The following is a 72089-nucleotide window of genomic DNA, read 5'->3' as shown; positions in this document are numbered from 1 at the left end:
TGGAAGGTGGGAGCCTCATCGAAGAGGGGCCTCGCAAGTGGATGTAGGTCATTTGACCGAACCACTCTAAAATTGGAGTAATCTCTGGTTTGCGTTTACTTATCGCTATTTATCATACTACAAACCTTCTTACGTACTTTATAACCTTGCTGCACTTCTCTATGAACACGCATCTAAGTTAAACTTTTCAAGTTCAGTTTTTCTATCGTGCCAACGATTTCAAAAACCAACGTTCTAATTGTTAGGATCAGAGCGGCACTAAGAGTGGGGGGTGAATTAGTGCAGCGGATTAAAACTTCGGTTTTCGAAAAATCTTTCGTACGATAAGAACGGAACTTGAAAAGCTTAACTTGAAGGTGTATTCTTAGAGTTGCGCAGCAAGGGTAATAAGGTACTAAAGCATGTAAGAAGGTTTGCAGTAATGTAAATAGCGACAATGAAAAGCAAACCAGAGATTACGCCGATTTTAGAGTGGTTCGGTCAAATGACCTACATCCACTTGCGAGGCCCCTCTTCGATGAGGCTCCCACCTTCCACTAGCAAATCTCTTGAAATGGAAGGGTAAATACCCCTTTTACAACCTTTTACAAGCAGCTCAACCTCTTACAAATTTTCAATAAGAAAGGAGGAGGAGAACTCTCTAGCAAATTGAAAACAAGACTTGCTAAGACTTTCTAAGACTTTTCTCTCAATCAAAATGCTTCTCAAAAGTTGTAATCTCAGCTGAGATTGGAAGGGTATTTATAGGCCTCAAGAGGATTCAAATTTAAGCTCCAAATTTGAATTCTCGTGGAGTTCCCGATGATGGCGGTGCCACCGCCTGTCACTGTCAGGCGCTGACAGTGCTGGGCGGTCGCACCGCCCAGCCCAGGCGGTGCTACCGCCCGGCGCTCGGGTGCTGGACGGTGCAACCGCCCAGCCCAGGAGGTGTCACCGCCCAGCACTCGGGTGTTGGGCGATGCCACCGCCTGGCTCTTCGGTTTCGCTGGTTTGGCTTAATTCTAGCCCAAACCAAACCTGACTTTGGGCCCAGTTGGCCCCTTCTTGAGTTATAGGATTAACACAAAATCCTAACCCTAATTAACGTACTAACTACGAATTTAAAGATATTTTATAAGCTATTACAAAGTCCGTAAGTCAAGACTTCTTCCAGGGGGCTTCCGGCGAACTTCCGACGGTCTTCCGATAAACTCTCGGAAACCATTATGCGGACTCCCGACAAGCTCCTAGACTTCACGATTTGATCTTGGTGAGTTCAAACGAGCTTCGTCGGCAAGCTCCGATCTTTCTTGGCGAACTCCGCGAACTTCCCATGAACCTTCCGGCGAGCTTCCGAAAAACCCTTCGGCAAGCTCCCTACTCATTCTCGGCTAGTTCCGGCAGCGTTCCCGACGAACCTTCGAACTTCCGTCGAACTCTTGAACTCCTAACGAATCCTTCGTGCTTAACTCCGCACTTTGTTTCGCTTTATGTCTTCATCGTTATCGTAGTTAATCCTGCACATGCAAGCCAAAACTCTACTCCGATCTAGACAGTTATTACAACGCGAATTGACATTCTGTTGCCCGGCACATCATTGGTTGGCGCTTCGTCCGATTCTTCAGCGCATCATCCTCTCTTGCGGCTTGTTGCCCGACGTCCGAAGCCTTCTGCCATCCAATATCCTGACGTGATCTCCTCCGGCGCAACGTCAATTCCTCCTGCGTTAACTGTCTAATCCTGATCGAGTAGACCTGCATCACTCAAAATGCAGTTTAAATTATTAACATATACCAAGTGGTTTCATCATCAAAATACGAGATTCAACAATCTCCCCCTTTTTGATGATGACAACCACTTGATGACGGAGTTAATCTTAACTCCCGGAGTTTAAACAAACTCCCCCTATCAATATGCCATATTGATAGAACCTTGAATTCAAGCAGAATTCAAGTCATTGCAATATTCATCATGAATACTTGCAACACATCATCATGAACATATGCATAAAACTTATGCATCACATGTCATGTCATCAACATACTCCTCCCCCTTTGTCATCAACAAAAAGGAGAAGTACAACTATTCAAGTATTTGTTATATGGGTTCAACTCATTGCATGAAAAACATAATATCAAGTTTTTATCATCATGCAATCTAGCAATTTTACAACATTTTAGAACTTGCAAGCTAGCAATTTAGAGATGTTCAAGAAAGCAACTCTTGCTTCTTGAAATATGCAAGTTTTTCTTGAGATAGGCACGATAGCACATTTTTACATTTTCTTGATGTTTCAAGCTAGCAATTCTTGGTGATGTTCAAGATAACAATTTCTTCTCTTTTGAAAAGTGTAATTTTTGCTTTCTTCTTGAATTATGCAAGCTAGCTATCTCCCCCTTAGTCATTGTCAAAAAGAAGGGAAGACCCTTTTTAAAGAAGGGAAGACCCTTTATGTCAATTTCTAAATTATGACAAAGGTGAGTAATCATCTTATTTAAAAATTCCATAATTGAGATAAACCTTGAATTCAAATTAAGGCAATATTAATCATGATTCACATCATACGTAATACATTACATAAAAAGCATAAGTGTTGCATGCATCATTTTAGCAACAATTCGTAGCATTTCATCATATGACAAGATATCAGCAAGTAAAATTACAATGCTAATTCTTGATATCTTAATATGATGCAAACATGGCATATGGCAATCATAGCATTTTGATTATTAATTTACCATATATTTCGATGCAAGCTTCTTTTGATATCTTAGCATAATTCAAATTTAAATATGGCACTTATTAATTCATATATTTATCATTCAAATATGGCACTCATAGTATCAATTCATATATTTCTCCCCCTTTGTCATTACCGAAAAGAAGGGAGAAATCGATGGCAAGATTTTAATCATTATACAAGCCAACTTACAAAATCATGTCATGATATCAAGAAAATTCAAGAAGGACATGATTCATTCAATAAATCCATTTAATAGAGGAAAAGAATTATACAACCAAGGATCATGATTAAAATATATCAATATCATAGATCAAGTCATGATTCGTGATTCATCATAAAGCAAATTAATTTTCAATCATCTCATAAGGCTTTTAAAGAATTTTTGAAACATAAGAGAATGATTAATTTAAGCATGCAATGTTTCAATTAAATTCAAGTCATGAATTCCAATACTTTCATATTGTGAGTATCAATTCATGAATACCAAAAGATATTATTTGTGATTCCAATTTTGCAAGATCAAGATTATGATTTAAATAAAACTTATTCAAATCAAATCGGTAACTTGAAACTCATAATCAAATCATGAAAATCAATTTCGAGATTCACAAAATATCATAAAATCATTAATCTCGATCTGATGGGAAAAGTATTTTTTGAAGTGATTCTTTTTCATCTAAGCATGCCTTAGTCATTATATGCCAAATCAAGATAAGCATAAAAGTTCAAGACATAAGGGCAAAATCTTATAAAACAACTAATCAAGCAAGATTTTAAACATCTATTTTCAAGCTAGAGTAAGTCAAGGATTCAATTATCTTATGTCATGAATTCCAATAGGCATCTCAAATTATCAACATCACATTAAAAAGATATTTCAAAAAGACATATCGATAAGTGATTCATTTGTATCATTATATTTTTGGAAGATTCTCCTCTTTCGTAAATAAATCTAGGAGAACAAAATGAATTAAGGGAGATATAATGTGATTGAAGCATTGAACATGATTCATATTTAAAATGTGTCTCATTACATAAGTATGAATCAAGCATTTGTGAAATCCGAAATCATCCTCAAAATCACATTCAATAAATTCATACATGACAAGCATAGATTTATTGAAAAGTCGATAAGATAGAGGATCATATTTCATTTTTATAAATTTCTATTCATGTGATTTGCTTCTTATAAGCATTCCTTTACCTTTAATAAAATAAGTGTCAACATTTAAGACAAAAAGGTAAATTTCATAGAACAAATCATCAAGTATGATTCCATGATAACATCCCTTTTAATATCTTGATATTCATCATCAAGTATGATTTCAAAAAAAATATGTTTAAGAGAAATCATTAAGACCAAATACATGATACACTCATTTATTTTTAAAATATTCATCATGTTTAATTTCATGAGATTCACAAGATTGGTAAACTAAATTCATTAATCTCAATAGGATATAAAATTCATTTCCATTTCATATAATTGATTTCATGTGAGGGTGTTCAAGTCTTTTTGTGAAAACATTGTATCATCATTTAAAGTCAAAACATAAGTTTCGTCATAAAGCCGACAAGACCAAACACGTCAAAAAAAAAAACATCATGATATCACATCTATCATCAAAATACACATTCTTGCTTCTCAAGCACATATATATGATTATTTAAATCTAACATTTTATTCATAAAACATACAATTTTCAAGAAAAATAATTATTCAAAAGAAAAGAGAAAATACATCATGGAAAACATCAAGTAATTTCAAAATAATTCAAGAGAGTTGAGTTTCTTACCTTGTAGTCGAAACCCGTCAAAGCCCAATTCGCTGTTTCACCTTTGGAAGTTCTTGATTCATCCTTGGGTGCCTTCCTTTTCTTTGGCCTCTTCCTTCGTTCAAGTTCATTGCTCATTTTAGATTTTTGTTTAATGAACTTATTAAGAGTTAGTGTTCGAAGTTCAAGTTCATCATTGTCCTCATCACTTGAGTCATCGCTCAAGTGGTATTCATTTGTCCGAAGTTCCAAATCCTTCCTATTCTTTGGAAGGTGGTTCAAGTGTTCATTGTATTCATCATGTGCATTATGCACCATTTCATATGTCATCAATGAGCCGATAAGTTCTTCAAGTGGAAAAATATTTAAATCTTTTGTTTCTTATATTGCCGTAACTTTTGATTCCTAAACATTAGAAAGTGATCGTAAAACTTTACTAACAAGTTCAAAATTCGAGAAATATTTGCCAAGAGTTTGTAAACCATTAACGACATCCGTAAAACGGGTGTACATGTCAACAATGGTTTCGCTCGGCTTCATTTGAAAAAGCTCGAAATCATGCATTAAAATGTTAACTTTCGAGTCTTTGACTCTACTAGTTCCCTCGTGTGTGATTTCAAGTGTTCGCCAAATATCAAAAGCCGTTTCGCACGTAGAAATCCGATTAAACTCATTTTTGTCTAAAGCGCAAAATAAGGCATTCATAGCCTTTGCGTTTAAAGAAAACATCTTCTTCTCCAAATCATTCCAATGGTTCATTGGGAGAGAAGACATTTCATATCCATTTTCGACTATGTGCCATAAATTCAAATCCAAAGAAAGTAAGAAAACTCTCATTCGAGTTTTCCAACAAGTGTAGTCCGATCCGTTAAACAACGATGGACAAACAACCGATAAGCCCTCTTGAAAGCCATAAAGAGCCATTTCTATTAGGGTGTTAAACCAAAGTAGAAAACCGTGGCTCTGATACCAATTGTTAGGATCGAAGCGGCACTAAGAGGGGGGGGTGAATTAGTGCAGCGAATTAAAACTTCGGTTTTCGAAAAATCTTTCGTACGATAAGAACGGAACTTGAAAAGCTTAACTTGAAGGCGTATTCTTAGAGTTGCGCAGCAAGGGTAATAAGGAACTAAAGCATGTAAGAAGGTTTGCAGTAATGTAAATAGCGACAATGAAAAGCAAACCAGAGATTACGCCGATTTTAGAGTGGTTCGGTCAAATGACCTACATCCACTTGCGAGGCCCCTCTTCGATGAGGCTCCCACCTTCCACTAGCAAATCTCTTGAAATGGAAGGGTAAATACCCCTCTTACAACCTTTTACAAGTAGCTCAACCTCTTACAAATTTTCGATAAGAAAGAAGGAGGAGAACTCTCTAGCAAATTGAAAACAAGACTTGCTAAGACTTTCTAAGACTTTTCTCTCAATCAAAATGCTTCTCAAAAGTTGAAATCTCAACTGAGATTTGAGGGGTATTTATAGGCCTCAAGAGGATTCAAATTTGGGCTCCAAATTTGAATTCTCGTGGAGTTCCCGATGCTGGCGATGCCACCGCCTGTCACTATCGGGCGCTGACATTGCTGAGCGGTGCCATCGCCCAGCCTAGGCGGTGCTACCGCCCGGCGCTCGGGTGCTGGATGGTGCAACCGCCCAGCCCAGGAGGTGTCACCACCCAGCACTCGGGTGTTGGGCGGTGCCACCGCCTGGCTCTCCAATTTCGTTGGTTTGGCTTAATTCTAGCCCAAACCAAACCTGACTTTGGGCCCAGTTGGCCCCTTCTTGAGTTATAGGATTAACACCTAATCCTAACCCTAATTAATGTACTAACTATGAATTTAAAGATATTTTATAAGCTATTACAAAGTCCGTAAGTCAAGACTTCTTCCAGCGAGCTTCCGGCGGTCTTCCGATAAACTCTCGGAAACCATTCTGCGGACTCCCGGCAAGCTCCTAGACTTCACGATTTGATCTTGGTGAGTTCCAACGAGCTTCGTCGGCAAGCTCCGATCTTTCTTGGCGAACTCCGCGAACTTCCCATGAACCTTCCGGCGAGCTTCCGAAAACCCTTCGGCAAGCTCCCTACTCATTCTCGGCTAGTTCCGGCAGCGTTCCCGACGAACCTTCGGACTTCCGTCGAACTCTTGAACTCCCAACGAATCCTTCGTGCTTGACTCCGCACTTTGTTTCGCTTTATGTCTTCATCGTTATCGTAGTTAATCCTGCACATGCAAGCCAAAACTCTACTCTGATCTAGACAGTTATTACAACGCGAATTGACATTCTGTTGCCCGGCACGTCATTGGTTGGCGCTTCGTCCGATTCTTCAGCGCATCATCCTCTCTTGTGGCTTGTTGCCCGATGTCCGAAGCCTTCTGCCATCCAATATCCTGACGTGATCTCCTCCGGCGCAACGTCAATTCCTCCTGCGTTAACTGTCTAATCCTGATCGAGTAGACCTGCATCACTCAAAATGCAGTTTAAATTATTAACACATACCAAGTGGTTTCATCATCAAAATACGAGATTCAACATTAATCCGCTGCACTAATTCATCCCCCCCCCCATCCCCTCTCTTAGTGCTCTTGATCCTAACAAATCCAATCCATTGGACCTGTCTGTCCTCAATTACCGTGTACCTACAGTCCCTCATCCATCTAATATACCAGAGAACGTATATCGAGCAAGGTGTTGTCAGACCCACACGGTTTCTTCTCGAGTCTCGCTCTAATCGGATTCTCCCGGAGAACTCTTTCTCTCTCAACCCGAATGACCCTGGCCAGGGATTTGTTTGAGCAAGAACACATGGGATATTCCTCTCATGACGCCGAGAGTGGATGATCCTCTATCGACAGTCAATAGCCCTCGTAGTGTCGACTACCACTCCCAATGACCAGTTGTACTAGATCTGGGACAGCCAAACCTATAAGTCTGGTATCAAAGAGTGGAGCACTCATACAGGACATCCTTGGTGTCTCAAGTCTAAGGACCAGATACACCACTAGGACTACGGAATCGCTGTCTGACAATAAGGCATCATCAACCATCCAGCATTCCGTAAGCGGATCAATCAGTGAACTCATTCTCCAATGAGCACCTGTACTGTATCCCTAGTGTCCCTACACAAGCAGCTATGAGACCAGCTACATCCATCATATGGACGGGTATACAGCACACCAGTCTATTCGGTTATCACGATATCCCTCTCGAGTAACCTATGACCGGGATTATTTAGGATATGTGTTTAAAGGTGAATCGATCTCACTATCGTGATCTCATCACGATCCGATTCCCATTACACAAATCCAAGGACGTCACAATATATGTATATATTTATGCAATAGTTATAAAGTGATATATGCCAAAATATAATAAGCAAAAAGATTCTATATTAAGTCACACGTGCCATCACTCACGTGATTGACTTGCTGGGCACCTATGACTAGCAACGATTCCCTTTGGGTTGGACACCCAAGCATTCACAAAACGTTGGCTCTCGTGGAGAGGGCATTTTACTGGCCGAAGATGGGGACTGATGTAGAGGAATATATTCGAACATGCCTCACTTGCCAATAAGACAAGGCGGAGCAGCCGAAGCCAGTGGGACTTTTGGAGCCGTTGCCCATACCAAAAAGGTCGTGAAAGAGCATTTCCTTGGACTTCATATTAAGCTTGCCACTTGTAGGGAGACTCGGATCGATACTCATGGTGGTCGATCGGTTTTCAAAGTATGCAACTTTCATTGCTGCTCCCCTACACTGTTCAACAGAGGAGGCGGCCAATCTGATGATGAAGGATGTGGTGAAGTATTGTCCTGCACAATATCATTAGTGATCGAGACACTCGGTTCCTGGGATGATTCTGGATCGAGCTATTCAAATTGTTGGGGTCAAAGTTATACTTCTCCATAAGCCTCCACCCCCAGACGGATGGCCAGACTGAAATTATAAACTCGCTCTTGGAGCAATATCTTCGGCACTACGTGACTGCCAACCAACGAGATTAGGTGAAGTTGTTGGACATTGCCCAATTCTCCTACAACTTGCAACGGAGCTCTGCTTCCAACAAGAGCCCCTTCGAGATCATTACAAGACAACAACCATCAACTTCTCACACCATGACAATCGGGTATACTAGAAGTAGTCCGTCAGCCTACCACTTCGCAAAAGAGTGGTAACGAAATGCAGATATTGCGCGGGCTTAGTTGGAGAAGGTGGCAAAAAGGATGAAGAAGTGGGCAAACTTGGGAAGGCGACCGCAAGAGTTCAAGGTTGGTGATTTGGTGTTGGTAAAACTCCAACCAGCATCACTCCAATTCTTTAGAAACAAAGTCCATAAAAGATTGGTGCACAAGTATGAAAGGCCCTTCCCAATTATCAGTAGGGTAGGCAATGTCTCCTACAAGTTGCAACTGCCGGCGTGGTTCAAAATTCACAACGTTCTTCATGCCAGCAACCTAAAAGCCTACCACTCGGATCCGCAAGATGCTTCTCGAAGTGTTCTAACTCGGCTACCCCCCATCACAGCCTCATATGAGAAGCGAGTTGAAACCATTCTGGCAGACCGCAAGATAAAGCTACCCAATGGAGCTGAGCAGATATAGTACTTAGTGAAGTGGCCAAAGCTTCCCCAAACTAAAGCCAGTTGGGAGCTTGAAGACACCCTACGACATGAAGAAGCAATCATCAACAACTACCAACAAGCGTCGATGAGGGCGTCGATAGTTTAAGTGGGGGAGAATGTCATGAACGGTCATCGCGCACCTGCAATAACTTCGTTCAATGAACCGTTCATCGCTCGCATCTACATGTACAGCTGCTTGGCAGCATGTTTTATTTTGGTTTTGAGTCTTTTTTTTTTGTAAAAATATAAGTTTGAACAAGTTGCAGCGCTACAAAGCGACCGTTCACCGAACCGAGCAAAACAGCCCTAAAATAGCCCAAAACAACTCCGTTTTCATGTGCCACAGGTTATTTTTTGCAGTCCGCTTTCGCTCACCAAAACATCAGCCATCTCAACCCCTTGGAACCCCCCAGGTGGCACCGAGTTAGATGGGGCTTCGGTATAGTGTCGAGCGTTGAACAACCTTTCGCAAGTTCGCATGTTACCTTGACGGGAACTTGTTATCGCACTCGGCACCCGGTGAGTAGCTGCTTGTGGACTTGCAGCTGTTCGTTCAACCCTCTAAAGTCCTTATTTTCCCCCTCTCCCTCTTTTCTCTTGTGCACGCAAGGTGCTCGCTGAATTGCTTATAAAGCTTCCCCCTTTTGCGAGACATTAGGACTTATCTATCGCTCGTTTTTTCAAACTAATCAACCTTCTCTTTTACAGGTCCTTCGGGACCTGCGAGAGGTTGCAAGTGGGCTGATCTTTATGGAGCAATATTGTAAGCGCGAAGCGCGACTTAGGCAAGGCAAGCTAAGTTCACGTCTTTGCCGTAAGGGTGCCTCGTGACTTAAGCAACGCAAGCTAAGTTCGCGTCTTGACCATAAGGGTGCCTCACGCCTTAGGCAATTCCAACTAAGGCCGTGACAAAATGATACAAGGGAATCAAATCCATTGGATCTGTTTGTCCTCAGTTATCATATACCTATAGTCCCTCATCTATCTAATATCACAGAGACCGTATACTATGTATGGTACTGTCAGACCCATACGGTTTCTACTCGAGTCTCGCTCTAATCAGATTCTCCCAGAAAACTCTTTCTCTCTCAATCCGAATGACCCTAGCCAGAGATTTGTTTGAGTAAGAACATATGAGATATTCCTCTCATAACATCGAGAGTGAATGATTCTCTATCGACACCCAAATAGTTCTCGTAAGGTTAGCTACTACTCAAGATGACCGGCTGTGCTAAATCTAAAACCTCATACAAGGCATTCTTGGTATCTCAAGTCTAAGGACCAGATACACCATTGGGACTACGGAATCGCTATCCGACAAAAAGGCATCATTAACCATCCAATATTCTATAAGCGAATCAATTAGTGAACTTATTCTCCAATGAGTACTTGTACTGTATCCTTAGTGTCCCCACACAAGCAGCTATGAGACCAGCTACATCCATCATATGGACGGGTATATAGCATACCAGTTTATTCGGTTATCTCGATGTATTTCTCGAGTAACCTATGATTGATATTATTTAGGTTTTATTTTTTTTGGCAAATCGGTCTTATTATCGTGATCTTATCATAATCCGATTCTCATTGCATAAATTTATGGACATCACAATATATTTAATTAAGTGATAATATAAAATAATAAAATATCAAATAATAATAATAAATAAAAAGATTATATGTTAAGTCATCATTCACATGATTAGCTTGCATGACACGAATATATAGATTTTAGAAGAAGAATTATTGGACCGGAGTATAAAAACTAATTATTGACGAAAAATAATAATGACGCAATAGTCAAAAAGTGCTCCAGTAGTATGCATAGCCGAACCTTGTAACCTAAGTAGTAACAAAAATATTTTAAGGCTATTAGAAAATACTTAGCCAATTGATATACCAAATTAGGAATAACAACATCTAAATAGGGAGGGACTATTACATTATTCTTTGCTACTATAATTAAAACATTATAAGTCTTTTTTAGAACACTATAAATGATCTAAATAAACTCGTAACATCATATAAACCAATTAAATTATCACATTAGCCTTCAAATTAGGTATCATAATTGTGTATAAGAAAGGACTCCTTGTAAAGAGGAATGAAAAGAATGGTTAGAAGAGCAGAGGAGCACAAGAAGAGTGGAAAGAGAGGGGCACGTCTACTTGCTGCTTCGAACTCAAGAAGAGTGGAAGGTCAAATCCAATTCGAACTGTGTACGAGAAAGGATCTTAACTAAATTAACAACTTTCTAATCTCACAAGCACACTTAAATCAATCTCTTAGCAAAGTTTAACCCAATTTCATAACTCGACATATACAACTTTTTAGGAACTGAATCAAGTTGGTTTGACTCTGTGACGTGGATCGAGTTAATTTTGACACTAACATCAACAAATTATGTTTTCAGGTATAAGTTTGTCCACAAAATTTAGTAGTCCAAAGTCGTGAAATAAATATCTTGCAATTTGCTTGTGGTGCTTATTCTCCAGAAAATGCTTAGAATCCGAGTTGGAAGCCGCGTTAGCAAAATGCTCTCTGCGATCCGCCCTTTTCTGCATTCAGTTCCCCGGTAAGATTAGAACTGCACTCCACGGTGATGCGATCGTAATCGGATATGTTCCAAAAGTGCTGCATGCAATGCTTTTCGGATAAGAGAGAAGGTAGAAGAGGATGAGACAGATGCGGAGCATCTATTCTCTCTTCTTCGTATGATGTTATAGCAGGAGAGGGATCGGTAGGTTGTCGAACTGGTAAATGCGCTTCCGGTGAGCTCTCCAGCTTTGTGGTTCCTTCGGCAGGGTTTTCCTGTTCTGTCTCCTCTCTCTCTCTCTCTCTCTCTCTCTCTCTCTCTCTCTCTCTCTCTCTCTCTCTCTCTCTCTGAATGTTGATCGTTTCTGTTCTTAGATCCATCCATGGTAGACGTTACCGGACAGGGTGGTGAGCAGGAGGATCCCATGAAACGACAGCAGCATATGCTGCTTCCTAATGGATCGATATTTCTATCAGCATTCACTCTGTTCTTGAATGTATTCTCAAAGCCTGATTCTTTAAATTATTAAAAACATGTTGTAGATTGTCAAATTTTTTTTGTTTTTTGTTTTTTTCAATAGATCTTTTTGGGACTCCAAAGAAGCTACGATTTAATATTCTTGAATCATGTTTTACTTTCTGTTTAGCTTTTCCTCTTCATGCTTGAGAAAGAATAAACAAAGGCATAAACTAAGTTTCTCCAAGCAACCATTGCATTCGAAAGTCAATGCTATTAAGTAAAATCAATAAGGAGAAATTTAATTGCATCATCATATGTACAGCCGTAAATATGTGAAGGTTGGAGGGAAAGGGTATTTCCGATGGCGGATAATTAGGTGTAGACATGACATAAATGACTTCATATACTAATTCAAATATTTTCCACCTCGATTAATTTGTTGTGGGTATGGATTAATTCCTCCTGAGGAGAGGAAAGTTGATTATGAAGGGTATAAAGGCGTAAAGTGCCGGATACCAAATAGCTTTATTCTTGTTCGATGTTTTTTTTTTTCTTCTGAATTTTAATGTATACGTGGAATGAAGCATAATATTTCCAGCAGTTGCATCAACTGTTTACAGCTTCAGATAATAAAAACTATACACCTTAGCAACAATATGTTCCAAAGCACGAGATCGTCGTAGTGGTGGTGGTGGTGTCTGGTGTTCCTGCGGAAGCGACAACTGCGGCTGTGGACTCCTCCCGGTGGAATCTCCTCAGCTGCTCCGAGATGAACGCCTCGATCGTCCGCCGGAACTCCTCCGCGTCGGCCTCCCTCTCCTCCTTCTCCGTCGCCGCAATCGCCACCTCTTGGCAGGAGACCTCCGACTTAGAACGGCGGAGCTCCGGCACACGGTGACCCCGCCGCCGCTCCATCCTCTCCGACCGGCTCCTCCGCCACGCGCGCGGCGCCTTCTCCTTCCCGACCGCATGCGACCGGATCCCCCGGCTTTCGTAGGCGAGGAACTGGTCGTGGATCTCCCCGCCGCTGGCGGAGGGAGCTGCGGAGCCGGGGTGACGGCCCGACATGGCGAAGAGGGCGAGGACGATGGCGTTGCCAAGGAGGAACACGAAGCGGGGGCCGAGTAGGACGGGGGCGACGCGTCGGAGGAGGCCGGCGGAGAGTCTGGCAGCAGCCGGGAGCCGGGCGGTGGACCAGGAGAGTAGGCAAAAAGCGGAGAGAGCCTCGAGGCAGCGGAGGAGAGTCTGGACGTGGCGGATCCGTCGGTATCGACGCCTGGCCGCAATCTTCTCCGCCGTGACGGGGTCCATTTCGGGAGCTTTTGCTGCTGCTGCTGCTGTTGCCTGCAAAGCCTATATAGCAGTAGAAGGGGGAGGGGTAGAGAAGCTTTTTTTTTGTTGTCGTGTGACGCTTGCGCTCGATCTGTCCTCTTTTAATGCGTTAGAAGGGCTTGAAGAGAAGAAACTACACACGTACCTTTATATATGCTTTTTTTTTTGTTTGTGTTAGCAAAGTGATGATCATGATTAGATGCATACAATAAGATAATTAGGTAGCGGGTTGGATAAGGTCTCCAACTAACGAAAAGCATCAGATGCCGTGGAACAGCTTCGGGTCCGTGTCCGATCCGACTACGCAAAGCGTGCATCCGATCTAGCGATGGATCATCATATTCTTCTTACGAAATATTCTATTCCGAGAACTTTATATAAATAAATATATATATATATATAATTTCCATCAAAACCCCTAATTCTGTTGCCAAAGAAATAATTGAATAGTTTAAAATCCTGGAAAAGAGAACTCAGAAGATGATGGAGACCGACTGTTGTGGTCAATGCATAGTAGGTGATCATAATATGCTCTCACGACGAGAACCAACTTGATGTTACTTGAGAATTCACATAACCTTTGTGCTCGTTTGTGGGAAGAAACGTTAAGAGTAGAATTTACCCTTCGACGGAGGCAATTGTTGTGATGAGAGGTCTCAGACTCGGTATTCCGGTTCTTGCCCATCGCTTCGTCGCTAAGCTCATGATAACTGCAATCTGATGCTCGAGAAACAAGAAGAATTCACATCTAAATACCCGTTGGTTTGTCCAACAGTATTTTTCCCTTAGTTTATATAATATATTATATAAAAATAATATATTATAATTTTTATGTTTACAGTCCTATCATCCGTGTTGCATCATCTAAATATCAAATCTTAATAGCTAATAATTCATCGATCAATTAGATCTAATACAATAAATCTTCCATGACCGTAGATAATCAGGGTCCATCACACTATAAATCCAAATACAGGCCTCTCCTAGTAACAATATTTTTGTATGAAAAGGTAATTATTTATCCCACATTAGATCAGTGGAATGTCATTAGACACGTCGATAACTAGTTTTGTAATAACACCACGATGGGAAAACTATTGTTGGAATCTGTATGTTAGGAATGAATCTCCTTTAAGAAAAGACAACGTATTTGCACAGAAATGGATCAAATAGAATAGGATGAGATCAGGATTATAGGTTTCAATTCATTACTCACTACAAACAGCCAAGCTGTTACTACTGTCGTCTATAAATTAGAATTTTGATGGATTTTACTATCCAAAAATTCAGGATAAGTAATCAAAACACCAGTAATGCAAGGAAATCAAAGTAGCGGTCGTGTGTGCATACAACTCTTCTTTGTGCAAATATAACAAAGAGAAAACGTGTCCCCTACTCTTCTGCATGCCTATCTCCTTTTCCTAAACAACCACATATTGTGAAGTTTGGTAAATATTTTAATTTTTTAATTATATATTTAAATTATTCAAAAGAATCATAATTAGATTTGAACTCATCATACAATTAGAATTATGATTATGATCAAGGATTCAAGTATAATAAAAGAGAGAGAGAGAGAGAGAGAGTTGAGATAAAAGATTTTTATGATTTATATGAGAGGTTTTAATATGGATTCAGGATTTAGGTGTGAGTTAACACTAGAGAGATATTTCTTGCATTCATTTTTCAGATGTAGTGAAAAAATTTATAAACATTTAGGGGTACCGGCGTTGTCACATCCTGAATTTTTTTTTTATCATATATTTCCACATATTCAGAGAAGTAGATAAAAATCATTTTGTTCATTATTTATAAACATTTATTACAATTCATTTATTCATCAAATCACAAGTAGAAAAGTAAACATAGTGATATTAACTTCAAGAATCATCCATGTGACTCTACCTAACGGTAGAGGAAGGTTTGCTCTTCACTGTAATCTGATTTAGTACTAAAAGGATGCTATTATGAAAATAAAAAACAAAGATAATTCAGTAACACGGAGTAAGAAGCCCAAAAGTCAACTCAAAATGAATACATGATCAAAATTTAATCATCCTATTGGCGTATATCAGATACTCAAACGAGCACTTCCCCAATAGTGAATGAAGAGGCTTTATCTTACAAGATGAGTTTGTGTTCTCCCAACAGCCGATGGAGGCAAACTCATATCGCACTCCTAATAGCGGATGGAGTGGTGTCCCTCACCCATCAAAGTAGGGACATGTTCCTCCTAACGACGGATTGAGGAATCATCCAACCGCCACGTTTGACGGCTCGTTAATCCCCGAAGGGAATCACCCTACCTACTCTCAGTAAGAAAATAACATAATCTCACATCGGTCATGTCTATATCAAGATGAAAAAAAATATTTAAAACATCTCTTTCAAATAACATCAATATCAAATAATACAAATTAGCCTTTAAATTGACTTGAACCATAGTACAATCGATCCAATTAAACACGATTTACTAGAACCTAACTAAACTGATCTCTAATCCTAATTTAACTAGTCTGAAACCATCCTAGACTAGTATAATTTGGACTAGATTAGGTTCAATTTAGGTTAAACTGATTTGAATAATTCAATCAATTCATAATCACCCAAAATCGATCTAGACTAATCAATATTTGAGTTTAAATTCAATAATAATATTGGACTAGACTAAGCCAGCCTATATACTGGTCATGTGCATTTCACATGACTGGACATGCATCACACCAGGCTGGCCCAGCCCTGGCCCATAGACTGATAATGTGCATCGTATATGATCGCTCATGATGGTTGGGATGGGTTAGCCTATAGGTCATGGCCTAACCCATGGGTTGGGCTTAGCATACGGGCTGAGCCTAGTCTACTAATTGGGTCTGCCTATGAGTAATTTCAATCCAATTCATATTCAATTTCATACCATAATATATATTCACTAATAATTATATAAATAAAAATATAATTACACATTAAAGATAAGCTTTAATACAAAGAAATAACCTTCTAAAGTCAAATAGAAATCATACTTTCAACACATATAATTTTAACATATTCTAGTCAAATAAATTTTAAATTATCTAGAATAACACATTTTAAATTTCAAATCAAAGAATATCAACAATTTTAGATAATATATTTTAATCTAATAAAAATTTTAATCCAGACAAGATTAAAGATAAATTGTAATGCTAGAAAAATATCATATATTTAATATATAAAACATATAAATTTTTAACATGTTTAGGGGTCAAAGAACATTATAAAAAAAAAAACTTCAACTAATAGATTTTAATATAATAATAAAAAATTTTGATATTTAAATAATTGATAACTATTTTCAAACTATAAAACTTTCAATATTTAAAAAATTAAAATTAAAACTAAAACTTTTATTTTCAAGAAATGTAGGAAAACATATCTCTCATCAGTAGGGTGTAACGTCTCGTTCCTCTCGTTACTGGGCTCCGCTAGGTGAGGAATAAAGGAGAGAAATCCTTTTCCTTTAATAGAAGGAGGTGAGCCTCCATTAAAGAAAAATTATTTTAAATTTTTATATTTATTTAATATACTAACAAATATGATATCACGGAATGCTTAATAGTTATTTCCTAATTCTTTATAGCAAATAAGGAAATATATTAAGATTTCCTAAATTACAATAATAAGTAAGGAAAAAAAATTAATTCCTAACTTAACTATTTGATTTGATTACACGCGGTACCACTACCTATGTTGGGCAATACCACTACCAAGTTTAGGCAGTACAACCGTTAGATCTTACTATAGGACCCTGAATAAGTCAAACAATAGGCTCAATTCAGTCCTGATTCAGGCACAATTAGCCCCTAATTGAGTTGGCATTGTTTCATCCCAATATTGACTTAATTAGACCTAAACTAACTCAATATAGACAAATTATTATAAGCATGAATCCTATGTTATCCGATATGTCATTAGTTCATTTGGCGCTTCGTCCGATCATTTGGTGCATCATCTCCTTCGACATATTGCCCATTCGACATGTTTGTTGGGAAATCTTGGGGGCGACATCACATGCGCAGTGGAAGAACAAGAAAATAAAATTCCTGATTCTCAAAGAAATGTTCGTCGTCATGCGAAGATTGGTGCGCAAAATCTGCGAGACTGAAAAATTACGTATGGAGTAGATTGTGTTACCTGGGGAGATTATATATCCCTATTTCCTTGTAGATCTTTAAGAGAGGGTGAAGGAGGTCAAGCGTCCTCCTCTCTAGCGGTGATCCACACAACAGGGCTGTGACGACGCTACTCAAAACTCAAGCCTGCTCTAAGGTAGAGAGGGAAAGGAGAATAGGAGAGGCAAGCAAAGGCTCTAGCCTATGAGGCTCTGAATCTCTCCTATTTATAGAGGTCCCCTGTCAAACCCTAATGGATCCTCCCCTAGTGGGTATTGGATCTGCATCCAATAACCCAAGCCTTTTAGATTAGTAGATCTCTATCCAATAATCTCTCATGGGCTCTTATTGGATCTCGTCCATGGGATCCAATAATTCAGGGGCTTATTGGATATCCAATAAGACAATGACTCTATCGGATATCTTATATCTAAACCTCTACTCATCGCAATGCCTACCATATGTGTGTGACACTCTAGGCCCAATATCGAGCTGGCCGTGAGTCATACCTATCAGAACTCCTTCTAACTCAGTGAATTATTATCTCTGTAATAATTCACTCGACTCATCGACTCCGGGCGTACTAGGCCACTACGCCGTAGTCCCCAGACGATACAGGGGAATCCAATCCATTGGACCTATCTGTCCTCAGTTACCGTGTACCTATAGTCCCTCATCCATCTTATATCCCAGAGACCGTATATCGAGTATGGTGTTGTTAAACCCATACGGTTTCTACTCGAGTCTCGCTCTAATCGGATTCTCCCGGAGAACTCTTTTTCTCTCAACCTGAATGACCCTGGCTAGGGATTTGTCTGAGCAAGAACACATGGGATATTCCTCTCATGACGTCGAGAGTGGATGATCCTCTATTGACACTCAATAACCCTCGTAAGGTCGACTACCACTCCCAATGACCAGCTTTACTAGATCTCGGACAGCCAAACCTATAAGTATGGTATCAAAGAGTGGAGCACTCATACAAGACATCCTTGGTGTCTCAAGTCTAAGGACCAGATATACCACAAGGACTACGGAATTGCTGTCTGACAATAAGGCATCATCAACTATCCAGCATTCCGTAAGCGGATCAATCAGTGAACTCATTCTCCAATGAGCACTTGTATTGTATCCCTAGTGTCCCTACACGAGCAGCTATGAGACCAGCTGCATCCATCATATGGACGGGTATACAGCACACCAGTCTGTCTGGTTATCACGATGTCCCTCTCGAATAACCTATGACCGGGATTATTTAGGATATGTGTTTAAAGGTGAATCGATCTCATTATCGTGATCTCATCACGATTTAATTCTCATTGCACAAATCCAAAGACATCACAATATACATGCATATATGCAATAGTGATAAAGTGATATATGCCAAAATATAATAAGCAAAAAGATTATGTATCAAGTCACACGTGTCATCACTCATATTATTGGCTTGCTAGGCATCTATGACTAGCAATGTTGTCTTTCCGCAACATCCGATCTCCTTGACGCAATGTCCGATCTTTTTGGCCCAATGTCCGAACTTATGGCACGAAGCATTCTGCCAATAAGTCAACCGATCCTCTGGCCCAACGTCCAATCTTCTGACAAGTTCACTCCAGCCCAACGTCTGATTCCTCCTACTTTAATCAATTTGTCTCTCCTTGATCAAAGCTAGTCCTGCATTACTTAAACGCATATTAGATGACTAACACATCAATTGATTTCATCATTAAAATCCGAGATTCAACACTTTAGTCATTGATTTTTTTATACGTCCATGTAGGATTTTTTTTTTTAAATTTTAGAAATATTCTTTTTCTCCTCGGTGATGAAAGATACAACAAGAATATAATGAATTGTTTCAGTAGGTTTTACTATAGAGAAAATCTTGATGGAAGAACTAATTTCATCGTAGAAGATGGTAATAAAGAATGTCGAAGGGATAAGTAAATAAAACAAAAAAATGAAAAACAAAGATTGAAAAGTTGAACGATGAAGATTAGGAACAACTTGAGGTAAAATATGTAAGTACTATTCATTTTTACATTACTAATAACATTATTAATAATGTTATTGATAATGATTTCATCGTGTTATAAGGGATAAATATATTAAAGCTATACTTGGAATTTGACTAGCAAGTTATATCTAAAGTATATAAGTCGAGGAGGGAAGAATATAGGAATTTGGTAGACCATCTAAACATATATAAAAGAATATTAAATCAATTAAAGAAAGTTAATTTAAATATTAATGAAGAAGATAAGGTACTGTTATTTCTTGCATCATTTGTCGACTCTTATGCTAACTTTATTTAGATGATAATGTGCAAAAATGATATGGTAACTCTAAAACAAGTTGAAGAAATTTTAATATTCATATTAATATGAAAAAAAATAAATATGAGAAAATGAATGATGAGAAGTTAGCTCGACAAAATATGATTTTTTTTTTACATAGGTAGATGTCAGCATGATCAAAAGTCAAATATTCGAAGACTACGGATAATATATTAAATAAAATTATCTACAGAAAAAGAAAAAAAAAAAAAAAGAACAAAAGGGTCGCTTATTATGGATTGACGAAGATGTCGTTGTAGTCTCCAAATGTATTCTTATAAAAGATTTAGTCAATTTGGCAAGTGGCATCATGATGATTCACAAATAGAGGTAAACCATGGTCGGCAAGGCCATCAGTTATCTTGCAGAAACCTGAGGTCAATTTGGCCAAAACAAAGCACCAGTGACTGAGGCGCCTCGTATTTTCCATAAACCACACACTGTGCGAATCGAGGAGGAGTTACCTCTGTGTCATTCCCATCGTATATCGTATATTTTGGTGACCCAGTGAGTGACTCTACAATCTCAGCAAATAGTTTTACTGAGAAAATGTTCATAAATTCTATGTGCTAACGTTAGGTCACAGTTTCGAGATCTAAACGCAAGAAACTCCACAAGGACAATGCTGAATTCGTCTGACCGCCGAGGAGTCGATCGGAAATCTCTATGAGCATACACCTATATGACTCACCCAAGTGGCTGTAAGCTCTCGACACTTACCATCCAGATCTTGAAGACGAGAACCGTCTCCCCTGCTCCTAGTCCCGCATGACACCGAGGAAGCAGCAAACACCAACTCAATATAAGTTTATCAAACAAAAGCATACTAAGTTCAAGATGTTCTACAACCACAATGTTCTTCTTCATTAAAAACATCATCAAAATCCGGAAGGAGACAGGAAATATGGCTACTCGCTTGCCTTGCCACAGTCCACACACCCAAAATTCCATCTTTTCTACCTTCCATTTCTTTCACAGTTTTATCCTAACTAAAACAGGGAAACCTCCGTCACAGCACTTTGAAGACATCGTCGGATCTAACAATAGCAGCGCCACCGCCGTTTTGGTAGTTCCTGAAGAGCGCCTTCACCACTCCGTCCGCTGCAACCAAGAGGTAACCCTCGGATCGCATCCCAAACCCCTCGGTACCTCCCCGGAGGTCAAGAGCCAAACCGAGCGCCCTTGCGAGCTCAGCGTCGGGGTCCGACAGCATCGTCACGCCGGCCTCCGCCGCCCCGAGCTGCTCCCCCCACGCCCTCATCACGTACACATCGTTCGCCGCCACGCAGGCGACCACCACCCCGCCGCCGCCTCTTTGTTTCATCTCCGCCGCCCTCTTCACAAGCCCCTCGGCAGAGAGCCCGAAGCTGGGGCCACTGCCGCTCCACCATCGGGGACGCCGCGGGGGCGCGAAGGCGCCTGGAACGGCCATTATGACGGTCCTCCTGCCGCGAGTAAGGCCGGAGATGGATACGGTGCGGACGGCGCCGCTGCGGTCGAGGTAGGATAGGGTCGCGTCGGGGAGGCGATCGCCAGCAGAAATGGTGCGCGGAGGAGGGGCGGCAGAAGGACGGGGCAGGCGGAGGGGACGAGGCCGAGGGCCTGGGAGGCCGTAGATGCCGAGAAGCGAGGAGCGGCGGGAGCGAGGGAGAACGGAGTGGGGGTTCCACGAGGCGGAGATGGGCCGGGAGCTGGCGGCGGACAACGCTACCGTGGGCGTCGTCGGGACGTGGGGGGAGGAACGGGATGCGGAGGAGAAGGTGGCGGCGATGTTGTTAACGGCGGCCGCCATCACGACGCAGAGCTCGTTGTTCACTTGCAGTGCCGATTGCATGTTTTATGAAGAGAGCAAGCGAGACAAACCGGACCATACTGGTGTCTCTTGGTGACGTGGCGTTCTATGACAGGTAGGAAGTGCAAAACTTGGGGACCGATGAAATCGTCGGTTTCCATGTCACAGTGTGATGTGAATTAAGTGCCGTGCGCAACAAGTCATGTTTAGGCTTCGTTAGCTATCGCATAACACCATCGGGCCTTATCCGTTTTTGGAAACATCAAACCTCACGCGAGACTCGTTTGAACACGTGGGGCCGGCGAGGGAGTGGGACCGGCGAGGCACAATGTGGTGCGTGTGGGAAGAGATACACCGTATCATGCAACAGCCATCAAATACAGTGCTTGCCGACATCACTCGCGTCGTTGACCGCCCTTTGGTGAACGCCTCTGCAGCGGACGCATGTGGCACGACCTGATACCTCGACCTTGCACCAGCAAATGGCCCAGAAGATGGCCTCGGCTCCATGAAATCCAACGACCATACCTGCTCGGGGCATACACCGGTGGCGCTCGCTCGAGCCCGTGCTAACCGTGTCGGAGGGCGACCCGATGGCGTGTCGATGAGAGCCGACAAAGTCATTGGCGGCTACCATGAATATATCGATGTGATCGTCACGGACGATGCCCACTACATCGTGGATATCAATCTTGTCATAGAATTCGAGATCGTAAAGCTGATGTGCATCGTGATGCTCCTTCGCATCCTTCGAACGATATTCGTCTTAGTCGAGATTTGCTTGAGCGCGTCGTAAAACTAATATTCATCGTCATAGTCGTAAGAAGCACGGGCATGCACACATCGTCGTAGACGTGGAGGAAGTATGTACAAACAAAATGATTCAACTCCTACGGGAGGACCACTGATAACATGCGTATAGAGGAGGGTGTCGTTTGGGTTACGAGAGAGGTGACAAGAGCGCAACAATATCGTGTTGATGGTGGGAAGCTGTGGAAAGTAGATGTTGGGTGTAGGAAGATGCGAATGAGCAGAAAAAAGTTAGTAATAGCACAAGGGTTATAAAATTACTTTTTTAACCTTGTTTTAGGGTTATTTTCTACACATAACAGAATTAACAGTGTGAGAAAAAATGAGATTAAATATTTTACTTTCATAAATATACGGATCCTAATATAATTTTTGAAAGTGTAAGAAACAAAATGTTATAGTTAGATAATTTATAATTAATCTAAAAAAATAAAAATAAAAGAAGAAGAAAAGGAGAAAAGAAAAGTGGCCACCGCCAACAAAGAAAAGGAGAAAAAAATAGAAGAAAAAAAAAGACTCCCTGTTAATTAGATTTACGTTTTGGATTATAATAAATTGATGAATCGTGATGTCATATTGTGAATAAAATAAAAATATAAAAAATAATAATGTTGGAAAAATAAGAGAATAAAAGGAGGCATTAGAAATATATACTTATGGTGAGGTTATGAAATTAACGTAAATATCTAATGACTTCATTTGCGTCTGTTGTCCAAAGTATTAATGCATATGTTTGAAATTTATAAATATATATAATTTTAATGAAATACAAGTCAGTTTATTATTTAAAAATATTCAAAATAATTTATATGTTGATAAGTTGGAAAAGCATATGATTCGAACAAAATGTGTTATGTTATAAATATTTATTGATTAATATTATATTATTCAAATGAAAATATCTATCCAATATTATATTTAAAATGATTAAAAAAAGATAAATATTGTTAGTTTTAAATGATATATGATTGCATCAATTTTATAATTATATATAAAAGATTTATTAAAGCTTCTAGTTTTGCAATAAAGTTATTGATATATTATTTTTAGTAACATTAACTATATTTATACGAACGATAATCTTTGCACTATAATATTTTATGCTCCAATATGTGACATTATCTATACTTATATTTTCATTACGAAAATACATTTAAATATATCTTCCATCGAAAAGTATTATTAGGAAGTCATTATTTGAAATGTATATGATTAGAATTTACTAAACTATAGTTTGTTCATATAATTATATCTTAATTTTTTAGATGTGCAATAGAACAATTATTCTATTGAATTATATAATTAATTTATTGAAAAACTATGAATGGCCTATGGATGGATTGATTATGGTTTGCATCATATAATATATGTCTTGTGGATGGATTAATTATGAACAGAATTATGTAATAATTATTCTGTAAAAAATAGTTATGTAGGTTTTAGTCTTACTATTCTTATAGGAAACATATAGAATGGCTGCTAGGCTGTGGGGATGTTAGCCTTCTTCTTATTTGCAAATGTCTCATTTAGTTTACAACCTAAAAAACTATACCATCAAAGAAATTTTAAGCCTCTCTCGGATCAAACGCACCATCTATATTGAATTTGATCCATCCTCATAAAGGTTTATTCCATATCCTCTTAACATAAGATTGCTCATCATGTAGATTAAATTCTGAATATACTTACAGGGGAGGGGGCATGTCAATCTCATTAAATACAAGGATATTTTTAATATTCTAAATCAATCAAAGATTATTAGTAATAATTTTCTTAAGGATATAGTAGCTAGGCTTAGTTAAATCATGACCTTCCATGCGCCTAAAAAAAAAGAATATACAAAGTTAATATTTATGATCGAAAAGAAGATCACCTATGTGAGAAGCTCACACAAATAGTAAAAGCGTACATTATAAATTCTCATTTTAGGTACAGAATAAAATTACTTTTGGAATGACAAGAATTAGCCATAGATCCAAATTGATAAATGAACTATTATCCTTAATAAAGAGGAATCCAAGTTGTCATATGGATTGTTATGCCCGATAGAGAGGAATGTATGTGCTAGTCTAATTGATGGCTATTTATTAGAATAGGATGTTCAAATTGAATCAAAAAAATCAAATCAAATTAAAATCGAATATAAATTAAATAAAAAAATCAAATCAATTTGAAATCGAACATAAATTAAATCAAGAATAAGTTCTGAATGAAATGACTCCAACACCAACTAGATTTATCATGGTAGAAATTCATCCATAAAGATTATATAACTTTATTAAGATATATATATATATATATATATATATATATATATATAATTTGAAGATCAAATTAAAATAATTTAATATTAAGAATATTAAGGCCATCTTCATCTTTGGAACAGCTAACCACATCTCATGAAATAAGAGAGAGACATACTTTTAGTACTATGATCAGTATGTCAAAGACAGGATCTCATCGTTTGTTTTTTCTTTCTTTCTTTTAGCATCCAAAAGACGAAGAACTGATTTAATAAGAGTAAGTCTGTGATCGTGAGACAATTTGGAACCTGCCCTCATTACCAAGTATGCTTTTCATGTGTTGAATAGTAGAATCAAAAGTAGAAAGAGAAATCCTGCAAGAGGCAATTAATTGTAGTGCCTAAATATTTAAAAGATAAGGATGCTTCTTAATATTGAAAAAGGAATTAATCTTATTCGAATTCATCTATAAGTTTTCCGGGGAAAAATATTTATAGATTTTCTAAGATTTAATTAATTATTTGATAAGCGACGGTTGTACATGATTTTTTATTAGATCTAAACACAAGTTAAAAGGATTAAGGGTACCTCTATAACAAGCATTATTAAGTATGTGAGAGAAAATTTGACCCACAAGAAAATATAAAGATAAAAGAGAACGTTATTAATATAGCACAAGAATAAAGGAGAAGATATACTCTCTCTTATATGATTAATAAATATATCAAAAAAGTTAAATAAATGAAGAACTATAATAATAGCATTCCAAGATAATTTATCATTTGTTTTTTTTTTTTCATATATAATTTAGTGATTAAATGATAATTTTTATCCCTAGAATCGAACTTAAAATATGGAATCTCTTGAGCCATCAAAATGTTATTGTGTATGCTACGATGCTTAATAAAATCAAATTACTCAATTGAAATCAAGTTATTGAGGAAAAAAAAATTAAACACGATTCTACATTTAATATTACAAAGGAATATCGGTCAATAATTGGTAACTATAGCAAGGTTTGTGTTTTTGGGAATCAAAATAAAATATATATATATATATATTTTACTCCAGTCTTCTTCAAAAATTGCAGTCTCATTAAATTGTTTGAAAGCTGCAATAATATGATCACTAATTATATTCCTAAGTGTTTACCAAAATGGACGGGCTTCAAAAGATTTCATTCTTATAGAAAGGTAAAATTAGTTTATCTCTATCAGAATCCGAAACTAAATTTATGTTTAAGAAAAGAGAGGAATTCCAATATTGAATCCTATCATTTGTCCATAATTTTTTTATAAAACTAAACAAAAGTTTCTCGAATCTTGTCTTGATTTGAAAAATAAAATTGAAATTCTGTTTTAATTCATCAAATAAAGTTTTTTCCTCTTGAGGATAGTAATTTGGTTGGGGTAGCATTTGAATTTTTTTTATTTGTCACTCTTAAATCACCTATTTTGTTTTTTTGACTTAGTCTACTATTTCATATTAATTTATATCATAAATGCTTGAAAATAGTTATAATTAAATGTTGTTCTTCATTCAAAGAGTGACCCGACTGCATGCCCTTAAAAGTGATGGAGAAAAATCTCTCTTTAGTCTACTATTTCACCTATTTTGTTTCCGACTGCTGTTCTTCATTTAGTATTTTTTTTTATAAGTGATTGATTGGTATTAAGGTCGAGTCAATTAACTTTTATGCCTATTGATATAATCTTTTTTTTTAATTAAAAACATATGTCGATATTCAATTCCTTACTTTGACGATAATACGAGCGCGTTTGTGTTGTTGATAATCAACTATATATAGAAAGTTGAATGTAAAGTTTACGTATTTTTTTTCTACGTATTAACTTATAATCTCATACTAAAACATTCAATCAAATTCATAAGAATTTTTTTTATTTTTTTCACTTAATTCTTTTTAGATATAATAAAGAGACATACGAGTAATATTTAATTTTTTTTTTATCATTTCTCTGTCAGAACATAAGATACATAAGTATATATATTAATATAATAGATTCTAAATCCAATTTTTTTTTACTTAAATAAATTTTTTTTTGGATTCCCTGTCCTCCAAAATACTCACTAAAAAAAGAAAAAGAAAAGAAAAACATAGGTCCCCTCTCTTTCTTCCACGCTGCTTCAGGTCAAATACAATGTCCAATACCGTAGAGGATTGCAGTTAATGACTGCGCCATCGTATATCGTTGCTGCTCCTCCAGATTACTGGCTTCAACTTCATCAGATTACCGCACGGATTGGCGGTGACGTCTAGGAGAAGTGTGCTGAGAAGGCACCAGAAACGGCTCAAGAATAATTGGAGGAGGATCGAAGAGAGGGAGTCCGACGGCGAGACAGCTGCAGTTTGGAGCTCAAGGAGGCGGAAACCTTCGTTGGGGGGAGGTGATAGCTCAACGAGGGCTGTTCTGGTTCGGCAGCTTTCCTGGCCATGAACAACTGATGATTGACATCCTTCTTTTCTCGTAGAGGTTAGGGTTGTTGAATCGACATAATTGATGCACGTATAGCCGATCCAACAAAGAAGAAGAAGACAATAACAGTGCACTTTTGCTCTGCTGGGAAGAATTCTGTTCGAATCATTGCCGTGTTTTTTGCTTTGGCACCCAAACACAGACATTTGCGTGCAACCCCACAAGCTGTTATTTTACGTTGGTACGTTGGAAAACTTGGTGTTAATGCCGTATTATTATTATTATTTACTGATATCGAGCGATATAACTCAACATATTATTTTTGATACATTAATTCGTAATAAAATTCAATTGATTATTGAAATTAGTATTGAGTTGAGATCCAACATCAACACTTCCTTACTGTAGTCAACTTAGATGGACTTGAACCATGACTTGCGTGGTACACGAGGAATTTGTTCCTTACCCTCGGAATCATCTTTTCGAGGACAATGAAGCCATACAAAATACCCTGCGGACGTATTCATACACACTTCCTCGTTTGATCGATGATAACACCTAACACGCAACCTCGATCACAAAGTCCAATCCGTTTGATTCGTGCTCGCTTGCTCGCTTGTTGATCTGTCTAGACTCGGATCACTAGCGAAAAACCGGAGGCGTCCGGTGACCTCACCGCACCGGGATTTCTCTTACGGGAACCAGTTTCGGTAACTCCGCATCCACCCCTGCCACCGCAGTTAAGCCCATCGATCGGACGGACGAGGCGGTGTTCACCAGCTACCGTTGGATGGGCGGGAGAGAGGACGCTTGATCAGGAGGCGTCGCCTGCCGATCCGACGGCTGGAAAGGGTTGGGCTCCGAGAAGAGATGGTCTCAGTAACTGGCACTGGATATATAAGCGAGCTTTCACCCCTCCGGTCCCTTGGTTTCAAGACTCATCTTCCCCTCTTTTTCTCTCTCTCTCCCCCTGGCTCGCGCTCCCTCCGCTCCATAGATAGAGGCAAAGAGCGGCTAATCGCCCCCTCTCTCTCCTCTCTCGTTTGCGCAGCCTTCGCTTGGACTTGTTCCTCGAGCTTGTTTTACTTCGATCCGCCCTAATTCACGCTCTTATATCGGGTCGACCGGAATTCGAGTCGAGGAAGGGGGCGCGCGGAGGACAAAGATCGAGGATTCAGGGTTTGATCCGTGGATTATTGGTGGAAATAGGGGAAAGGAGGCGATTTTGGTGTCTCTGCAGGGTTTTTTCTTCCTTGGTTGTTAGATGACTCTATGATAGTGGGAGGAGGCATTGATGGGTTCTCAGCTCAAGCGGCCCAACGTTCCCCGAGCCGATCTGTGAGTTGCTCCTCCTCCATATAATTTTGCTCGCGTATCGATTTCTTTCCTTAACGGAGTCGACTTTTCTCACGGTTTGTTTGGGCCATGTTATCATTCTTCTAGGGCTGATATTTCGGATAAATGCGATGTTTTCCTCAGATTATTTCGGTTTTTAGGGAGTTTTGGAATTTTACGTCCCTTGTTGTCCGCGAGAGAAGTGGATATTGGAAAGCTTCGGGTTTCATCTTGCTCTTGTATTTCAATCAAATTCGGGAAGCTACCATTGCCCGATCATTCTACTTAATGTTTTTTTTTTCTTCAAGTCAGATATATAGAATTGTTGGGATCATCATTTATTGTAAGAAAAACTCGCTCAACGAGAAAAGTGAATTATCTCCCTTTATTTCTTTCCTTTTTGTGGTCGTTTTGGTCGAAGATGATATGTGGTCTTGGATCTGTTGTAATTCAGTGGGTTTTGGTCCAGGTCCGGGCAAACCCATATGCCGCCGGCTCCAGCAGTTGGTACCACTCCCAAGCTCACCACCAACGATGCCCTAGCCTACCTGAAGGCTGTCAAGGATGTCTTTCAAGACAAAAGGGAAAAATATGATGAATTCCTTGAAGTCATGAAAGACTTCAAGAGCCAGAGGTTCAGTTTGATCTCTTCTCTATTTATCACTAGTGCTCTCAAGTTCTTTTTTTTGCCCTTGATCTCCAGTCGAGTTGTATTTAATGCTTCTTTACTCATTACCTGTATTTCCTCTTGTGAACTTGCAGGATTGACACTAATGGGGTTATTATGAGGGTGAAGGAATTATTTAAGGGGCATCTGGATTTGATATTGGGTTTTAATACCTTCTTGCCCAAGGGATATGAGATTAAGCAACCAGAAGACAAGAAACCAGTTGAATTTGAGGAAGCAATCACCTTTGTTAACAAAATTAAGGTATATATGCGGTCAAAAATTATTTTAATCCTAAAACTTCTTTGCTACTTCTTCATACGTACTCATTTGATGCATTTCTTCTGCTGCAGAATCGTTTCCAGAATGATGATCGTGTTTACAAGTCATTCTTGGATATTTTAAATATGTACCGAAGGGAGGATAAGTCAATCCATGAGGTCTACCAAGAGGTATTTTGCTTTTAGATAAAGCCGTGGCTTATGCGAACATGTCTGGATTGAACAATTGTGTGTGCTTATATATTTCTAGGTTGCAGCTCTCTTTCAGAATCATCAAGATTTGCTCGAAGAATTTATACATTTTTTACCTGATGCCTCGGCGACATTTGCCCCACAACATGCATATTCTGGTCGAGGCTTTGTGCGCCGAGATGACAGGAGCTTTCTGATGCCAGCAGTAAGGAATGTTTATGCGGATAAGGTGTGTTGCTTGTTGTCACGATTGAAAAGCTGCAATTTAACGATTCACCTAAAAGGAATTGACTATGTATTTTTTTATTGTAGCAAAAAAGAATTCACTTTTGACCTAGTAAAAGGAAGTTGTCATGTCATACTTTTCTATAACCTTTCTTGATTCATGTTTCAGTTTGGATAAATTTGCTGCTATCTTTGTGTGCATATGTTTTTAAGACAAGTCAACTTTAAGAATGTTTATGGGGATAAGGTGTGTTGCTTGTTGTCACGATTGAAGAGTTGCAATTTAAGGATTCACCTAAATGGAGTTGACCATGTATTTTTCAGTGTAACAGAAAAGAATTCACTTTTGGTCTAGTAAAAGAAGTTGTCAGATCCTGCTTTTCTATAACCTTTCATGACTCATGTTTCAGTTTGGATAAATTTGCTGCTATCTTTGTGTGCACATTTTTCTGAGACAAGTCAACTTTAAATATATCTTCATTTCTTGAACTAAAATGAACCTTTTCTTGAGTTTACAGAGGGAGGCAGCATATATGTCACGTACCGATCGTGACTCTAGTGTTGATTGTCTTGATACAGAGCATGGTAGGCAGAAAAGACGTGCAGAGAAGGAAACGGATAAGAAGGAAGACAGGGACAAGAGAGACCACGAACGAGATGAGGACTCAGAGCATGATTGTGGAGATTTAGAAAATTCAGAGTGTAGGCATAAAATTTCATCTAGAAGGGTGGATGACTCTATTGATGAGCCGATGCAACAAGGAGGTGATCGTGCCAAGAATATTGGCATCTATAGTTTTTCAGTTTCATCATTTGATGATAAGAATGCTTTGAAGAGTAAGTCTTCTAAAATTTGCTGTTTGATTTAAGTCCAACCTGAATTTGTCCCTGGATGTGGCATCATTATCATGCTTTGTCTTCCTAGTTGGTTTGATCACCTTAAACAGACAGAAAGGGAGATCCACTTGATTGGTAATTGCCATTAGAGGTCTAATTTTCTTGGAAGTTTTAGGTTTGCTTGAGCGTGAAGTGCTGAACTCCTGTGTAACTGGTTCGAGTAATAGATTTTTATATCTGGAGAGATGTGCTTCAGTTATGTCCATCCAGTGAATTTGTAGACTGATTTATGCAGTTAGGTTCGATGAATGTGTAGAGATACTTCTTTTGTTTGTTAGAATAACTTGGTTAAATCGACTATGGTGCTGGCTATGGTGCATTTGTCTAGTTACAAGTTTATACTAGTGATTAATGGTTCTGTAGTGCAAATGTATAATCTGTTAAAGTTTTATCCTTCGTTCAATTTCAATGTGGCAGGTGTATATACCCGAGAATTTAACTTTTGCGAGAAAGTCAAGGAGAAGTTGTATCCTGATACATACCAGGAATTTTTGAAATGCCTTCACATATATAGCAAAGAAATAATAAACAGAACAGAATTAAAGAATCTGGTAAGCTTTTGAATATTGAAGCATCAATACATTGAAGGCTTCTGTGCTGGTTTTACAACTTACTAGAATTCCAACAATTGTTATTCACAATAGTTGACCTGTTGTTTTGTTCTACTTTGCACTTCATACTTCCTCAGTTTTTAAATAACTTGGTGCCTAATTGTCTCCAACTAATAATTTAGAAGGGCATAAGTTTTTAAATAACATCTACCACATAAGTTTGACAATGTCATAGCTAATAAAGAAAATTAATGGCCGAAAGGACCACACTGTAGATATTTATGAAGTTGATAATTTACTTTTATTTGATCGGACAAAATAGGAAGTATGTACATTCAAGGTTTCAGATACAGGCAGGTCCAGTACAGACTAATAGGTATTTCTCACTTCCACCAAGGTTCAATGCACAGTAATGACCTAATACCATGATATTAATTTTTGATTTTTTTCAGTGATATTAGGTAAAAGATGTAGGTATATTATCCCAAATATCAATACTATATCAATCTGATAATGCGTTGAATACAATATTGGATCGGGATTTCAAACCCTGCATAGATTATTAATTGTCTAAGTGTTTCAACTAATTGATACCTAGATGTAGGTCAATGGGAAGACTATCCATCTTATGAAACATGATCCACATGTTATATATCAATTTGACATTTTTCTTTCCTGATTGGCCTAGTATTGCCAATGCTTAATTAATACAGTACTCGTCACATCTAAAAATAATTTTTTCATTCACTTCTAACTGTTTAGGGAGCCTATTCTTTTGGGGCACATAGCTGCTTATTACAGTTGCCTAAGTAAATGTTTGTGACCATCTTTGTTGCTATATTTCCTTTGCCGTCATCCAGGCTGGTGTTGTAACCATCGATGATTATGTTCTGCCATCTCATCTTGTTTTCGATAAGGTTTGCATCTTGTTTGTGGCAGCATTGGTATCACTCTGCAGACATTGCCTTAGTTGATGTACATATTATCCCATTTGGTTGCACCTTCATAATTGTTAGTGCCTTTCTGTGCATCATTTGTTCCCCTGCTCCTAACCTTCCAATTTCACTTTCAATACTCTTATGCCTTGTGTTAGTTCTCTAGTAAAGCAGGTAGCTGCTTGAAGTATGCTTAACAACCACAAAAATTAGGATTAGGTTGTCTACTGCTAGCCTCCTAAGTTTACCTTGTATACTCTTGTGACTTATGGTAGCTGTTTAGACACTTGAAATATGCGTAATTGACATAGTGATTATGATTAAGATGAAAAGGTGCAAAACCTGGAGAGAATATTGAAGTCTTATAAGCAACAATTCTAGTTAATGTTTTTCTGATAAGGCAACTGTTTGCACTTCCTTAGTGCTGTTTATGCATTTTCAAGGTGCAATAACCAAATATTGATGAGACCGCTCTTGGATTTTGTGCAGATACAGACTGCATATTGAGTATATGATTATAAGAAATATGCAAATCAGCTAACGATGATTGATACCGGGATGGACAGAATGGAGAGAAAAATAAGTAGAATAGATTGAAGGGTAGATAAACAAGCTCACCACCCTGGTAAAACATTCAAGGGATAAAATATCACTACCCAAGGAGTCTAACTAAGGATATAAGACTTAAGAACTTACCAATCTAAGGAACAAGGAATCCACCAAAAAGACGTGACACAGGACATCACTTAAGAAATAAGGCTTGTATGCAAAACACTCTATGCCCCTAAATCTTTCAAGCATGAGGTATATACTAACAAGCTTGGAACAACTCTCCAAGCATGGATGATTAATTTCTTTACTATATTTATAATTTAAAGTAAATGAAAACTAATTAAAGAGTCATTGAATAACTAATAGTCATTTAGGACTTCAAAAGGTGTGAAATGAGTATTCCTGATTATTGAAAAACTAAGAAATTAGTGTAATTATCTTGACTTCCTTTGACACAAAGATTGAAGACACTCCTGTACCAATGGTCTATAGTAGTCCATATATAAATATATCGAGTAAAGCAGGCTGCTGAACTATCGTTTAACACCTTAAACTCGAGGCTGACTGTGGAGTGTTATTGAACTCAGTGATTTAAAAAGCGCTAGGCGCCAAGGTCAAAAAACGCCCGAGGCGCTAGGCGCTCGCCCGAGCGAAGCGAGGCGCTAAAATATAAAAATATATAATATAATTAATATAATTATTTAAATAAAAAATATGCTATTAAATTAAGAAAATTGAGTATAAAATCATAATATCATATTAATAAAAAGTCTCAAAAATCAAAACAATAAAATTTTACATCAAATCTATTGAGTTGCTATGTACACTTGCCATTTATTCTGAAACCTAACAATAATTTTAAATAAATAAAAATTAATAGTATTAAAATCAAAATAATATATTATTAATCTAATAAATAAAAATACTATTATTAGTATATAGTTAGCAGTATACTGTTAATATATTGTTAACAGTATAGTGAGAAGAGTGTGAGAAGAGTGCGAGCGACGACAACAGCGATGAGCGACGAGTAGCGACAATGGCAGCGATAGCGACAGCAGAGAGCAACGACACGGAGAAGAAATCTCGACGGTAAAATCGCGAGTGTTAGGGTTAGGGAAGTCGGGGAAATCGTGAGAGGGAGCCTATCGGTGATTTAGTTGGTTCGATTGAACCAACTAAAGCACCGGAGACCGAACGAAACATAAAACACTGGTTCGGTCGCTTGGTTTAATCCGGGCGCTCGCCCGAAGCGCCCGGCGCCTGGGCTCGGGTGAGCGCCTAGGCGGCGCCTCGTTGAAGCGAGGCGCTTGGACATGAAGCGAGGCGCTCGTGCCTCGCCTCGCCTCGCCCGAGCGCCTAGGCGAGCGCCCGAGCGCCTATTGAAATCACTGATTGAACTATGAAAATGTCGAGAGACAATGTTGATCCTACTGGTGTGCCAAGCAGGAATATACATTGATGATTGATGCAGCATGATTTGAAGTAGTTAATGATTTGTTAGCATGCTGGATCCTTGGCTCATTAAGCAGAAGACACTCTAAAGTTGTCTTATGTCAAAAAGGTTGATACTGAATATGATTCGGTTCTAGTATGATCCAGTGTTTTAAAAAGGCGCTCGGGCGAGGCGAGGCAAGGCCCGAGAGCCTCGCACAGTTGTCGGGTGAAGTGCTTTAATGAAGCGTTGCTTGGGTGCTCACTTGAGCCCATGCGTTGGATGCCTCGGGCGAGTGTCTGGTTGAAGGCGAGCAATCGAACTAGATGGCCAACACTGGTTCGGTTGAATAGTAACTTAATTGGTTCAATCGAACCTAGCACAGTAAATAGTATCAGTAAACCCTTCCTACCCATTAACACTAGGTACTTCACCGCTCTGGTCCCATCGCTGCCTTCGTGCGTAGCCGTTGTTGACCCACAGGTCCGATTCTTCCTCTGCCATCGACGGATGGGTTCGAAGCTCCCGCTGCTGTAGCTTTCGTGTGCAGTTCCCTCCACCGAAGTTGCTTCTGTGTGCAGCTCCTTTCATCGTCGAGGGATAGGGCCGCAACTTTCTCTGCCATCGATGGACACATCTGAAGCTTCTTCCCCCCCTGACGTGGTCATCCGTAGCTTCCTCTACCGTCACTGCCATCGTCTGTAGCTTTCTTTGTTGTTGCTGTCGCTATCCATAGCTTCCTCCACTATTGCTGTTGTCGTCTGAAGGTTACTCTATTACCATCGCCCTCTTCTTTTCCACGTTCAACCGTCGGTGACTCCTTTTCTCCCCCTCTACCGTTATGATTATTGTTAATAGTGGATTAAATACTATTAACAGTGGAATATTAATCCTTATTTGATATTAAAACTGCTGCTATCATATAATAAACTAAAATTGATATTAATCCTTAGAACTGTTGACTTATTTAGAACTAATCCCTATTTAGAATTGTTATTAGTCTCTATCTAGCATTGTTCATCTCTATTTATTTAGAAATGTTATTAGAGTTTCAGGATTAATAGCAAGTGTACATAGCAACAAAGAAGATTCATAAAAAAATTTAATTTAATATTGCATTCTATTTATATAATCACGTTTATTAATTATATTATATATTTTAATATTTTAATATTTTAAAGCATCTTGCTTCGCTCGGGCAGGTGCCTAGGCGAGCATCTAGCGTTTTTTAAAACACTGGTATGATCTAGTGCATGAGCTGAATGAAAACTTAGATTCATCTTCTAAAGATGATACGTGAAAGAAAGATGATGGCAGTGTTCAGAGTAAGGAACTTAGATCATCTATAGGTGAAATTCAATACATATGTGGTCAAATGGCTAAAGTTATGTTGACAGATGTATACATTGGCTTTCCCCAAATCTCTTATTGATGGAAATTGAGTGTTCTACTCTGCCCCTTTTACTATGGCAGATGGTTTGTTTAACAGTCCATAAATTTTTTGCAATATTGAGTTAGTATATGTGACATTTTATTTACCTTATCTTATTTAGGCACTGTTTTTCATGGAAGGATATGCTTTTGACCTACTTTTGTACATAGAATAAGCTGGGCACCTCTGTAGAGATCATCGAGTTCATATGGGTTTTTTTTTGTGTTTTTGTTTTTTGTTCCTATCCTTAGTGTACATGTCTCTGGCTCAATAGTCGTGTCCATTAAGCTATTAATGCCTTGTGCATATCTGCATTGTGGTTTTGTATGCATCTAAAGCTCATTGAGTACTTTATGAAAAATTTTGATCATTGTGTCACGTCATGTCATAATGGGTCATCATTTGTTGAATATTAATCTCATGGTTATTCAGTTTGTGAAAGAAATTTATGTTAGTTATTCTGTCATTTAAAGACCCGTAGTGCTTGGGTAAATATAGATTTCTTGATTGCTTCTGTAAGCTAATGCTTCTTGTTACAGGTAAGTGATATCCTGGGGAAGTTTCCTGATCTCATGGAAGGTTTCAATGAATTTTTGGCCCATTGTGAGAATATAGGTGGGTATGTTTTTCAGGTTTCTAGGGTTCCATCTGTGTTACATGTTTTATCAAGATGCTTCAATCATATACATTACTTTCATAGTTTTCTAATTGAAACCTTCTGTGCAGATGGATTTCTTGAAGGCGTATTCAGAAAAAGTATGTCCACAGATCTTATTCCTTTCAAATGTTTGCAGTTGAATTTCGTTTCTTTTTCTGGATAAGAAAAATACCTTTTTCTGACAGTACTAACAGAATATGTTTTCTGTTTAGTTCATAAAATAGGCTGTTATTTCTTGGACTAACAAAATCCTTGTGCAATGAAGGACATATGGCTCGACCAGTTAAGATAGAGGATAGAGACAGAGAAAGGGAGTGTGAAATGGATGAGCAGGAGAAAGTTCATGAAAGGAGGGAGAGAAATAAGGAAGGAGACAGGGTTGATAAAGGTGCTCTTTTCAATTCTAGGGATGGGACCTCTCACAAGTCTTCTTTGCTATCGAGCAAAGAAAAATATAATATATGTAAACCAATTTCAGAGCTTGACCTCTCAAATTGTCAACGTTGTACCCCAAGTTATCGTCTTCTGCCAAAAAATGTAAATATTATCCAAGTTTAATATTTTCTTTTTGCAACTTGTCACTTTTCACTTTCCATGTTTCTTATTCACACTTTTGCCTGTACTCTGTAGTATTCAATCCCTCCTGCTAGCCACAGGACTGAACTTGGAGCATCAGTCTTAAATGATGTATGGGTGTCAGTGACTTCTGGAAGTGAGGATTATTCCTTCAAGCACATGCGCAAAAACCAATATGAAGAAAGCTTATTTAGATGCGAAGACGATAGGTACTTAATCAGATTTTTTCCAAATTTATCTGCCCAATTGCCCCCACCCCCCCAAACAAGACAAAAAAAAGGAAAAAAACCCTTACCAAGTGTTGACTCACTATTTTCTGTATTTTGTTTTTTAGGTCCTTTTTTTAATCTCCATATCAGTATTTTATGGCAATCATTCTTTCTTTGACTGTATGGTCTATCATTGACTTCCATTTTATCCATGAGATGTTTCCAGATTTGAGCTGGATATGTTATTGGAATCGGTTAATGCGACCACTAAGCTAGTGGAGGACTTGCTAGAAATGATGCAAGACCCTGTCAAATCAGAGAATCCATTTCGTGTTGAAGATCACCTTACTTGTTAGTATGCATAAAATTAATGGATCTTTTTTAGTGCATTTTCTCCTTTTCAGCTTTTCATTATAGTCTTTTTTTCTGTTTCTTATTACATTGTTTTGATTTTCTTATTTTTGTTTGTTTTCTCTTCTCAAATAGCTTTGCATTTGAGATGCATTGAGCGATTATATGGAGATCATGGACTTGATGTCATGGATGTGCTTCGGAAGAATGCTAGCCTTGCATTGCCAGTCATATTAACCCGCCTAAAGCAAAAGCAAGAGGAATGGTTTAGGTGCCGTTCAGATTTTAATAAAGTTTGGGCAGAAATATATGCTAAAAACTATCATAAATCGCTGGACCATCGTAGTTTCTATTTCAAGCAACAGGATTCAAAGAGCTTGAGCACAAAAGGTATGTCTTGGTCATTTACAACTTTTTGAGTATGATGACTAAATGGAAGTCTTTTGCATTTAAAATGGGGATTCTTGATTCTTGTAGACGGTGTTAAGTTACAAATTTAGATGTTGTCGTTTATGTTGCTGTAAATATGTTTATATGTTGCTTACTTTTTCTGACAGCTTTGCTGGCTGAGATCAAAGATATAAATGACAAGATGAAGAAGGAGGATGACGTTCTTCTTGCCATTGCTGGTAGAAACAGGCGTCCCATAGTTCCCACTATGGAATTTGAGTATATAGACATGGATATTCATGAGGATTTATATCGGATCATTAAATATTCATGTGGCGAAGTTTGCACATTTTCTGATCAGTTGGACAAAGTCATGAAGATATGGACTACCATTTTGGAGCCCCTATTTGGTGTTCAACCTCGAAACCAAGGAGTAAAAAGTTTGCAAGATGTGAAGCCTAAGAGTCATGCTGTCAAAACCATTATGCCAGGTTTGGGTGAAAGCAATGGGAATCCTGGTGCTTATAATACCAAACAATGTAATGGTGATCAGAACATTCCATCTGAACAAGCACCTTCATTCACGACTAAGTCAGCTGATGGGGACACAACAGTTACTGAAAATGGATTTTATGACACAATTCAAGCCACTAACTGTGGTGAAAATATTTGTAGTAGTCCACTTCAAGGAAGAGTGCAATGTTGTGCTTCTGTGGCTGATGAAATGCCTGAGATAACTGTGCCAGATTCTGTTGCTGGTAGAGCTGAACAAAGTCACAATAAAATAAGCCAGGAGATTGCATCAGGTTCAAGAGTTACATCTTTTTCATTTTTGATATTTCATTTTTTTATTGCAAAGTGACTTTATCTTACCTTCTCTGATTTTCTTTTCAAGGGGTTAGCTGTGGATCTATAAGAACTGGCCATTGTGGAACAGAGACACTAGTTGAAGCTCGGGCTACTAATGAGAATTTGCCATATTCAGAGGTATAACTTTGTTTTTATTTTTTACTCAGGTACATGACTTATGATTGATGTTTTGGTGATTAACCCTTAGAGGACTTTTTGTTAGGATAGTTGCTATTTGATGTTATCTTTTTCAAGGATTTAAGTTATGATTTCTGCTGGTTAATTCCAGCTATATTGGATTATACCAACAGGGTCGGGACACATGGTCCACGGCATACCAAAGGCATATGGTCATTGTGATGATTTGACTAGTTTCCTTTTGACATAGGATAACCTAAAGTGTGATAGGCTTAGTGGTTTGGGAGCAGAAATGGTGAAATATAGAAATAAGAACAAAAGAAAGAGGAGAGGGTTCGATAGAACATGCTATGTTCACAAAATTCTCAAGTCAAATAATAAAAGAGTAAGTAGTGCAAATTCAGACACGCTACTTTTGAGGGAGAAAAATACAAAATCTCTCTTCTTGAGTAGCTTGGCTTGGTTGTGAGGTTCTAAGTACCTTCAACAATGTTAGGTTTTTAGCAATTTGGGGTTTGATGGATCATGTATTGTCAAAGAAAAGTCTAGGATAGTAGAGAATACGGGATAATAGAGATTTTGCAATGGTAAAATTCAGGTGGTATGATATTTGGGGAAGAAAGGAGCGGAAGATAATAAATTGCTAACTTCTTAAGCGCGCTCCAGCTCTTTTGAACTCCACTTTGAGGGAAGGTTGTGGCCTTACACTGGCAATATATATTGTGAGGAAGAAACTCATTCATCCAAACATTAAGTGATGTTCCGATTGTAGTACCTTTCACCTTCTTATAGGCCCTCAAGTACAAGAAATAAAAAAATTATAAAATTAATAAAAATAAAAATAATCAAGTCAAATCAATCATTTAGTCTTTCCATTTTTTGAGGAAGATGAATTTTCATATTGGCCTTGGCGAATATTCTTTCATTTTTATTATACATCTGATATGAAGGCTTCCATCTTTGTATCGTAATGAAACTTATAGAAGTATAATCTTTAATCAAGATTCCTATTTTTTCTTCAATTTGGGTAGTCTAGGAAATAAAAATAGAAATGTGGGAGATGTTGTGTTATACAAAAATCCCCTCTAAAGTATTAGAATTATTCCCATAATAGGAAAACAACTAGGCAAAACTGAAAATATGTTAGGTAATGACCAATCCAAAGAGATTTGGGTTGATCTTTCTTCTCTCCACGCTTGGTGTAATGCCTCAATTTGCACCACCTTCGGAAAACTTTTTATTTTAATTTTGAGTTGTCTGCTCACATGAAATTCTTGCAGCAGTTACGATTAGTTTTGGTTTACATAAAAAGTCTATAGAAGCTTGTTATGTCTGACTAGTACTAATATGAGGGATGCACTGTCTATAAATTCCTTATGGCAACATTAAAAAAAAGCAAATAAATGGTCATAACTTTGGCCTTCCATGTGTATATGAAGTTATGAACCCAAGTGCTGTTTGCATAATAACAGTATTTCTTGGTCTGTCTTAGAATTGATGATTTCATCTAATACTTGATATGACTATAAAAAATCTGCTAGGGTGGGCAAACTGGATTGCAAATCATATCAATTAATGGTGGTAGCATCACTGAAAGCAACAAATACTACAGACCTAATGATGTTTTTGTATCCCTTAATAATCTCAAAGTTGAAAGAGAAGAAGGAGAATTATCACCTAATGGAGATCTTGATGAGGATAATTGTGTGGCTCTTGAGGATGCTGCTACAAATGTAGCTCATACAGGGAAAGATACTTCTGCTAGCGGACAGTACCAAGTCAGGCCTGGAGATGTAGAGGCTTCTTGTGGAGAGGATGCTGGGGATAATGGTTCTGGTGCTGCTGCTGATGATGAATGTGAGGAAAGTGCTCAACGCTCTACGGAGGTCAGTGGAAATGCATCTGAGGCTGGTGAGGATGTCTCAAGCAGTGAATCTGGTGATGGTGAGGAATGTTCCCATGAAGATCAAGAGGAAGAGGATGATGCTGAGCATGATGATCAGGATGCAAAAGCTATAAGCGAAGGTAAGGCTGATGCACATGATGCTGAAGGAGAACTATTTCTGCATACAGTTAAACCTCTTGCCAGGCATGTGCCTGCAGCACTGCATGATGAGCAAGATAAATCATCGCGGATCTTTTATGGAAATGATTCATATTATGTGCTGTTTCGGCTTCATCAGGTCAGACTTTTTTGCATTTACTTAGCTTATAGCATATATTTCTAGTCATAATTTATATTTATATTATTTCATAGCAGACTTTGTATGAAAGGATACTTTCAGCCAAGACAAACTCATCAGCTTCTGAAAAAAAATGGAAAAGTTCTAAAGATACAAGCCCTCCTGATTTGTATGCCAAGTACTATACATCAATAACCACGTCTTTCACCTTTTATTTGTGCTTGGGCGTGGATTATCATGCATAAAAGTCTCTTATATGGCTTTGCAGATTTATGAGTGCTCTATTCAACCTTCTTGATGGTTCTGCTGACAATACCAAGTTTGAAGATGATTGCCGTGGTATCATTGGAACTCAGTCATATGTGCTTTTTACAATGGACAAGCTAATATATAAAATAGTTAAACAGGTACTGATGTACATATATAACATATTATATGGTTCTTGAATAACTGTATCCTTTTTTCTAAGGGTGCACTTATGTTTTTTTTTGTTTTCAGCTTCAAGCAATAGCTTCAGATGAGACAGATAATAAGCTTCTTCAACTATACTTGTATGAAAAATCAAGGCAAACAGGAAGATCTTTTGATCTCGTCTATCATGAGAATGCTTGTGTCCTTCATGATGAGAGCATATACAGATTTGAATTTGTAAGCTTCTTTTATCTCCTTTGTCCCTGCATGTTTAGGGTGATGAATATCCATTTGTTTTTTCATTTATGTCCTTTTATGTGTACCTGTTGTAGTGATTTGTTGTTAAAGAATTGTTGCATGTAGTATGTCACTTAACTAGTTTTGCCTAAGTCGTGCAACACCCTTGCATGTTCGTCTGCAAAGGTCAGCTTCCTCGAAACCTCCTATGGTCCCTTATGACCTACAAAAGAGAAAACAGATTAGAGAAAGCGTCTCACTCGGGATCCACAAGCAATCATTTCAGTAAATACTTCATAAGCTCTGAACGGTCGCACAATAAAGGGTCCAAAATGGTCCACTACGGACTGAAATTCTCACATAACATAACATTTGTTTACAAGCCTAAGACAACCACCAAAACCAAAGAAAATGGGATTGCTAAGCCTACTATCAGCCCTTTACATGCTATGCAAAACATGAACAAAACCGAAAGATATGGACATACATGAGCATTACATCAAACACACCGTTTATAGATTTGTCCGTGACATTCTCCCTCACTAATTCCTTCGACGTCCTCGTCGAAGCCTTTGCTGACACTGTATCTCCTCATCTTTGTTGAGTCTTCAATCTTTTGCTCCAGTTGCAATGCACCTCTTGGCTCTCGGCTGCACTCTGCCACTGTTGAGTAGTCGAACTTTGATCCGTCATGCTGGTTCAACTCGCCAATGACTTTGACTCAGGTGTGGGGTCGGCTGAGCTAGGTTGATCCTTCTTGTTTCTTGCAGATCCCTCAGATGAAAGAAAAGATCATTCTTAGTATGCGCCAGTCTCTCAAATGTCTCATGTCGCTTGAACTAGGTTGATGCTTGTTGGATCTTTAACGAGCATCGTCTTGTAGACTTTAAAGTTTTTGGGTTATTCCTCCGTAGAATTTGCTCATCGATTCTTCTTCCACTTAGTCGTCACTTCTAAGTAGGTTCGTATTACTTCCACTTTCGATTGGTATTCTATTGGGAAATGAAGCGGATAATCTACTCTCAGTGGCACTGATCACTTTTGGTGAGGATTTGACAACTATTTTCTTTCACTAAGTTTCTTCGAAGGGTCTTTGAACCTGTTAGAGCTCCTCTGCTAGATAGATAAGAGAATTGGGTTACTCGATTTCGCCAATTCTCTTAAGAGTTGAGAAGGCAAAGGTTACTTGACTTCGCTCCGTCTCCTCGAGGTTTGTACTCCATGCATCGAGCTGGTTACTAGCCTTCGCCTGCTCTTTACTCACACTTCTGAAGCACTCGAAGTGTTTGCACTCCTTACGTTGAGTTAGCTACTGCGATTCACCTTCTCAATGCCATCAAACTTTTGGAATGCAGGAAGTTTTCACCCTAACTTAGAGCAAGTCTTTAATAGTTTTGGTCGCCTCTAGGATTGTACCGTATTCTCCATCATCTTTGCCATCTACTCCTCTGAGTCCAATGGTACAACACCGCATACTGCCTACTTTGTTTCTTAGTCGAGCACTTTTGCATCGACCTGAAGTCCTCCACTTTCGGCTATCTTGATGAGAAGCTCGTTGACACCGATCTTACGAAGTTCCCTGGCCTCTGCCCTTCAGTCCTGTCTCGGTACTTGGAGTTTGCCTCTACATGCTCCATCTCCTCGGCCCCTTTCACGACTAAGCGCTTTCCCTCCATGAGAACAAGGGATCGATGACTTCACGAAAGTCTCGCCTTTGTGGGACCATGGTGCTGCCATGCCCATGGCCCTACTATTCGTCGCCTCGCATCTGCGTCCCTTTCTTCGCAATCGGTGGATTTGCCTCTGTAGCACTCCTATGAGTCCACCGTCATTCTAACCGATACTTGGTTTTTGGGTAGCTATGTCCCTTTGGACTCGTTGCTTCCTCGCCCCTTTCGACCCTCTGCTTCAACACCTTTGTGTTCTCCGAGCAATTCCCCTTGGTCGGTGGAAAGACAGATTACAACTCCCATGCATGGCCTCCGCCATCATGTTATTGGGTTTGCACCGATTATGTTCTCTTTAGCTTCCTTGGTAGCAACGTTTGCTTACTCGGTCTTGTCCTCTGACTTGTCGGGCTCTCTCTTAAGCGAATATGAGCTCTGAAGCAATCTAACTCTTTAGCCGCTTCGATCATACCTCTGCATGATCAAGTCCCCCCTATGGGACTCACTGGTTTTTGGGTAGCTAAGTCCCTCTAGACTCGTTGTCGCTTCCTCACCCCTTTCGACCTCCTATTTCAACACATCTATGTTTTCCGAGCAGTTTCCCTTGGTCGATGGAAAGACAGACTGTAACTCCCATGCATGACCTCCGCCATCATGTCGCAGGGTTTGCATCGATTTTGTTCTCCTTAGCTTCCTTGGTAGCAACATTCGTTTACTCGGTCTTGCCCTCTGACTTATCGGGCTACCTTAAGCGAATATGTGCTCTGGAGCAGTCTAACTCTCCAGTCTCTTCGATCATACCTCTGCATGATCAAGTCCCCCCCATGGGACTCACTGGTACTCTGCATTCGATATTCTCCCTTGGTGGTACACAACCCCCTATGTTGATGACCAAGGTTTTTATCCAATGCAAAATTCGATGCATGCTCAGAAGATTCGCCTCTGCGATACCATGACATTCACTCCTTGAATCCATAGCTTTTCTTGCTATCGTGTTGTTCACCGAAGTGGAGCTCCTAGTAGCTCCCGATCATACCTCCGTATGATCTAGTCTCTCGTTGGATTAGATCGTGTGTGTATCGCATTGCCACGAACTGTTCCACCACGATCCACTGCACCATATCACCGAAGTGGAGCTCCTAGTAGCTCCCGATCATACCTCCGTATGATCTAGTCCCTCGTTGGATTAGATCGTGTGTGTATCGCATTGCCACGAACTGTTCCACCACGATCCACTGCACCATATCACCTCTGATAACATCTCCATTGCATTCTGATCATTATAGGATGAACTTGGATTGTGATCCCTCCATATGTGGCCTTTGCCAACACATCGCAAGGCTTCTTCTACCTTCGATTGTGTTCGCTCATTTGACAATCGACTTTCGTTCACCCCGCTCTCGGGTCATACCCAGATAAATCACATCTTTAGAACAGTCCGTCGCCTAGTAGCTCTCGAAGTTCACTGACTTCGCTGAAATTGGTGCACCATTGTCTGGATCCTAGGCCTCTGCCCCCATCAGCACAATCTCCGCTGCGCTCTACTTCCTTCATGGCAACTTGAATGGCAGCACTGTGGTGTATTCTTTAAGAGTACCCTCCTCTGTATCCTCTTGTCCCGTTCCAAGGCCTTCTGAACCCAACTTTGCCTCCGCAAGTTGAGTCGCCTTGGTTCCTCCGGTAAATGCTTCTTCGAGATAGGGTGTATGTGCCTCGAAGCTCCCTTTGTCTTTGACACCATGCAAGAAGAGTCTGCTCCATCAGAATGAAGGACCCATGGAACTGCATAATCCCGCTCTTGCCTCTGCAAGAGTTCATGTCCTTGACCTCTGTCCAAGGAAAGTTTCGTGCCTCCGCTCCATGTTCCATCTTCTATGCCGACTCCCTTCTTACGGTTTGGGTGTTTCACTAAGTTACACCCAAGTTACTCCACTCCTCGATTTGCATTGAGTTGATGGTGGCCCTCGCGCCCACCATTCCATGGGTCGACCCTCCATTGAGTTCGATCTCCATATCAGCTCCAAGTGTGCCTTCATTTTGTGTTGCCTTGGGTCACTCCCCTACTTAATCTCACAATGCATCCTCCAATGCATTACCTTATGCGAGATCATGCGATGACTCCTCGTCACTCGCTCGGTCCGTTGCACATGATTCTTCCTATGGAGAATCGGGACTTATCCCCTCTAAGGTATTTGTCTCGTTGGAGCAATTTCTCTTTTCGCATCCTTCCCTCTGGAAGTTTCGGAGACCACCATCTCCTTGGACTACTCTACCTTGCTGAACAAACTATGCATTGTTCTACCCCCACAAATGCACTTACTAGATTGAGACTCCTCGCCAATACAGCCCCTGCTGTAACCCTCGAGGCTTAGCAACATGTTGAACTCGTTGCATACTTTAGCCTCCTACGTACGTATCCTTCTCATGCCGAAGAGAGTTTTAATGCTTCATGGCGCCGAGTTTCGGTCGCCTTGGGATGGCCACGAACATTCCATCGTCTGTATACAAGCCCTTGCATGGGTATCGAAGTCTTCGAATTAGCAATTCCTCTCACCTTCGTGAGCTTTGCACAACTTTTTCGGTCGTTGAGCAACCCATTCCACTTTGCATGGTCTTATCCTTTACCAAGCACCTCGCTTGCCTTGAGCACCATCAAGTATGGTTGCCAACGTCGAGCCGTAGCTCAAACTCAGCAATCCTAACTTTTGTGCACTACGCATTCTTCCCAGCTTGCTTGTCCTTATGGTGCCTCTTGCGCGAAGAGTTGGCTATTCCTTTGAATGTCAATCTCAGATGCCCGCTCCTCTGAGCGACTTCTTTTCCCTACATCTCCTTATTCGTTTCCCCTAAACGATCGCACATATTGGTTGCCCTCAACATAGTCTCGCTAGGTCCCCCACATTTTCATGCCAAGTATTTCTATGTGTGCTTGTCCCGCTCTGATACCATATGTCACGCACTTAGCTAGTTTTGTCTAAGTCGTGCGGCACCATTACGTGTTCGTCCGCAAAGGTCAGTCTCCCCGAAACCTCCTATGATCTCTTAGGACCCACAAAAGAGAAAACGGATAGAGAAAGTGTTTCACTCGGTATCCACAAGCAATCATCTCGGTAAACACTTCATAGCCAATGCAAATTACAAACAGACTTCACAAACTCTGAACGGTCGCACAACAAAGGATCCAAAATGGTCTACTACAGACCGAAATCCCCACAAGTGCCCATATGACACAATCTTTGTTTACAATTCTAAGACAGCCACCAAAACCAAAGAAAATGGGGCTGCTAAGCCTACTATCAACCTTTTACATGCTGTGCAAAGCATGAATAAAACCGAAAAATACGGACATATATGAGCATTGCATCAAATACACTGTTTATAGATTTGTCCGTGACAGTTTGTAGTATTCAACATTTTGTTCTTGCTTTAGTGGGCTATAAGGAAGAAGATGTGACTATAAATGTGGACTGTTTCAAATATTTGATTATGGAGAGTTAAACAATTACAGTATCTAATTATTTGAAATAGTCACTTCTTTTTTTCTTTTCAGTTTTTGCAGACTTCAGATGTGACCCAACTATCTATTCAGCTCTTGGAACATGGACATGTAAATCCTGAAGCTGCTGCTGTCTCAGTAGATCCCAGCTTTTCATCTTATCTGTACAGTGATTTTCTGTCCAGTGTTTTGGTTAGGAAAGGAGCACAGGGTGTCTTCCTGGGAAGGTAAGGGTGATTGGGGCACGTCACGTGTTCTTATGGAATCCCATGCTTGACTGGTTAAATTTCTGCAGGAATAAACGAAAATATGGGGATGATAATGAGCATTCTGTGGTTGACAAGGCCATGGATGGAATCCAAGTTATCAATGGTTTGGAATGCAAGATTTCTTCTTGTTCTTCTAAGGTACTTGATTGGAAGCCCTGCCTTAATCTCCAAACTTGTTAGTTGTGTGAATATATTAGGTAATTTTTCTTGCTTTGTTTCCCAGGTGTCTTATGTGTTAGACACAGAAGATATTTTATTCCGAGCTAGAAATAAAAGGAGATGTTCTGGAGGAACCATATGTCATGACCATTCACAACCTTCACAAGTACATGATGCAAAAGTACAGCGATTCAATAACTTGCTGTCCACTTTCCTGTCCAGAACCTAATGCATCACGCCCCCAGGAAATTGGTAAGTTCTTTCTTGGAGAAAAGAACAAAATTTTTTTAATGTTCCTTTTCATGTTTATTCAGTTGCAGTAATTCACATCATTTCTAGTTTCAACGAAGATCACCCATTATCAAAAATTTTGAATTTGCAAGGCTTTAGCAGACAATGCCACTGGTTATATCAATTTGAAACTTGGAGGAATTATGAGTTTGAGCAAATATCGAGCAGTTGACTTAGTTGTTTCGGTATCAGCAAGTGTTCGCTGCTTCTGATTCGGCGTCTCCTTTCTCTTGCAGTGGCTATTCATCACAAAGTCACCTTGAACTCCTGTTGGGGCTTGCTAGATTTCACTATCTGATGGCGCCGCTTGCTCTTCTCAAAACAACAGTCTCAAAACAACAGCTAGGTGGATTTCTGGTAAATATGTCAAATATTGTCACTTAATTCTGGTGGCTTTTTGCGTCAAAAATCTGTATATATATGTATGGCACCAACTTTGCTCCTCTTTCATGGATACCACTCCTCAAGAGTTCCGGCCTTTTTGCTCACGTATTGTTAGTCCATTAAAACACAATGCTCACGTAACATGCTGATGTAAACTGCTTACTCCTGCAATAAAGTGCAGGTATCTGCAGCCTAGCCTGTGTCATCATTGAGAATTTCTGGTGTTTGCATCATGTTGGGTGTCGGGAAGACGAACATTCAGAGTTAAATCATCTTCTACATGCAAACATCGTGTTGTTAATTGCTATTTGGCCGAACAAAGGGAAATTAAGGTGAAGAATTGTTGGAATGAGCGGCAAGCTCAGGTCGCTTGACGGTGCGCTTACCTCCCAGTAATATGGCCTTAGAATAAGCTAAAAATAATAATTTTTAAGGGCATATGATTTAATTATATATTATATTATTTTTTTAATATTTCAATTTTAAAAAAATTATATTAAAATTTTTATAGTTATAAAAATAAAATATTTATTTTTATTTATTTTAACGTTCTCGGTTTTACTAATGAAAGTACGAAAGACGAGAAGAAGAAGGGGGAGAGCTATTGGTGTGTCGGTTGACAATACATATAGAACTGATTTCTGCCATTTGAATTATCATTGGTGAAGACGAAGGAGCAATAGCCCAATGGTTCAAAACGAGCATTAGACATGATCGTTGCACCTAACATCTTTCTTTTGTCGTCAATAATGCCTTTGGCAAGAGGTTCGGCTCCTCTTATGTGATCATTATCTGTCTTAATATATCAATCTCATCCTTTATGCCTCTTATCTTTATTATAACAAATAAATCGTTTATTGAATTTTTTTTTAAAAATTATGAGATAAAGAATTATATCAAATAAATCATATCAAATAGACGGCAAATAAATCATATTTATTTATTTATTTGTCCTTTCCCATAAATGATAAATAAATTGTTTATGGGAACTTTTTGAATTTACCTCAATACATTTTGGGTGATTTCAATTATATTTTAGACCCTCTAGATAAAAGAATACTTGCTAATTTCATGCCAATCTTTCTACTCATTATTTTAGATATATTTTTTTATTAAATATTATGATTTAATAAACTTGAGGTTTTTATATTTTAAATATATATGATGGTAACGATCATCATGATTCTGCTCGTATTTTGGTTTAATTTGATCATGTTTTTGGTAATGCTATTTAGACGCAAATCTTTTATTAGTTAGTCTTCAATTTTTCATTTACCTAAATAATTTTATGATCTCACTCCTTTAATAATTAAATTACTTACTTCGACAACACCCCTACCGAGAGAGCTCTTCCCATTGTCCCTAAACTTTTCTGGTCACCACAATTTGGAACTCTTCCTCTCCTCCTCACCGATTCCCTCCTCCCATATAAACTATGTAAAAACAAGACCCGTCTATATTTCTCCTTGGAACGAGCATATTCCCTCGGGAAAATTGGAAGACCGGCGGCGGCTTGATTCTGTCACCGAGTCCGTCCATCATAGCCTTAAAAACCATATTTCCAATTTACACTTTTTGAAATTAAGTGATGAAAAGTAATCTAAAGAAAAAATCGAACCATCCAAACGATGACCGCCTCATCAAACAAAACAAAACAAAAAAGACACAAATACGGGAAATATAATAAATACTATCACTAATAAATCCAAATCTTTACGAGAACGCAGGCCCCACCGACTTCGTTCCCCCCTCGATTCCCATAAATGTCCTTCGTTATTGGACCTTAGCGACTCGAACGTCCGAGTCGAGGCCACCGCATTGGGTGCGTCAACGGCGAATCTGGTCAACATTCCGTCAATCCCCACCATCCCCCCCCACCCCCCCAACGCACCTTATTTACTGGGTCACCGCGACTCAACCGGTTCGAGTCCAACAGCACAGCGCCGTCCGGATCGACGGAAGATTGCGCGCATCAAAGGGGATGGCGTTGATAAAAGGGTATTTTGGTCGACATGGTCACAAACTTCACCGTTCCACGTCGTCTCGTATAGTGGAATGACGAAACAACCGTTGCTGTAGTGAGCGCAGGGGCAGATTCGTCATGATAAAGCACCGACAACGGTGGTGCCGGTCCAGTTAAAAGCGGTAGCGGTAGCGATCGCGAGAAGAAACAGGGCAAAAGGGTGCGGTCGCGAGGCCCAGCGACGAAAAGTTACCCTCTCATCCTCCCGTTCTGCGTTCTCTGTTTCTCCTCCAATTCTAGGGTTTTTTTGCCCTCTCTCCCCCTCCCTCTGTTTCTTTCTTTTCGATCTCCTCCCTCCTCCCACTTTCCCCCGCGATTTCTGTTCCCCTAATATATCTGAGGTTTCTATTCGGACTAGGGTTCTAAAGCCCCCTTGATCCAAGTTCCCCTGTTGGCCAAATCCTTGAACAAATTCGCGGATTCTTGCTCGCCTTCTTTCTAGTCTTCCATCTTCTTTTCTTGATTTGGAGGTGCGGATATTAGCTTCTGTATTGTTAGTATTGGATTGTGGGTAATCGGGCCTTGTGGGGTCTCCAATTTGGGACCGGGAGGCCCTTCCGTTCGTGCTGGTCTTCGTCTTAAAGTTTCTTGATGAGGAGCTGGGGTTCTTGATGTTTACGCCGCAGAGAAAAGGGTGGTCGCCGTCGCCAAGGTATGGCGATGGGGTCGACAATAGGATGACGACCCCTGCGGTGAACACTAGGACTGGCAGTGGAGTAGCCTTCTTGAAGGGCAAGGGGAAGAGCGCGGTGGAGGCGCTGCCTCCGCCACCTCCACTGCAGGCTTTACTTGGAGAGAATGGCAGCATTGGGGTTGTGGATCAAGGCGATGCGGAGGTATGGCGGAGTTTCAGAGAGGCTGGACTGCTGGATGAGTCTAGCCTGCAGAGCAAGGACAGGGATGCTCTCGTTCAGAGGATTTCAGAACTGGAGAAGGAGGTAAGTGGTCACATCGTCGCTTTGTTTGCTTGCTGTCTTAATGTTTTGTTTATGCAGATATCCCGAACCATGCTAATTGAGAACGTTCAAATTCTTGTGTTAATTATGGATTGTATTATATAGTTGATGGCTTCTTACTGGAATTTTGTGTCAGAAGTCAACTTGCATGTTATTTGGGGGATGGACAACTTCTCGTTTACAAGGCAAGACTGAATTGTATCCTACAAGGAAAAGTTATTTGCATGTCTTGAATCTTGGACCTAAAAAGTCCTGGTTCTTATGACCTCTGTCAACCCATTGGATATTTTGACTTGTTTATATGCCATTTTCTTTGGTTCGGATATTTCTATGCCTTTTGATGTAGCACCCGGCCCATTTCTGTCCTTGGATACAATTGATCTATATTTCCAATTAGTGTTGTCTCATTTTTGGCAAAGGATGTGTAAGCTATCTAACATGACTTTGGTTGAAAGGGAAGTGTAATACAGGTAGCAAATTCCATAATCATTGAAAGAGAGACTGTGTATGTTGAGTCTGATATATCCGAAAAAAGTATGCTTTAATTATTGGTTGATTCTATTTATGTTTGAACTAGCTATCAACTCATGCCATGCATTGTTTGTTATTTCAGAAATTAATAAAATAAATATTGTATCTTTCAGAATTATCAAATATTTTTTAATTTTGGTATTCACATGGATTTCTTTATGCAATATATAGGGTGACAAGCGGCAACTTTGCAAACATTGTAGCATGGTTTAGAAAGTACTTGTGGCGAAGCCTTGTATAGTATAAATGCGTAGGTTGGAATTTTGAAAGAACTCTGTTTTGTTGACTTTTGTTATAGAATATATTAGCATGTATTGTCCCAAGTGCTAGACAATGTGCGTGACCTTAAGTTAATGGTGGGCACCTCTCTTCTTTCTTCTTTTCATCTAATCTTCATGTTCTTGTCTGCATCTCTTAGGGCCAAGCATCTGTCATAGGAAAGGGGAGTGGTGAGTATGAGGAGTTGATTGTGATGTCACTCTTTTTCCGTCTCCCTCTCTTTTTTGTAAACCGGAAAGAGATGGAGTGCATAGAAAAATGCACATACCATGGTTGAGAGTTGAAGTCTGATATCAAGTAATTAAAGTTAGAGGGTGAAAGGTTTCTGGCTTTGTCTCCTTGATTTCATGAGATAACATGGAGTGGCTGGATTTTTCTATGCTACATTTTTGCAAAGGGATAGTGCATCTTTTTTCTGTTCATTGCTTTTCTTATTTTGCATGCTTGTAGATTGAGAACATATAAGTAACACATGTATTTTTGGAGTTTAATTGGACTGAGTTGGTCTTTTTGTGGATTTCATGATAAGGTTATGCTTTGAAATAGTGATCTGATGATTGTTTACTTGGCTACATCAGTGTTTCTCTTTTCGAGTATGCTAGTGTAGTTCCGCATAAATATACCGGCATTACATTCGGTTCTACTTTCTGTTTTGCTATTTATCCTGTCAATAAGGAATGGATGCACTGGGGGAACTATAATATTTTATTTTTCTTTGTGGAGGGTGAATTCCATCGAGATCCAGATGGAGCGAAAACTTTGTTTATTTTGTTTAGCAATATTTCTGTGTTTATTTTATGCATCTGTGACATCCACAATGAAAGTATGAAAAGTTCTACTTCAATTTTGTTTATTGACAAGCATGTTTATTTTGGTTTCTTTATCGTTTTTGTCTAACAATTAAATCTGAACTGTGCTAAGTGAATTATATTCATCAAATGTTTTATATGTAGCTTCACGAATATCAATACAACATGGGTCTTCTTTTGATTGAGAAGAAGGACTGGGCTTCGAAGTATGAAGAAATTCGTCAAGCGCTTGCAGAAGTAGATGAAACTCTAAAAAAGGAAAAATCAGCATGCTTGGCTTCCATTTCTGAATTTGCAAAACGAGAAGAGAATTTGCAGAAGGCCTTGGGAGTTGAACAACAGTGTGTCTCAGATGTATGAGTTGAATTTAATTCTCACTCATCTTCAATTTTTTTGTTGAACAAAGTTGAACAAAAGCCTCTAGGGTCATGCTAAATCATGTTTCTTCTTTTAAGAATAAGCATTATAATTCTTGTTGAGCAAACTAGATTTCTAGGTATGTGCTATTGAATATCATCTTTCTGACTTAAATTTTCATTGAGTCAGTTCTTCTTTTTGTGCAGTAATTTTCGATGGATAAACATGAACATGTAATTAATATGGTTGTGGTTCTTAGCAAGGCTGTAAGTTCCAATGTCATTATTGGAATCACTAGTTTGTTTCATTGATATGTTATGCCTTTGTTCACAAAATAAAATACCAAAATGTAGGTGATATATAGGTACTATGCAATGATATGTTATGCCTTTGTTCATAAAATCAAATACCAAAAAATGTAGGTGATATATAGGTACTAGACGCTGACAAGTATAGCTGTGCATGTATGCCTTTGTGGTACCAGGTCTTTGTGATATGGTTGGTACCATCTGTACACAACAATGATATTTGAAAAAACCATGGTTCCTTGTATCATAAGTTAGGATCTCTTTCTGCATCAGGTTAAAGATTTTTTCTATTTTTATGCCTTTGGCATAATATGTTATTAAATATTTTGTTTTTGAAACATAATGGGAGCACTCAGTGATGTTTTAATGCTTATAATAACTTCACATGTGAAATCAATGTGGCAATCATACTTTTAATGCCACTTGCTCATTAACAAGCACAGTTTGTCTTTGTGTCTGGATTAAATCTTGTTATGAGACTAGTTTATAAGCTAGGTCATTTTAGGTGTTGACACTTTCTCAAGCGGTTTATTTTATTTTGCTTGTGAATAAGTGGAAGAGTTACTTTAGTATAAAATTGGATAGAAATGGTCTATGCTATGTCAAGAGATGTGAACTAATTAATTCATCATCTATTTTTTGTTTCTCCAGATTCTTTTGCTTCCCTGTCCCTCTCCCCTCATTTTTCAATGTTACTTCTTTGGGAACTTCCTTTTTTTAATTTGTTATAGAGCTTGAATAATGTTTGGCTTCTTAACTTAATCTGCATGACCCTAGAAGATGAGCAAGTGATATCTGTTACTTGTGGTATTGTTCTGTTAAGAACATTTTCTGATTCCTGGAGGTGATTTGGTAAGTTCCTTCTTTCAACATTATCAATCTATTGTTCCCCAAAAAAAAAAGGAGCTGTTGCTCCCAATTATTTGGAATCAACTGCACAAATCCTTTCCAGTTATTAAATAGAGGGTACTGTTATTATTTGAAATCAACTACGTGAATCCTTTCAGGTCACTAACTAGAGGGTCCATTACCAAATGGATCTTCTTTGATTATTTATGGTCTTTCCTAACATTCACCACCAACATTCTCTGCAAAGTTTGACTTTTTTACTCTATGAATGAAATAAGCTTATCATCACATAATCTTGTATGGTTCCTTTTAGTTTACTTTCCTATACCTCTTCTATGTGCGGTGATTATCCTTGTTACCTAAGTGTTTTCTTTCTTTTTTTATGGATTCACAACATTTGCAGCTCGAAAAGGCTTTGCGTGAGATGCGTTCTGAACTTGCAGAAGTCAAGTTTACATCTGATAAGAAGTTAGATGATGCCCATGCCCTAGAAATCGGATTAGAAGAAAAATATTTGGAAGTTGAACAAAAGTTGCATGCCGCAGATGCCAAGCTAGCAGAAGCAAGTCGTAAAAGTTCTGATGTTGACAGAAAATTGGAGGATGTGGAAGCTCGTGAACATAAACTTCAAAAAGAGTATCTCTTATTTGATTCTGGGTATGTCTTTTTACGTCATTTCTTGATTTGTCTGCCAATTTCACTCTGGATTTGGTTAAGTTCCGTTTGGGTGTAGTATATTCTTTCTTGTTGTATGTCATCCTTGTATGATACTCTTGGTGTCTAGACGGAAGTTACATGAAAAGGACATTACTGAACAAAGAGAACACCTGCGTGACTGGGAACAAAAGCTTCAAGATAGTCAGAAGAGGCTTGTTGAGACGCAGAGGTATCTTAACGAAAGAGAGGATCGAACTAATGAGGCAGATAGGGTTCTTAAGAAGAAAGAAGCAGATGCTGAAGAGGCTCGGAAGATGATTGAAGCCACCAAAAAGTCTTTGAAGACAAAAGAAGAAGAAATTACAAAAAGACTCGGTTCTTTAGCTGCCAAAGAAAAGGTGCAGACTCCTGTATTGTTTATACTGATATTAGTTGTCCTCTGTAACATGGTACTTGACTCAATTGCAGGAAGTAGATGTTAAGGTTGAAAGCCTGGAGAATAAGGAAAAAGACTTGATTTCAAGAGAAGAAAAACTTAATGCTAGAGAAAGAGTGAGTTTTGTTTGAAGTGTTTATATTTGCTAATAGAATGCTCCCTCAAGTCCTTGCCATCTCATTATAAATTATACTTGTCATAAATTTGATAAATAGCATTCTTTTTCTTTTCTGAAAAACATGGTACTATTCTTAATTTTAATAATTATGAAAGACATGGTACTATTTTTCACTTAGTCTGACATTGGACTCTTGTTGAATTTGTACTTTCATTTGTTTCTTAAATGTGCTCTTTAGTTTAAAGATCGAACTGGATTATCCTGAGTTCTCTGATACTTCTGTATCCAAGAGATGTCTCTTGCGATTTGATCTCTTATTTCTCTTTCATGTCATTGACACTGGCCTTTTATTTTATTTTATTTTTATTCTGTAGGTTGAGATTCAAAAGCTTCTTGATGATCACAATTTGTTAATAAGCTCGAAGAAAGAGGAGTTCGAGTTAGATTTAGAGAAAAGGAGAAAATCTTTGAGTAAGGAGATAGAATGTAAAATACGTGAAGTGGAGAAGAAGAGAAGGGAAATTGACAGTATGGAGGAGCAAATCACAAAAAGAGAACAGGCTTTACAAATGAACTTGCAAAAATTGATGGATAAGGAGAAAGACGTCGATTTAAAATCAAAAGATTTGAAGAAGTGGGAGGAATCTGTCCAAAATGATGAAAAGAAATTGGAGAAAGAAAGGCAACAACTGGCTAGTGATAGTGAGGAGTTTCTGAAGTCTAAATCTGATCTTGAGAGCTTAAAGGCTGCAATCGAATCAAGGAAAGAACGAATTATGAAGGAAGAAGAAAATCTTAGGCTGACCAAGGGAGAGAGGGAAGAACATCTACTGCTGCAGTCCAATTTGAAGCAAGAAAGTGAGGATTGCAGGATATTGAAGGAATCACTTCTTCGAGATACCGAGGATCTACAACAGCAAAGGGAGAAGTTTGAAGAAGAATGGGAAGTGCTAGATGAGAAAAGGTTAGCATTAGAAGCAGAGAGAAAGAAATTTAATGATGAAAGAGAGAAGTTTGAAAAATGGCGACATGATGAAGAAGAAAGGCTGAACAATGAGGCTCTGGTAGCAAGAGCTAATTTTGAGAGGGAATTGGAGGAACTAAATCAGAAGACAGAAGCCTTTGGGGAAATAATGGAGCATGAGAGGTTGGAGGCCCTTGAGGTGCTCAAGCGGGAACGAGCTGATATGGCTCGAGAACTCGAGCTTTGCAAGCATGAGCTTGAGATGGATATGCAGAAAAGACAGGAGGATATGGAGAAGAAATTGCTTGATAAAGAGAATGATTTTAGGAGAAAAAGGGATTTGGATCTTAACCAAATGAAATCTTTGAGCAGTTCAAATGATTTAAAGATTCAGAAGCTAAAAATGGAAGAAGATCGATTAGAAAGAGAAAAAGAAGATCTCTCTTCGTACAGAAAAAGGCTGGGAATTGACCGTCTTGAGATTCAGAAGGACATTGATGCTCTTCGGATGCTTAGCAGGAATCTTAAAGAACAAAGGGAAGAATTTATGAAGGAGAAAGAACGCTTTTTGGTTCAGGCTGAGCAGAAGACATGCAAAAACTGTGGGCTTTTAGTTGGTGATTTGGACACTTTCTACATCCAAGATGCAGGAGATGTTCAACTACCAAACCTGGGTTTTGAAGAGCATCTGAATGACACAAATGCTGAGACTACTAATGCTAAGGTTTCTCCTGCAGCTTCTGGTGGCCGCATGTCATGGCTGCAAAAATGTTCAAGACTTTTTAACCTTTCTCCTGGGAAAAAGGTTTTGGATTCTTCTCAGCATCCACTGGACAATTCTAATCTTTATTCAAGTCTCGACAGAGAAGCTTTTGATGGTGAAGCCAGCCATAAACCTGCAGCATCCTATGGTGTTGTTGATTCTTCTGACAGCCAGAGGGCCCAATCTGTTACTGGGATAGGAGACAATGTAGAATCTAAAAGGCTATGTGGAGTTGTAGAGGAGCCGGAACCTTCTTTTGAAGTAGCAAATAATTCTATTCATATTATGAGGACCCAGACCCAGATGGATAATAGTGTCAGGGATGTAGTAGACCAGCTGGCTATGCCCTCTGTTTCTCTAAATGATAGAGAAAAATATGCACCTGCCGGAAGTGACAACCTACGCGTGTCTTTAAAACAAAGACAATCTCAACCTGGCAGGAGAGGAAGGCCAAAAGCTGTAAAGAGAACACACACCATTAAGGCAGTTGTTAAAGATGCAAAAGCTATCCTTGAGCAGAGTTCTGATGAGAAGAATCATGGACCACATAATGGGGAAGCAAAAGATCCTGTAAATGCCCCAGAGAATATCCAAGGAGATTTAGTCCATTCTACTAGGCCGGTGAGAAGTGCAGGGCGGAAGCGGCATGTTGCTCAGACATCTGGAGTGACAAATAGTGATCCGGATGCTGAGGATAGTGAGGCACACTCTGAGAGCATTTCACTTGGAGGACACCGCAAAAGGAGGCAGATATTGGCTTCTGCAGTTCCTGTAGAGAAGCGCTACAATTTCAGACGGTCAACAATGTAAGTTGGCTCCCATCAAAGCTACTTAAGTATGATTTTCATAATCATGTGGTATAGTAAAAAATTGGAACTATTCAGTCTCCTTTCTAATGAGAAATTGGGTTATTTCTTATGATAACGGGTATGAATGGAATATATCGAGGAGATGCTTGCCTTGCCACTGTTCATGCTTCTCGCTTTCATTTTTTAACTAGTTCCCTAGCATTATAACCTTGTTTTTGGCATTGGAACCATAGCAATGAAAACAAGTAGCTCACTTTTCAAGTTTGTTTCTGTCTTTCAGTGCAGCTACCACTACTGCAGCTCAAACAATGTCTGATCAGACTAAAGGATTTAAGGCTGGCTATGATCGACAATTAACTGGAAATGAGATACTGAAGGAAATTGGTGGTGAAGGATCCTCTAGACCTGCGGTTGAACCTGTGTCAGATGTTAATAGCATAATAGCATCAAATATGCTGCAAAAGACAGCTGCGGTAGGTATCGCAGAAGTACGTGAGATATCCTCCCAGAAGATTGTTCAAGTAAGTTGAAGTCTTTAGATTGCATCGGGAATTGAATGACTTGGGATGTGAATTTTCTGCAGCTTCTTGGTTTTATAGATGTCGTTCGGTTTTTGGAATTGGGTTCATTATACGACAGACTTCATTAGACTAGGTCAGGATATACGAAATATTTTTGTTTATTATTGTAGATAGATGCATAACACTTGGAATGTATTTCACAAAATCAGCAATGTGATCATGCTATTCAGATACATTGCTGTTGATTGGAACTTTTACTAATTGTTAGAGAAACTATTTGTTGAAAGAAGACTTTTTTTTTTTTTTAAAAGTTGCACTAGGAGTAGCTCACATGGCTCATTACCTATTGGGAGCTTGTATGGAATATCGCTAAATTAGTTGGCCTACTTTGGTCGACTAGGATATGCTCGGGACATTAGAGTTTAGTTTGTGAGTCTGAGATGCATAAACATTCATTGCCTTTCTTTTTTCGAGTACTTGGTATGGATCGGGTCGGGCCTAATGTGCTGTATCTCATGTGCTTAGGCAGAGAGTAATGATGATGCTGTGAAATCAGTTGAAGTCAGCTATCAGAGTGGAGAAGATGGGCATATTCTGGATGATGCAGCCACTGGAAGCAGACCAGCAACTCCTTCAGATGATGAGGATGAGGATGAGGATGAGGAGGAATGCGAGCAACAGAATGCTTCAGTGGGGAGGAAGCTCTGGACATTCTTCACAACGTGATGGTTCCATTTTGCACAGGCTATCATGTGTTGGAATCTAAATGTCCAGGTTCAGTGTAGATTTGTCTAACACGTCTAATCTGTATTCTATCATCGGAACTCGTTTTTTGCTTTGTTTGGAATGGGTGTTTGATTGACCTACTCTTTTGAATTTAATTGGTTTTCAAGTCCGACCGACCAATAGGGGGCGATGATTAGAAGCAACCTACACTTTGGTAGTGATGAGAAGCGTGGATGCTTTTTGGGACATGGTTATCTATTCCGGTCGGGGTCTGCTATGGATTCTTGAACTGAAGAATTATTATGTTTGCTTTTGCGTAGTTGTATTCTTCGATACAGCGTGTTGTCTTCTTTGCATATGTTGGTTTTGCTTTGCCCCTCCGTGCATCCATGGTTGTATTTGAATTTGGTCTGCGTTCTTTAAGCCCTTTTCCAGCTTTTATCAAAGCATGCACGCAGGTGAGCCATCAATAAAAATAGGGCACGTATCACACTCCGACAACAGGCTTTTGTTGAATCTCGGATTTTGATGATATAATCAATTGGTGGGTTAATTGATCTAATCCATATTATTGAGTTAAGTGTATAGGATTAATTACGATAATCAGAAAACATAAAGCAAGGATACCGGAGTCGAGCTCGATGGACATTTAAGAGATCGAAGAATCACTGGAGATGTTGCCGGAACCAACCGAGAAGAAATCGGGAACGTGTCGGAAGTTCGCCGAAGAAATCGTTAGAGGCTCGCGGAGATCACTGAGAAGGCTCGGCTACTCGTTAAAGTCATCACAAAGATTGGGAGCTTGCAGGGAGTCCGTCGGAAGAAGTTCGTCGGAAAGCTCGTCGGAACAAGACTCGACGTTCGCGGTTAAAAAACTTGCTTAGGATGTTTTTTTTGTGTTATGTAGTTCACCTGTAATTAGGATTAGGATTAAGAGATAATCCTATATCCTAGTTAGGGGCCAACTGGGCCCAAAGTCAGATTTGGTTTGGGCTAAAATTAAGCAAAACCAATGAATCGGAGAGCCAGGCGGTGGCACCGCCTGGCTGGGCGGTGAAACCGCCCAGCACCCGAGTGCTGGGCGGTGACACCTCCTTGGCTGGGCGGTTGCATCGTCCAGCACCCGAGCGCTGGGCGGTGGCACCCGCTTGGCTGGGCGGTGGCACCTCCAGCACCGGGAACCCTAAGAGAATTCAAATTTTGGAGCCAAAATTTGAATCCTCTTGAGGCCTATAAATACCCCTCAAATCTCAGCTGAGATAATAACTTTTGAGAAGCATTTTGATTGAGAGAAAAGTCTTAGAAAGTCTTAGCAAGTCTTGTTTTCAATTTGCTAGAGAGTTCTCCTCCTTCTTTCTTATTGAAAATTTGTAAGAGGTTGAACTGCTTGTAAAAGGTTGTAAGAGGGGTGTTTACCCTTCCATTTCAAGAGATTTGCTAGTGGAAGGTGGGAGCCTCATCGAAGAGGGGCATCGCAAGTGGAGTAGGTCATTTGACCGAACCACTCTAAAAATCGGCGTAATATCTGGTTTGCATTTTATTATTGTCATTTACATTACTGCAAATCTTCTTACTGCTTTAGTTCCTTATTACCCTTGCTGCGCAACTTTATGAATACGCTTTCAAGTTAAACTTTTCAAGTTCCGTTCTTTTCGTACGAAAGATCTTGTTAAAATCGAAGTTTTAATCCGCTGCACTAATTCACCCCCCCCCTCTTAGTGCCGCTCCGATCCTAACAAGTGGTATCAGAGCAAGGTTATCTCTCATATTTGGTTTAATACCCAAGAGAGATGGCTTACTCCGGCATGCAAGAGGGCCACTCTATTGCACGACCACCTTTGTTTAATGGGTCGGATTACACATATTGGAAGACTCGCATGAGGATCTTCCTCATTTCTATGGACTTTGAGCTTTGGTCTATTGTTGAGAATGGATTTCAAAAATCTTCTCTTCCGATGAGCGAATGGAATGAATCGGAGAAGAAGGTTTTTGCTTTAAATGCAAAGGCTATGAATGCCTTGTTTTGTGCATTAGACAAAAACCAATTTAATCGTGTTTCAATGTGTGATTCGGCTTTTGATATTTGGAGAACTCTTGAGGTCACTCATGAAGGCACTAGCCGAGTGAAAGAGTCCAAAATCAACATCCTTGTGCACTCTTACGAACTTTTCCGAATGAAACCAAGTGAGTCCATCGGAGACATGTACACCCGGTTTACGGATGTCATCAATGGACTCAAAGCTCTTGGTTAAAGATTTTACTAACTTTGAACTAGTAACTAAAATCTTAAGATCCCTCCCTAAAAGTTGGGATCCAAAAGTTACAGCCATTCAAGAGGCCAAAGACCTTAAAGCATTCCCTCTTGAAGAACTCATTGGGTCTCTAATGACTTACGAAATGACATGTCAAGCTCATGACGAGCTCGAGAACCCCCTTTCAAAGAACAGGAAGGATATGACACTCAAATCACAAGAAGACCACTTGAAAGGAACATCAAGTGATGAGGACAGTGACAATGACATTGCACATTTGACTCAAAAATTTAAAAAATATTTAAGAAAGAACAAATTTAAAAATAATATAAAAAATAAATTTGAACAAAAGAAGGACCAAGTGATTTGCTATGAATGTAAAAAACCGGGACACTACAAGAACGATTGTCCTCAAGCCAAAAAGAGGACATCAAAGAAGAAGGCGCTCAAGGCAACATGGGATGATTCAAGCGCGTCCGAAGAAGAGGAGTCCAACACCGAGCAAGTTGCTCATTACGCGCTAATGGCTTTAGGAGAAGAGGTATGTGATTTATTTAATGAAGATTTATCTTTTGAAGAACTCTCTATCGCTTTTCATGAATTATTTGATGAATGTAGAACTGTTAGCAAGAAGTTAAGTATCTTAAAGAAAGAGCATGCTTTGCTACAAGATAAGTTTGAGAGTCTTCAAACTCCTCCATGTTCTAAGTGTGAGCATTTAGAAGCAATAAAAAATAAAAATTTTCTTCTTAAGGAAACCTTAAACAAGTTTAAGGTTTGTAGCAAAGGATTAGATATGATCCTTGCACACAAGGGTCACATCGCAAATAGAAATGGAATTGGATTTGTAAAAGGATTACATCAAAATCCTACCACTTTCATAAAAGGATCTACATTACATGTTTCCTCTTATATGAAATGCAACTTCTGTTGCAAATCCGGACATATTGCCTACAAATGTCCATTTAGGAAAATTAGTTCACAAAAATTAATATGGGTTCCTAAAGGAACTATAAAGGATTCAAAAATAAATAACAAGGTTAGTGGATCAATTTTTGAGGCACCCAAAATCAAATGGGTACCTAAAAATCATCCTCTTTTGTAGACAAACCCACAAGCTAGGAGCAAGAGATGGTATCTCGATAGTGGATGCTCAAGACATATGACTGGAGATCCATCTCATTTCTCTATGCTCACTAGCAAAGAAGAAGGGTACGTCACCTTCGGAGACAACAACAAAGGCAAAATCATTGGCAAGGGAACTATTGGTAACAAATTTAGTTTTTCCATTGATGATGTTTTACTAGTTGATGGATTAAAACATAATCTCTTGAGTATTAGTCAACTATGCGATAAAGGTTATATCGTTAGATTTGAATCAAATATGTGCATTATTGAAAAACCAAATCATAACATGACTATGATTGCTTTAAAACAAAATAATGTCTATACCATCAATCTTGATGAACTAAGTAATGAAATGTGTTTCTCCGCCGTAAATGATGATGCTTGGCTTTGGCATAGGAGATTAGGTCATGCAAGCATGAAAACAATATCGAAAATCTCATCTCAAGAATTAGTACGAGGGATTCCGAATATGAAGTTTATTAAGGATAAGGTATGCCATGCATGTCAACTAGGCAAACAAATAAAAACAAGCTTCAAACCAAAAAATCAAATTAGCACCACTAGATCATTACAATTGATCCATTTGGACTTATTTGGACCAATTGATACAACAAGTCTAGGTGGAAGCAAATATGCTTTCGTGATTGTGGATGACTACTCTAGATACACTTGGACCTATTTCTTAGCTCACAAAAGTGATTGCTTCAAGTGTTTCTCTAAATTTTGTAAACTCACTCAAAACGAAAAAGGCTTCATGATTTCATCAATTCAGAGTGATCACGGTGGTGAATTCCAAAACCGTGACTTTCAAAATTTTTGCGAAGTTAATGGGTACAATCACAACTTCTCAACTCCAAGAAATCCTCAACAAAATGGAGTAGTTGAAAGGAAAAATAGAAACCTACAAGAAATGGCAAGAACTATGTTAAATGAACATAGTTTACCCAAATATTTTTGGGCCGAAGCCGTAAATACGGCTTGTTACATCATGAATAGGGTCCTAATAAGACCATCTCTATCAAAAACTCCCTATGAATTATGGAATAACAAAAAACCAAATATTTCTTATTTTAAAGTTTTTGGTTGTAAATGCTTCATTTTAAATGAAAAGGATGCCCTAGGTAAATTTGATGCTAAATCCGATGAAGGTATTTTTCTTGGTTACTCCTCCGTTTCTAAGGCCTTTCGTGTCTTTAACAAAAGGACCTTAGTAATAGAAGAGTCTATTCATGTAGTTTTTAATGAAATTTCTAATTCAAAGAAAAATGATTTTGATGATGATCTTGGTTTTGATAATCTGAATTTAAACGAACCCCCTCCTCAAAATAGCCATTTGAATGCATCTTCTTCCGAAATTTCTTTACCCAAAGAATGGAAGTATGTAGATGCTCATCCAAAGGAACTAATTATAGGAGATACAACAAAAGGGGTTCAAACTCGTTCTTCTTTCAAGAATTTTTGTGCTAACGCCGCTTTCCTTTCTCAAATTGAACCTAAATGCATTGACGAAGCCTTAAAAGATGATTTTTGGGTCATTGCAATGCAAGGAGAATTGAACCAATTTGAGAGGAATGAGGTATGGAAGCTTGTTCCTAGACCAAGTGACCACTTAGTCATAGGTACTAAGTGGGTCTTTAGAAACAAGCAAGACGAAAATGGTATCGTGGTTAGAAACAAGGCTAGATTAGTGGCCAAAGGTTTCAACCAAGAAGAAGGTATCGATTACGAAGAAACTTTCGCTCCCGTGGCTCGATTAGAAGCCATAAGGATGCTCCTTGCCTATGCTAGTAGTAATAATTTTAAACCATTTCAAATGGATGTCAAAAGTGCTTTCTTGAATGGTTTTATTTCCGAAGAAGTATATGTCGAACAACCTCCCGGATTTGAAAATTCTCTACTTCCTAATCATGTATTCAAATTGACTAAAGCTCTCTATGGCTTGAAACAAGCTCCTAGAGCTTGGTATGAAATGCTTAGTTCCTTTCTTATTTTAAATAATTTTACCAAAGGCAAGGTTGATACTACATTGTTTATTAAACATTTTAAAAATAATTTTCTTATTGTGCAAATTTATGTTGACGATATTATTTTTGGCTCTTCGGATGAATCACTATGTGAATCATTTGCCAAATGTATGAGTCATGAATTTGAAATGAGTTTAATGGGTGAATTAACTTTCTTTTTAGGATTACAAATCAAACAACTTAGTGATGGTATATTTCTTAACCAATCCAAATATACATTAGAATTGTTAAAACGATTTAACATGGATAATTCAAAAGCAATAAACACCCCTATGAGCACTGCGACTAAGTTAGATATGGATGAAAATAGTGAAAATTTCGATCAAAAAATATATAGGGGAATGATAGGTAGTCTACTCTACCTCACCGCGACTAGACCAGATATTATGTTTAGTGTAGGACTTTGCGCTAGTTTTCAATCTAATCCTAAATTATCTCATCTTAAGAGTGTTAAAAGAATATTTAGGTATCTTAAAGGAACTCCAAATTTAGGATTGTGGTATCCAAAATCTGAAAAATTTGATCTAATAGCTTATGCAGACGCCGATTTTGGCGGATGCAGGATCGATAAAAAAAGTACATCCGGAACATGCCAATTTTTAGGACATGCACTTGTTTCTTGGACTTCCAAGAAACAAAATTCAGTTGCATTATCTACGGCGGAAGCCGAATACATTACTGCAAGTGCATGTTGTGCACAAGTCATTTGGATGAAAAATACATTAGAAGACTATGAAATTCACTTTAAAAACATTCCCATAAAATGTGATAATACTAGTGCCATATGTCTTACTAAAAATCCAATTCTGCACTCTAGAACTAAGCACATCGACGTTAGACATCATTTCATATGTGATCATGTCCTTAACAATGATGTTGTTCTAGAATTCATTGACACAAAGCATCAATTAGCAGATATATTTACAAAAGCTTTGAACGAAGATCAATTTGAATTCATTAGAAGGGAATTAGGCATGTTAAACTGTCCCTAAAATGAGCTTCACGAAAAATGACTCGTCATTTTCCTTTCTTTTATGGATTTGATTTCTTCCTTCTTCTTCAATTCAAAATGATCCATTAAAGTATAACTTATGATCTTGAGGGAAGAAGCTAAACAAAAGGGAGGAAGAAAATTTTTTTTTTCTTTCTCCGCGGGATGCCAACGGTGGCACCGCCTGGCGCTCGGGCACCAGGCGGTGACACCGACCGGTTTGGCGGTGACACCGACCGAGCGACCCCTATTAACCCGAGGGGTTAGGGCCGGCGGTGACACCGCCCCCAACCCGAAAAATGTTAGGATCGAGAGCACTAAGAGGGGGGGGGGGTGAATTAGTGCAGCGGAAATCGTATAATAAATTTAAAACCAAAAGCTGCGTTTGTTCAAAAACTATTATGATGCAAAAGCAAATTCTCAGTTTGTATCTAAGTGCAGTTTGCGTCTAAGCGCAGATTGCGTCTAAGCGCAGTTTTGCGTCTAAGCGCAGATTGCGTCTAAGCGCAGTTTTGCGTCTAAATGCAGATTTACGTCTAAACGCAGATTTTACGTCTAAACGCAGTTTTACGTCTAAACGTAGTTTTACGTCTAAGCGCAGATTTACGTCTAAACGTAGATTTACGTCTAAACGCAGTTAGACGCAGATTTACGTCTAAACTTTGAAACTTGTTTGTATACTCGCAGAAGGCAGTATGCAGATGAAACCAAGACGTAAACGTGAACTGAAATCTGATGATTGAGCGAAGAAAGCCGATTTACGTCTGAATGCAGTTTTACGTCTAAATGTTGAAACTCGTTTGTAAGATCGTAGAGGACAGATTGCAGTTATTAATAGGATTAAAATGTAAGCGTAAACTGCAAGGAAGCTCGTTCGTAAAAGCACGGAAAACAGATTTGCAGAATCAAACGTAAACGTAAACTGTAATGTATGAAAATACGAGTTTACGTCTGAATGCAGATTTGGAAGAACAGCACTTAGAACTTGTTCGTGAAAGCGCAGAGAGCAGTAGTGATGAGGGAGGTTTGCAGTAATGATAAAGTGCTCGAAAATAAACGCAAACCAGAGATTTAGAGTGGTTCGGTCAGCCTTGACCTACTCCACTTTTGGCTTCCTCCACCGATGAGGTTGCCGACGTCAACTAGGTGCCTTCCTTCAATGGGCGAAGGCCAAACTTCCCTCTTACAGTTTCTCTCCTTTTGACAGGCTTAGGAGACAACCTTTACAGACCTTTCTCTCCTCACTTTACAGTTGAAAACTTGAAGAACAGAAGGAGGAGACTCAAGGGCTTTACAACACTTTTGAGCTCTTTAGAATCACAGAAAAGATCACAATTTCGGTATAGGTCTGTGTCTTTTCAGTGCTGAATGGGTGGGGTATTTATAGGCCCCAACCCAATTCAAAATTCGAGCTCAAAACGATCAAATCGATCAAATCCCAGAATTCTGGGATCAGGCGGTTGCACCTCTCGACTGGAGAGGTGGCACCGCCTGGCAGAGCTCGAAGACTGAGCTCTGTCGATTGCTTCTTCTCTGCCAGAGCTCGAAGACTGAGCTCAATGGTTGCATCACCTGGCAGAGCTCGAAGACTGAGCTTGGTGGTTGCATCACCTGGCAGAGCTCGAAATCTGAGCTTGGTGGTTGCATCACTTGGCAGAGCTCCAAACTGAGCTCAAGCTGATGCACCATTCTGCCAGAGCTCGAAGACTGAGCTTGGTGAATGCATCACCTGGCAAAGCTCGAGACTGAGCTCAGGCTGATGCACCACTCTGCCAAAGCTCGAAGACTGAGCTTGGTGGTTGCATCGCCTGGCAGAGCTCGGAACTTGAGCTCTGGCGGTGCAACCTCTTGGCTGGAGCGGTTGCACCTCCCAGCCTTGCAACCCTGGCGGTTGCACCTCCTGGCTGGGGCGGTTGCACCTCCCAGCCCCACAGCCCAGGCGGTTGCACCTCCTGGCTGGGGCGGTTGCACCTCTCAACCCCACAGCCCAGGCGGTTGCACCTCCTGGCTGGGGCGGTTGCACCTCCTGGTGCAATCAGGGTCCGAATGGTTCACTCCATTCGACCCACTTTGAATCTTTTCAGGGGCCCAATTGCCCCAAGATTAAGCTAATGGGATCACCTCCCATTTTCCTGCTTAATCATCGTGCTAACTACGATTATCTCTAAGACAACTTCTGCAGCTTGCTCCGATGCGTCAATCGCTTCTTCCGGCGAGTTTCCGGCCAACTTCCGTCGATCAACCGATAACCCTCGGTGATCCTTCTGCGGACATCCGGCATACTCCTGGACTTTGCGACGATCCACTTGGCGAGTTCCGACGAGCTTCGCTTGGCAAGCTTCTGGACTTCTCGGATCTGTTCTCTCTGAACCTCCGACGACCGTCCGAACTTCCGTCGAACTCTCGAACTCCCAACGTGATCATGATCTTGACTCCGGCGCAACTCCTGCTGCTTGTCTTAATCTCATCGTAGTTAATCCTGCACACTTATCTCAACACATAGATTAGATAACAAATGACAATTGACTTCATCATCAAAATCCGAGATTCAACAATCTCCCCCTTTTTGATGATGACAATCAATTGATAAAGGAGTTATCCTTAACTCCCCCTATCTATATGCCATAGTTGAGATAAGTCAACCTTGAATTCAAGACCTAAGAATTCAAGTGACGTATTGATAAGTTAGATCAGTTAAACTTATCAATACTTCCATCATGATGCCTATCATGATGTATCTCTTCAAGAATTATGTCAAGGCATGACATACATCATCAAGTTTGTATGATAGTGTTTGTAACCAATCATCATGTAATCATATAAAGCTACGAAGGACTTTTTACATGATGCTTACATTTGAGATTTTCTAGTAAGTTTGCATTTTCTTCAAAATATCAAATCAAGATATGATGCAAACTATAGTACATGTTCACATATCTCTTGGTGATGCAAGGATGGCATAACATTGTTTATAGCATCACTCAACTATTTGTAACTATGACATAGATATGATTATGGCAGTTTAGCTATGACATAGTGTTTATCAATTCATATTTTTCTCCCCCTTTGTCATCAACAAAAAGCATGATAGCATGATCAAGCATATAAAGGAAGTCATGACACATATATCTCTTTATTGTTTTTGCTTGACGGAGGAAAGTCATTTTCCAAGGAGTTTTCATAAGAGTGTACGGGAACATCCCATTTTTAGCATACAACCCGAAAAATGAACTTCTTACATGCATTTGGTTAATAATATTTGTCACATAATTTGCAACATGTTATTTGATCAAGCGTTGTCAAGGCATGTAATAGTAATAACATCCGAAAGATAATTTTAACTAGTTTAAGTATTTGGACACATCAACATACCTAATTCTCTTCTTATGTAATCAAATTGTTCTTCACATAGGGGTTTTGTGAAGATATCAGCCAGTTGATGTTTGGTATCAATAAACTCTATGGTCACGTCATGATTAGTGACATGATCACGTATAAAGTGATGTTTAATATCAATGTGTTTTGTTCTTGAGTGTTGTATAGGATTTTTAGTTAAGCATATTGCACTCGTGTTATCACATTTAATGGGAATATCTTTAAGATTCACTTTGTAATCTTCTAAAGTGTTTTTCATCCATACAACTTGTGCACAGCATGCACTTGCTGCAATGTATTCAGCTTCGGTTGTTGATAGGGCAACCGAGTTTTGTTTCTTAGATGACCAGGATACAAGGGCATGTCCTAAAAATTGACATGATCCTGATGTGCTTTTTCTGTCTAGTTTACAGCCAGCGAAGTCCGCATCAGCATAGGCTGTTAATTCAAAATTTTCTGTTTTTGGGTACCATAATCCTAGATTGGTAGTTCCATTAAGATATCTGAGTATTCTTTTGACAGCTTTGAGATGAGATATCTTAGGGTCTGATTGAAATCTAGCACAAAGTCCTACACTGAACATAATGTCTGGTCTGGTGGCAGTGAGGTAAAGTAAACTTCCTATCATACCCCTATAGGTTTTTTGATCGAAGCTTTCTCCATTCTCATCAATTTCTAACTTAGTGGAGGTGCTCATAGGAGTGTCAATGGCTTTTGAATTATTCATTTTGAACTTCTTTAGCAAACTTACAGCATATTTGGTTTGACTAATAAAGATGCCATTGCTTAGTTGTTTGATTTGTAGGCCTAAGAAGAATGTTAACTCTCCCATTAGACTCATTTCGAATTCATGACTCATAGTTTTCGAAAAGGATTCACAAAGAGATTCATTTGTAGAACCAAAGATAATGTCATCAACATAAATCTGAACAATGAGAAAATCATTTTCAAAATTCTTGATAAACAATGTAGTATCAACCTTGCCTTTTACGAAATTATTTTCAATGAGAAAAGAGCTAAGTCTCTCATACCAAGCCCTTGGGGCTTGCTTTAAACCATAGAGAGCTTTAGTTAATCTAAACACATGATTAGGGTAGCCATTATTTTCAAATCCAGGAGGTTGTTCAACATAAACTTCTTCGGAAATGAAACCATTTAGAAAAGCGCTTTTAACATCCATTTGAAATAACTTAAAATTATTGCAACTAGCATAGGCAAGGAGCATCCTTATGGCTTCCAATCGAGCCACAGGTGCGAAGGTTTCTTCGTAATCGATACCTTCTTCTTGGTTGAAACCTTTGGCCACTAATCTAGCCTTGTTTCTAACCACGATACCATTTTCATCTTGCTTGTTTCTAAAGACCCATTTAGTACCAATTACTAAATGGTCATTTGGCCTAGGAACAAGCGTCCACACCTCATTTCTCTCAAATTGATTTAATTCATCTTGCATTGCGATAATCCATGAATCATCTTTCATGGCTTCAACAACACATTTGGGTTCAATTTGGGAGAGAAAAGCGGCGTTGGCACAAAAGTTTTTAAAAGAAGATCGTGTTTGAACCCCTTTTGATGTGTCTCCTAGGATTAGCTCCTTAGGATGAGCATCTATATACTTCCAATCCTTGGGTAAGGATGTTTTGGAAGTGGATGCAACCAAGTTGCTAGTTGGAGACGGGGTTTCGTTTAAATTCAAGGAATCAAAATTAATATCATCATCAAGATCATTTTTCTTAATTTCTGAAATCTCATTGAAAACGACATGGATGGATTCTTCAATAATTAAGGTTCTTTTATTGAAGATGCGAAAAGCTTTAGAAACCAAAGAATAACCATGTTCATTCAACATGGTTCTAGCCATTTCTTGCAAATTTCGATTTTTTCTTTCTACTACCCCATTTTGTTGAGGATTTCTTGGAGTAGAGAAGTTATGGTTGTATCCGTTGAGTTCACAGAATTCTTGGAAGTCATGGTTTTGAAATTCTCCACCGTGATCACTTCTAATTGACGAAATCATAGATTCCTTCTCATTTTGAACAAGTTTACAAAACTTGGTAAAATGTCTAAAGCATTCATTTTTTTGTTTTAAGAAGTAGGTCCATGTATATCTGCTGTAGTCATCAATAATGACAAAGGCGTATTTGCTACCTCCTAGACTCGATGTAGAGATTGGTCCGAACAAGTCCATATGGATCAATTGTAAGGGCCTAGAAGTGCTTATTTGATTCTTAGCTTTGAAGCTACCCCTAATTTGCTTACCTAATTGGCAAGCATCACATACATTATCTTTGATGAACTTGATATGAGGAATTCCTCTTACAAGTTCTCTAGATGATACTTGATTGATTAGTTTCATGCTAGCATGACCTAATCTTCTATGCCATAGCCAAGCATCCTCATTCATAACGGCAAAGCACATTTCATCACATAAGTTATTGATGTCAATAGTGTATACGTTGTTTTGTTTTAATGCAATCATAGATATATTTTTGTGTGGTTTTTCAATGATGCAGGCATTAGATTCAAATCTTATAATATATCCTTTATCACATAGTTGACTAATGCTCAAGAGGTTATGTTTTAAACCATCAACTAGTAAAACATCTTCAATAGAGAGGTTGGATTTGTTACCAATGGTTCCTTTGCCAATGATTTTACCCTTGTTGTTGTCTCCGAAGGTGACATATCCTTCGTCTATGCTAGAGAGCTTAGAGAATTGAGATGGATCTCCGGTCATATGCCTTGAGCATCCACTATCAAGGTACCATTTCTTGCTCCTAGCTTGCAATTGTTTAGTTTTCTACAAGAAAGGATGACGTTTAGGTACCCATTTGCTTTTGGGTGCCTCATAAATAGATCTACATTTTCTATCATGTTGCATAGAGTTTATCATGGTTCCTTTAGGAACCCAAATTAATTTGTTTGGACTTATTTTCTTGAATGGACAACAATGTGTCTTGTGTCCAGATTTGCAACAAAAGTTGCACTTGGTTTGGTGTTGAACGTGTAAGATGGGGCCTTTTACAAAGGTAGTTGGATTTCGGTGAGGACTCCTCACAAATCCAATCCCACTTCTTTTGGGAGTATGACCCTTGTTTGTAAGGATCATGTTTAATGACTTGCTACCAACCTCGAATTTCTTCAAGGTGTCCTTAAGTAGCAAGTTTTCTTTTTGTATAGTTTCTAAATCATGACATTTGATACATGAATTTAAACTATCATGATGTTCGACTTT

The 72089-nt window shown here is 39.0% G+C and overlaps 4 protein-coding genes across 11 annotated transcripts; 2 read left to right on the top strand and 2 right to left on the bottom strand.

The window, feature by feature from the left end:
- Positions 1-12682: 12682 nt before the first annotated feature.
- Positions 12683-13564, bottom strand: LOC103971465 (uncharacterized). The gene has a single exon (XM_009385492.3). The coding sequence runs from the start codon at positions 13421-13423 to the stop codon at positions 12758-12760; it is 666 nt and encodes a 221-aa protein (XP_009383767.2). The 5' UTR covers positions 13424-13564; the 3' UTR covers positions 12683-12757.
- Positions 13565-20937: 7373 nt separating this feature from the next.
- Positions 20938-21720, bottom strand: LOC103971495 (peroxiredoxin-2E-2, chloroplastic). Its single transcript, XM_009385521.2, has one exon. It carries the CDS (start codon positions 21718-21720, stop codon positions 20938-20940), a length of 783 nt encoding a protein of 260 aa, XP_009383796.2.
- Positions 21721-28138: 6418 nt separating this feature from the next.
- LOC135583377 (paired amphipathic helix protein Sin3-like 4) lies at positions 28139-48183 on the top strand. Of its 8 annotated transcripts, none has more exons than XM_065090001.1 (23): positions 28139-28546; positions 29013-29177; positions 29306-29474; positions 29564-29662; positions 29742-29912; positions 30427-30745; positions 31223-31356; positions 36250-36325; positions 36437-36466; positions 36634-36905; positions 36999-37153; positions 37380-37504; positions 37640-37894; positions 38062-38700; positions 38790-38881; positions 40423-41064; positions 41142-41233; positions 41333-41471; positions 41563-41712; positions 46930-47102; positions 47171-47282; positions 47368-47555; positions 47831-48183. In XM_065090001.1, exons 1-22 carry the CDS (start codon positions 28503-28505, stop codon positions 47530-47532), a joined length of 4218 nt encoding a protein of 1405 aa, XP_064946073.1. In that variant the 5' UTR covers positions 28139-28502; the 3' UTR covers positions 47533-47555; positions 47831-48183. The 8 variants fall into 8 exon arrangements, 7 of the variants coding, with proteins under 7 accessions (XP_064946073.1, XP_064946071.1, XP_064946072.1 ...); XM_065089999.1 differs by having other exon boundaries at positions 41142-41242; XM_065090000.1 differs by having other exon boundaries at positions 41142-41242; positions 47687-48183.
- A 1954-nt stretch (positions 48184-50137) lies between these two features.
- LOC135597273 (nuclear matrix constituent protein 1-like) lies at positions 50138-59403 on the top strand. The gene is made up of 8 exons (XM_065089998.1): positions 50138-50939; positions 52721-52930; positions 54494-54747; positions 54875-55145; positions 55216-55299; positions 55676-57834; positions 58118-58358; positions 58884-59403. Exons 1-8 carry the CDS (start codon positions 50613-50615, stop codon positions 59082-59084), a joined length of 3747 nt encoding a protein of 1248 aa, XP_064946070.1. The 5' UTR covers positions 50138-50612; the 3' UTR covers positions 59085-59403.
- Positions 59404-72089: the final 12686 nt, after the last annotated feature.

Source organism: Musa acuminata, chromosome BXJ1-11, assembly GCF_036884655.1.
Source record: "Musa acuminata AAA Group cultivar baxijiao chromosome BXJ1-11, Cavendish_Baxijiao_AAA, whole genome shotgun sequence".
Taxonomy (NCBI): Eukaryota; Viridiplantae; Streptophyta; class Magnoliopsida; order Zingiberales; family Musaceae; genus Musa; species Musa acuminata.
This window is presented reverse-complemented; position numbering and strand designations above follow the sequence as displayed.

Excerpts from the sequence above, each read along its gene's own strand:
- LOC103971465 (XM_009385492.3), bottom strand. The coding sequence starts at position 13,423 with ATGGACCCCGTCACGGCGGAGAAGATTGCGGCCAGGCGTCGATACCGA.
- LOC103971495 (XM_009385521.2), bottom strand. The coding sequence starts at position 21,720 with ATGGCGGCCGCCGTTAACAACATCGCCGCCACCTTCTCCTCCGCATCC.
- LOC135583377 (XM_065089999.1), top strand. The coding sequence starts at position 28,503 with ATGGGTTCTCAGCTCAAGCGGCCCAACGTTCCCCGAGCCGATCT. Across the intron at positions 29,913-30,426 it reads GGAATGTTTATGCGGATAAG|AGGGAGGCAGCATATATGTC; the intron begins GTGTGTTGCTTG and ends TTGAGTTTACAG. Across the intron at positions 38,882-40,422 it reads AGAATTTGCCATATTCAGAG|GGTGGGCAAACTGGATTGCA; the intron begins GTATAACTTTGT and ends AAAATCTGCTAG.
- LOC135597273 (XM_065089998.1), top strand. The coding sequence starts at position 50,613 with ATGTTTACGCCGCAGAGAAAAGGGTGGTCGCCGTCGCCAAGGTATGGC. Across the intron at positions 52,931-54,493 it reads AACAACAGTGTGTCTCAGAT|CTCGAAAAGGCTTTGCGTGA; the intron begins GTATGAGTTGAA and ends CAACATTTGCAG. Across the intron at positions 55,146-55,215 it reads CTTTAGCTGCCAAAGAAAAG|GAAGTAGATGTTAAGGTTGA; the intron begins GTGCAGACTCCT and ends ACTCAATTGCAG.